The sequence below is a fragment of the Bos indicus x Bos taurus genome, chromosome 13 (genome assembly GCF_003369695.1).
Source record: "Bos indicus x Bos taurus breed Angus x Brahman F1 hybrid chromosome 13, Bos_hybrid_MaternalHap_v2.0, whole genome shotgun sequence".
Classification (NCBI taxonomy): Eukaryota; Metazoa; Chordata; class Mammalia; order Artiodactyla; family Bovidae; genus Bos; species Bos indicus x Bos taurus.
The window spans coordinates 30,896,837-30,967,916 of NC_040088.1; the positions used below are offsets into that span (position 1 = coordinate 30,896,837).

At 47.7% G+C, this 71,080-nt stretch overlaps 1 protein-coding gene across 5 annotated transcripts; it reads left to right on the plus strand.

Annotated features, from left to right (window-relative positions):
• The first annotated feature begins 2,344 nt into the window (after positions 1-2,344).
• On the plus strand, positions 2,345-59,983 carry EBF4 (EBF family member 4). 5 transcript variants are annotated; one of them, XR_003514077.1, is made up of 18 exons: positions 2,345-2,588; positions 3,091-3,212; positions 14,758-14,932; positions 15,168-15,231; positions 15,383-15,438; positions 16,941-17,014; positions 17,954-18,022; positions 50,093-50,174; positions 50,969-51,086; positions 51,169-51,302; positions 51,395-51,521; positions 53,524-53,612; positions 53,770-53,835; positions 53,933-54,110; positions 54,179-54,367; positions 57,564-57,645; positions 58,890-58,965; positions 59,208-59,983. XR_003514077.1 is itself a non-coding variant. In XM_027559287.1 (18 exons), the coding sequence occupies exons 1-17, from the start codon at positions 2,586-2,588 to the stop codon at positions 58,958-58,960; spliced, it is 1,815 nt and encodes a 604-aa protein (XP_027415088.1). In that variant the 5' UTR covers positions 2,345-2,585; the 3' UTR covers positions 58,961-58,965; positions 59,208-59,983. The 5 variants fall into 5 exon arrangements, 4 of the variants coding, with proteins under 4 accessions (XP_027415088.1, XP_027415089.1, XP_027415090.1 ...); XM_027559287.1 differs by having other exon boundaries at positions 57,448-57,645; XM_027559288.1 differs by having other exon boundaries at positions 14,761-14,932; positions 57,448-57,645.
• Positions 59,984-71,080: the final 11,097 nt, after the last annotated feature.

A 71,080-nucleotide genomic window follows, 5' to 3' on the forward strand; every position in this document is an offset into this window, starting at 1 on the left:
AAACAGCAGCAGAGCTGGAAGGGAGCCAGACTATGCGGGTTTCAAGAGTGGCTTGCTGGGTGCTGACAAGGCAGCCTTGGTGGAGTGTGCCTGTGGACTTTCTTAGAAACAGGAGGGGCACAAGTTGGAGGAGGAGGAGGCGGGGACAAAAGGAGGGTTCTTTCAAGAATGAGGAGGTCTGAGCAGAGGAAAGAAGGAGGATCAACAATCAGACAGATCAGATGGAACAACATCAGGAGGTGCAGAAGAAGGGACTGAGCAAAGAGGTCTCTAAGCCCACATGCTTCTCTGGGACACAGTGGGGGAAAAGGATGGGTGAGAAGACTGAGAAAGGAGGAAAAACATGGACAGCTGAGAAAGACAGCAGGATTCTGCCAAGATTCCCTGTAATCTCTCCAGTAAATAACAGGTAGGCTGTCTGCTGGAAATTTAGAGCCAGAGGCAGGTTTGAAGGTTGGGGAGAGGGTTGGAGCAAGTATGGAACAGCCTTGGGGGTTTCTCTAGAGCACTGCTTCTCAAGTGTAATGTGCATGCCAGTCACCTGGGATCATGGTAAAAAGTAGGTTCTGATTTAGCAGGTCTGGGCAAGGATTCTGCATTTCTAACAAGCTCTCACTAATGCTGAAGCTGCTGGTCGAAGGACCACATTGGGAGGAGCAAGGATTTAGAGTCAGATAAGGTGAACTCCGGGAGTTGGTGATGGACAGGGAGGCCTGCTGGTGCTGCTGCTGCTGCTGCTAAGTCGCGTCAGTCGTGTCCGACTCTGTGCGACCCTACAGACGGCAGCCCAACAGGCTCCTCTGTCCCTGGGATTCTCCAGGCAAGAATACTGGAGTGGGTTGCCATTCCCTTCTGCAGTGCATGAAAGTGAAAAGTCAAAGTGAAGTCGCTCAGTGGCGTGCTGCAATTCATGGGGTCGCAAAGAGTCAGACACAATTGAGAGACTGAACTGAACTGAACTGAAGGAGGTGGAGAAAAAGACGGGCAAAAGAATTCATCTTCAGGGGAGACTACCTTTGATAATCTCACCTGGCGTAAAAACTGAGACCTTGAGAAGTCTGAGTGGGAGTGACAGCCCTGGCAGGTGAGGGAGCCTGGAGAGAGAGAGAGATGGTAGAGGACAGAGGTCAGGAAGGGAGGTGCAGGGGGAGGGGTGTGCCCCTAGAGTGGTAGGAAGCTCAGCAGTGGCTCTGGACCTCATTTGGATCCTTATGGGGTGGACCACTAACTGCACATCTGGAAGCCCCCCAAAAGAGGATGGGAGTCAGCTGGGACAGAAAAGAGATATTCCAGGGGTGTCTGAATGAAGCAGCAGGCTGGACAGGCCACCCCCATGCTCTTTTGCAGGAAAGTGCTGGACTCTTTCTGAGCTTGTTTAAAGCTTGGCCAGGACACACCAGGCCAAAATGTGGGGAGAACGGTAGAAATGGCTCAGCCCTGGGATCAAGGGTGAGATGATTTCTGGGCCGGGAACTAAGAGGCATGAAATCTAAGAGGGAAACTTCTCTGGCTGGGGAGCAAGAAGAAATGAATCTTAACTCAGTATCCAACTCTCATCAAAACCTAAGAGGTGTTTGAAAGGCAGAGGTTGGAAACAAGAATGCTTTCGTTTTAGGCAAGTCACGGACTGAACTAAGTGTGGCGGGTGCAGCGACTGCGTTCTGCCCGTCCGGGGCCCAGCCTAAGGGAAAAAGGTTTGAGACCCAGGCTGAGGTGAAACCGAGGTCAGGGGAAAGGCGGGAAGGACGGCCCGGGAGAGCAAAGAACATCAAGAGTAAAAGCTGGAAGGCGTCGAACTGAGCGGCAAGTGCAGGAACTGGGCATCAGCGCCCAGTGAGGCGGGCACTTGGGAGACGAAGATAGCGGAGACCAAGCCGGGGCTTAGTCCAGTGGCGACCTAGAGGCGGCGGCGGATTCTGAGCGCGGGGCCGCTGGCTCCTCTGGCTTCGGCCGGGCTCCCCCACCGCGCAGGCCCGTGTGCTCCTTGCCTGGGCCTCCCGGGTCCACGCTGGTCCCTCCAGTCCCTTCCCGCGGCCTCGACCAGGCCGCAGACCCTAGCGTAGGCGACCGACTCGCCAGGGTCCGCCCCGCCGCGGCGGCCCGGGCCCGGCCGCTCCTCCCCCGATGATGTCACGTCCCTGGCCGCCCCTCGGCCGGCCGCGCCGCCCCGCCCCCGCCTCCCCCGGCCCCCAGTCCCCTGGGCCCGCCCGCTCCCGCCATCCCTCCTCCCGCCCGCGCTCCCTCCCTTCTGCTCCCGCTCCCCAGGGAGCGGCGGCGGCGGCGGCAGCGGCGGGATGGCCCGGGCCCGCGGCCAGGCCCCGGGGAGCGGCGGGCGGCGGCGGCCGCGGCGGGGCAGCGCGGGAACCGGCCCCCGGGGGGAGTCGGCGGGGCTGCTACTGCTGCTGCTCCAGGTGCTGCCGCCCGGGGCTGCGGCAGGGCCGGGGCGCCGGGGCACGCGGGGCGCCGGCGGTGTCTGCTGGCCCAGCGCTGCCCCTGCCTTTCCTCGGGACGCGCGGCTGCTCCTGTTCCTGCCGCCGCCGCCGCCGCCGCCGCCGAGCTCCGCGCCCGCAGCATCCTCCTCCCGGATGGTAATCAGCGCCCCGCGCCGGCGCCGCGGGCGGGCGGGCGAGCGGGGGGTGGGGGCGGCGAGGGGAAAGGGCGGGCAGCCCCGCGCCCCCGCCTCGCCTGAGACAGTTCCCGGGGCCTCGGGCCCCCCACCCCCTCCGACGACCGCGGCCCTGGGCAGCCGCCAGAGCGCGCCTCTGCGCGGACCGGCTGCCGGCTCTGCTCCTCGCCCTCCCCACCCCGCGCGCAGTCCGCCCGCTGGAGCTCAGGCCGCGGGGAAATCCCTCCATCTCCCCGCCCCGCGCCCGGGGAGGGGAGGGGACAGCGCTTGCGGACCCGCTTTCTCCGAGGGAGCGCCCAGGAGGCTGGCGCGCACTGAGTGGCCGGGACGGCCGCTGCTTGCACTCCTGCAGTCGCCGGGTGCCGTTAGGCGCGCGGAGCTAGGACGCCCGGCAGCCTCGGCGGGATCGGATCCCCGGCGGTGAGGGCGCCCACTGACTGCGCGCCCTTATGTTCCCTGCTCAGGACGCTCTGCCCCGCGGCGGGCTGAACCTGAAGGAGGAGCCGCTGCTGCCCGCGGGCCTGGGCTCGGTGCGCTCCTGGATGCAGGGCGCGGGCATCCTGGACGCCAGTACCGCGGCGCAGAGGTAAGCGTTCGGACGCGACTCGGCGCGCTCCGGTTGGACGGCTCCGTGCCGCCTTCGCTCAGCTTGCTGAACTGCTGGGGCGAGGGGTTGGACGGAGCCCTAACTCTGCACTGTCCCAGCAAGCTCTTGCGCCCACCCTGCCCTGAGCGCCTGTGCTTCTTCCAGAGCATGGGGGAGGGGGCAGCCGGGGCGGGGCTTCTGCCTCCACTCCTGGATGTCCCGACTCTGATTTCTAACTATCGCTCGCGTGCCCAGTGGTCCATGGCTCAAGAGGAGGAATTCTTCCGGCTCCCCGCAGTCCCCCAGCAACCAGTCGTCAAGGAATTGCTGACCCTTCCTTCTCAGGCAGCTTAAGTGCCCCTCCTTGTCCAGTTCCACGGATCTCTGCCAGGAAAGGCACAAAACCCAGCCACCTTACTGCTTTCTATAATCCCTCAGAGTTGGAGGATGGGGGTGTGCGGGAGCCGGCGAAGCGGCTGCAGGCTGAAGAGTGGGGAAGACATGAGGTGGGCAATCGGCTTGGTGGAATGATCGGGACTGAGGATGGGGCAGGTTCGCCAGGTGTTTTTCTAGTGGGTCCTACCCAAGGCAAGGGGTCCCTAGGAACCCAGCGCCCACGCCCATCTCCTCTGACTCCTCTGCAGGAGTCTGCGCAGGAGCCTGGGTGGGGGATGGACTCCTGGATTTAGAAAGGAAGTATAAAGGTTTATGGACCCGCCCGCCCCCCCCCCCAACACCTGGGCTCCGGGCTTTTTGTATCCCCAGTTGTGAACAAGGGGAGGGGACGTTGGACATCCTACTTGGAGATCTCAGTGGCTGGGACTAAGGAGGTGGTGCCTCTGCAGACACCTGCGGCACATGGGAGCTGAACTTTCCAGAGGTCTGAGCAACTGCTTGTCCAGCCGCTGGAAAGGATTCTGCTGGGAGGTTTCAGGGCAGACCAGATCTGAACGCCAGCCACACATTCACATCCCCAGTCCTGTTCAGGGGATACCACCTCACCACCAACCCCTACCTAACCTCTTAACAGACACACACTTTGTTTCATGTTCAAACTGAATGGTGTTCCTGCGCTCCTGTTCTTTCATGACTGTCCAGAGGGAGCACTGGGGCTTCTCTCCCGAGCTCACCTCTTCGGGAAGAGAAGGGATCTTGTCTTTGAATCAATTTCCATACTTTCGCTCATGATATAACTATATTCCAGGGAAAAAAAATGAAAATAGAAAACAAAAACCCCACCTCTCTAATACAACAAACTGTCAATATTTTAATGTATTTCCTTCCCATTGACATATTTTTTTTTCTTGTGTTATACATACAGTTCTGTATCCTGCTTGTTTTTCTGTTGGTTCTGGTTTTTCATTTAACTTGTGGTGGTTTAATCACTAAGTCATGTCCGACTCTTGTGACCCCATGGACTGTTAGCCTGCCAGGTTCTTCTGTCCATGGGATTCTCCTGGCAAGAATACTGGAGTGGGTTGCTGTTTCCTTCTCCAGGGGATCTTCCTGACCCAGGAATTGAACCCAGGTCTCCTGCATTGCAGTCAGAGTCTTTACCGACTAAGCTATGAGGAAAGCCCTCATTTAATTTGAGGGGGTCAATTTCTTTGTCTTTTTCTCCATCACTGGCTGTGTGGTGAGAGCTCCTTGTAGGAGTGGATGGAGGATTCCATTAGGGCCTCAGGGTTTATGGTTCCTATTTGTCTCTGACCTTCCCCTCTGACCCTGCCAGCAGGTTTGATTAGGAGGAAGCCCTTGTATCCTGTGCAGGTTCAGGAAGTGTGGAGATGACGCTCCTCCCACAAGATGGAGCATTAGCAGTGTTGTCTGCACATAGGAAAGAGATCTTGAGTAAGGGGGACGTGTCCAGTCTGAGTCCTCAGGGCTACATCACCAGGACTAAGAATGCCCACCCTCCCACCCCCAATTTGGAGAGAGGCATTTCTTCAGGCCTGACTGCTTATCTCTAAGTCCTGAGACTTCTCTGTCTCAGAACACGGATTGGGAGTCCCCACACCTTTGGTTGCCTCTGGGCTCCAAGGAGAGCAGGTTGGGGGGATACTCCTTTCTTACTCTTCCTGCGGTGCCATCATCTCACCGGTTGGCTCTTGATCCTTCTTCAGTCCTCTGTTTGGGTCTTTTCATCCTAAAACCACAATGACAGAAATTCCTTTCCCTGCCCTGACCTTCTTCCACCTCCACAGGCTCCGCTCCCTCTGTCTCAGAAGAACTTGCCCTGGAACATTCCCTGCAAGGCTGCCTGAGGTCTGACAGCTGTCTTTGCTGTGTTCTATGCCTTCACCCCATAGCCACCTGTTTGTCAGGGCTTCTGGATGGTCCCTCCATATCCTATTCTGAATCCCAGCGCCCACGGCCAGCTCTTAACCATGACACATACTCAACACAAAGATGTGCCCTCCAAGACTTTCCTCCCTGGCCTGAAGTTAACCTACCCAGTGTATCACTTCAGCCTGCCAGTCCACTGCCCTAGCCTCTCTCCACACGCCCCCGCCCCCCAAAGCATCTGCCACACAGGGGGCCAAAGAAGATTTCCAAAGAACTTTTCTCTGATCGTGTCCCTCCCCAATTAAAAACTTCAGTGACCGCCCCCTGCCTCCCCAATTCCTCCCAGACACTGAGCATTCAAGGCCCATCACAGTCCGATTCGATCCCAAGCTTCCTCTCAGCCTCTGTGTGACACTCGGCATTCAACAATGTCTCCTGAAACAGTTCCTTTCCTCCCAGGACCCATTCACACACTGGATAACATTTTACAACCTCTGGGACCCTCCCCCTAGCACCTGCTCTCTCTCTGCTCTCTCACTCAGCCAAGGGGAGTAGTTCTGAGTACTGTCTAAGGATGCTTGTCACAGGCCAAAGTCAGCTGTGCCCTGCTGCCCTGGACTTCCTTGCCCAGCCAGCCTAAGCCTTCCTTTAGGGCCTGGATGGTGGTCCTCGGCACCAGGCTTGAGCAGTCAGAGGGGTAACGAGTATCTGCTAAAGGAAGCAGGAGTGTGTGTTAGAAGGTTACCAAGTCTGTTTTGGTTAGACTCCCCTGTTCACATTGATGGTCCACCTGATCGCAGGAACCAGGCACTGGAACAGCTACTGCTGCCCAGCTTTGCAGCACCAAGGTTTTTCAGAAGGAGGAGAAGGCCCATAGCCTGCTAAGATCAGTAAGGGAAGATCTGCCAACAGGAAGGAAAGTTCTGGGTGAAAGAGAGGTAGGAGAAAAGAGAGGCTGCGTACCATACCCTGGAGGTGATAGGGAAGGCTGGAGCATTGGGCTGGCAGGGTCTTCCCAGTGGGGAACTCTGCCCAAGAATCCCTGGCTGTTGCCATGACCATCCATCCCCTGGTCCAACAGGACTTTATCTCAGAGACCCATACCCCAGCCCTAGCCCACCTTCTCTGGACTCCACAAGCTCTTGCTGGGGTGCCCAGCACAGAAGCAATTCAGTTCTCCTCTCCTGATATGACTCCCAGCCTGGGTAGACTCCTGGAGGACCAAGGCCAGCCCTCCCCCATGAGCTGGTCCCAGAACACTAGCAGCGCCCTGAAAGGGAAGCCAACTGGGGCTGCCTTTCCTGTAAGTAGCTGCAGGCTAGCCTCCCTGCTAGGAAATGCTTTTGTTTGCTTTAATAATTAATAGCCATTCCTCAGCCTGGGACCTGGCAGGCAGGCCTGTGGGTGGGTGGCGAGGGGGTGGGCAGAGAGAAGCAGGGTGGACTGTCTTTAGGTAGAAGCAAGAGCAAGAGGAAGCATGGGAGAGCTAGCTAGTGAGTTTTGTTCCCAACTCTCCTCCCCCGGTCCAGGGGCCTTGGGGCTGAGAGAATTTCCTGGGGCAGATAAGCAGAGGCCCTCTGGGATAGTGGGAGTAGGGGATATGAAGCAGCCCCAAAGCATCATCTCTACCTGGCCCTTCTAGACACAGGTCCTGGGCAGCTGCCTCTAGGCACCGGGTCCTCCTTCTGCCTGTACTGTCCTAGGCTCAGGGCAGGGCTAGGCCAATAGATCTTGGCTGAGGCCAGGAATGCCAGGCCCAGCCTGATGATTATCAGCAGTCACAGGGACCCAAGGGACGCCTGCAGGGAGAGCTGGGGCCTGTGAAATGCTTGGAGGAAGAGAGGCTCCAGAGGAGAGGAAAGGGAGACTTATGTAGTCATGCTAAGATGGGGGAAAGAAGAGCTGGATTTAGCAGAGACCTTAGGGAAGCTGAGACAAAGGATGAGATGCAGAAGATATACAGTTTTACTCCTTCCGCCTCTTGGGTGGAGGGGGATTAAAAAGGAGCCTCCCTTCCCTGCTAATGACCTCAGGACTTCTCTCCATCACCCAGCATCCCAGATTCCAAGATGGATCAGGCCCAAGCCAAGGCACTGCTCAGAACTTTGGGCTGCCAAGGCAGGCAAGAGTTAGGATTTGGTAGAGGATGGGTAGGTGGGGAGACGGAAGGCCTGAGGGTGCCTCTGGGGAAGGGCCAGAGCTTCATTCTCAGCCACTGTCTGTGGGGTTTGGATGTTTGTTTTAAAATGCTCCTGCTAATAAAAAGCTGGCTTAAAACTCAACATTCAAAAAATGAAGATCATGGCATCTGGTCCCATCACTTCATGGTAAATAGATGGGGAAACAATGGAAACAGTGACAGACTTTATTTTCTTGGGCTCCAAAATACTGCAGATGGTGACTACAACCATGAAATTAAAAGACCCTTGCTCCTTGGAAGAAAACCTATGACCAACCTAGACAGCATATTAAAAAGCAGAGACATTACTTTGCCAACAAAGGTCCATCTACTCAAAGCTATGGTTTTTCCAATAGTCATGTACAAATGTGAGAGTTGTACTACAAAGAAGGCTGAGTGTGGAAGAATTGATGCTTTTGAACTGTGGTGTTGGAGAAGACTCTTGAGAGTCCCTTGGACTGCAAGAAGATCAAATCAGTCAATCCTAAACAAAATCAACCCTGAATATTCATTGGAAGGACTGGTGCTGAAGCTGAAACTCCAATAATTTGGCCACCTGATGTGAAGAATCAACTCATTGGAAAAGACCCTGATTCTGGGAAAGATTGAAGGCAGGAGGAGACGACAGAGGATGAAATGGTTGGATGGCCTCACTGACTCAATGGACATGAGTTTGAGCAAGTTCCAGGAGTTGGTGATGGACAGGGAGGCCTGGCGTGTTGCAGTTCATGGGGTCATAAAGAGTTGGACAGGACTGAGCAACTGAACTGAATAATTAGCATGTAATCAAGGCTATAAAGGCATATGAACTGCCTTCTGAGTTGAGAGCAGAGACTGACTGTGAAGGAAGTATCATCTGTCCTAGACAGCTTTGGCAAGGTCCAGCTGCTATGAGAAGGGCCCTGGGGCATCCTGTTTCACCTCGAAAAGGAGCATCTCCAGGGACCCCTGGGTGCCCAAGCAATAGCAACCAGACAACTCTGCAGCCCCCAGGTTTGCATCCCCCTGTACTCCGAAGCACGGGTTACCTGAGTGACTCAGGCTGGAAAGATCAGGTTGCTCTCCGTGTCACCTTTAACCTGGATTCCCAGGGAAGTACTAAGGAAGCCCACACACGCCCGTGCTTGGATGTCCTCCAGCCAAAAAACAGCTGTGTTCCCCCAACTTTTCTGTCACAGTCTCCTTTAATTTGGGGGCTATTTCAGAACAGGAAATAGGAAGGGGATGACTTGGCCCTGGTGGATATATGAAAATGAGCACTTTCTCCTCCCATATCCCAGCTCTCTAGTACAGGAGCAAAGAACTCACCACCTCAGCACACTCTGGGATTGATAGGAAAGTGTTTTGAATATTTGGTTGAAAACAATCTTTTTAAGAAAGCAAATGAAAGTGACTCAGTTGTGTTTGACTCTTTGCGACCCCATGGACTATACAGTCCATGGAATTCTCTAGGCCAGAATATAGGAGTGGGTAGCCTTTCCTTTCTCCAGGGCATATTTCCAACCCAGGGATTGAACCCAGGTCTCCTGCACTGCAGGTGGCTTCTTTACCAGCTGAGCCACAAGGGGAGCTCTTAAGAAAGCAAGGAGATGCGTAAATCATTTTGGAATCCTACAAAAGTGGTTAATGTGGCTGTTTTCATCACTCAGCTGCATTTATCCAGAAAAGGCGCACATATAGCATGCTCTGTACACTAATCATGCTAAGTGAATGAGACGTTTCTGAATTATAGGCTCCAGCAGCTCACAAACCAGGTGAGGCATCTGCCAGGCTGCACTCAGGTGGAGCTCTGCTGGCTTCCGTCACACCGCAGGCCCTTGGGTGGCTGGGAATTGCTACCCCACCCATGTCCCCTAGGGACCCTTAGGAAAGGGTCTGCTTCCTCTGCCAGCATTTGCCTCCTAAGACTTTCTTAGACCACCAGAGTCTGCTCTGCACACCTGCACACCAGGCCAATCCCACTGAGAAATGACACCCCAGAGGCCCTCAGCCGGTGACTGATGGCATTGGTGGATAAAAACCTCAACTTCCATGCCCAGCCCTCTGACGGGGTAGCTGAAGCACAAGTTCTAGGCTTGTTTCCAGGGCTCACTGGGGACTGAGCTGCAGCTGCCCACAGTGGTACCTCCCGGCTGATGCACCCAATAGGACTGCCTTTCCTTCTCTGGTCACTCCCCACCCCCACCAGGGTTTCCGCATAAAGTATTTGCACTGGAATCTTTGTCTCAGGTTCTGCTTCTGGGGAAACCCAGATAAAACACTTGCCTCTCCAGACCTCCCAGGCTCTCCTGCCTCACTTCTTTCTTCTAGAGAACAGACTCCTATCAGTAGACACCCTTTCAGTTTCTCCCCACACTCCAGTGAGGGTCTTGGGCAATCCCACTTTGGAGACCACAGAATCAGGGACCTTGGCCTTCATTCACATCCCTGCCTCTAAGCTAGTGTAGGAGCACACGTCTGCTTCCAAGGGGCCCCAGCAGGCCTCTCAGACCTCTCCATGCCCTGGGTCTATCATCTGAGTTATTTGAGCGTATGTCTATATTTCTTTCTTTCCATTCTTTAATCTTGGTTTGTTTGCTTGTAACAAGAGCATCAGCTCCTCCCAAGGGGAGAAGAACAACAGTCTCCCCCTCCCTCCGTCTTCCTTTGGGGCTTGCAGCTCTGCTCAGGGATGCTGATTGGTCATCTACTGCATGGGCAGGGAGGCAGTGCAGCTGCCTGGGGGAACCAGGAGAAGGAAGGCACAGTCTAGACTGACCTGCATCCTGTACTTAGCCGCTGTGCTAATCCTCAGGTCATTCTCTGTGTTCATAGGAAATGTGAGGATATTTCTGTTGTTTGTTTTTTAAGGGATGACACATAGGCTTCCTTACTTTTTTTTTTTTTATTGCATTTATTTGTTTGTTTTTTACCTGCTCTATATCTTTGTTGCTGCTCATGGGCTTTCTCTATTTGCGACAAGCGGGGACTCCTCTCTAGTTGCAGTGCTCAGGCTTCTCTTTGCGATGGCTTCTCTCGTTGCGGAGCACAGACTCTAGAGTGCACGGACTTCCATAGTTGCAGCACATGGGCTTAGTAGTTGTGACGCACAGGCTGAGTTGCTCCATGGCATGTGGGATCTTCCTGGACCAAGGACTGAACCCATGTTCCCTGCATTTACAGGCAGATGCTTTACCACTGGAACACCGGGAAAGTCCCACAAGGATTTCTTTAAACCAAAGCCCTTTCTATTTCACCTTGGTCTCACTTGTCCTGCAGGGGTATGAACAGAGTAAACTGGAGACATTTGCAGACCAGGAGCAGTCCTGGGCGTGCAAGCAGGGGTCTTGCCCATTCTGCCGTCCTCTCTTGGTCTGCTGGGGTCACTCATATTTTTCTGCTGCCATTCGTGATAGTAATCCCTGTCCCAGAACTGTAAGCTATCCACCTTGTCCCATTGCTTTGCCTGGATGTGTGTGACTGTGTGTGTGCCTTAGTGCCTCTACTAAGTGAGGTGGAGCATGGAGGGTGATGCTAGGCTACCTCAAGGGAAGTGGGATTGAGCCTGATCCCACAGTAGGGTAGGTCAGTGCAGCCCCTCAATGGATACAGACCCCAGGCAGGGGTACCTGCTCCCTTCCCTCTTGAGTCCCCCCAACCTCTCTCCCTGGGAATCCCCTCCTGCTGAGAGGGCAGGCCCTGTGAAGCAAGCTTGGCTTGGGGCTTAGGGCAGACTTCCCAGCTCTGGTCCTTAGGAGCTTGGCAGGAGCCAGCAGGCAGCCGGGACCCAGGACTGACTGGTATTTGCCAAGAGGGATGGATGGGAGAGGAGGCTTAGCATCAATGATTGACTCTTGGCCTGGGAACTGCAGGAGTAGCTGTGTAGATAGGGTATGTTGTGTAGACATGGGATTGTGTTCTTGCTCAGCCTCCACCCCTGTTATTGTAAGACCTCTTTCTTTCTCTGCCCCTTCTTTTTACTGTCTGAGAACCTTCCAGCACCTTTTCTGGGCCAGATGATGGAATAAAGGGTAGAGTGATCTGGGATGGCTTCACAGTCCACCCCCTTCTGGCCTTATGTCCCCCTAGGTGGTCCTGGAACCTCTCTTGAAGCTGGTCCTGGGTGGGAGAGGGGGCAGAGGAAGGAGTCAGGGTTACTGCCACCTTTAGTATATTCATTAACAGTAATCAGGGACCTGCTGCGATCGAAGTTCTTCAGGCTTCTCTGCCTCCTGGCAAGTGGAAAACAGGACAGTCAAGGCCTGGACATGAAGCCTGAGGCAGAGGAGAAGGGAGGGACCCTGGAGGAGGGAGGAGGATGATCCTGGAGGAAAGAACATGTAGAAATAACTTTTGGTGGGGAAGAGAAGGTATTGGTGGCCCCCCTCATCTTGACCAGCCTCTCACGTCCGTATGCTGGGCCTTCCCTGCCTGCAGCATCTTCTAAGTCCTGCCTGACTTCAGAGCCTCCTGGTGGCCTTTAGTCATGTTTCCCAAACCACATCCCCCAAGCAAGACCTGTCACTTTTGCCTCCAAAATCAGCATTTCATATGGACCACTGAGGCTCCCAAGCAGGCTTTCAGGAGGAGGAACAATTTTCATTCTATTGGTTATATATTTACTGTAATCTATATATGTAAAACGGAGAAGGCAATGGCACCCCACTCCAGTACTCTTGCCTGGAAAATCCCATGGATGGAGGAGCCTGGTAGGCTGTAGTCCATGGGGTTGCTAAGAGTTGGGCACTACTGAGCGACTTCACTTTCACTTTTCACTTTCATGCATTGGAGAAGGAAATGGCAACCCACTCCAGTGTTCTTGCCTGGAGAATCCCAGGGATGGGGGAGTCTGGTGGGCTGCCGTCTATGGGGTCACACAGAGTCGGACACGACTGAAGTGACTTAGCAGCATATAAGTAAAAATACAACAAGCTTCTCAAGGCCATGACATTTCAGATATTATAGCTTTGCATGAAGCCAAGTAAGGATAAGTTGATTTACAATTATATGAAGAAAAATAGTAAGCACTGTTGAGTATGGCAGAGGCCGTCACATGGCATGTCCAGGACGGACTCTGGTCTAAATGGCTCTCAAAGCAGTTCCACCATCCTCACCTCTGCATCCCTGCAGTGGCCTCTTGCTATCAGCACCCTCGGCACTCCCTGCCTGCAGCATCTTCTAAGCCCTGCCTAACTTCAGAACCTCTTGGAGGCCTTTAGTCATGTCTCCCAAACCACATGCCTCCACCAAAATGCTCCGTAGTCAAGTAAGCATGGTATGTTGGTAATCTATTGCCACGTTAAAAAAAAAAAAAAGTTATTCCCAAACTTGGTGGCATAAAACAACATTCATTATCTCACACAGTTTCTTAAAGTTAGAAAGCAGGGAGCAGTGTAGCTGGGTAGTTCTGGCTCAGGGTTTCTTATGAGGCTTCAGTCATCTGAAGGCTGGCCGAGGGCTGGTGGATCTCGCCCAGCTGATCAGTTAGTGCCGGCTGTTGGCAGGAGGGTTCGGTTCTTCTCCATGTGGACCTTCCGGAGGTCTGCTTGAGTATCCTCACAACATGACAGCCAGCTTTGCCAAAGTCACTGATTGTTTAGGGCAGGAGCCATGTATCTTGTATGACCTAACCTTGGAAATCATATGTTCTCAGTTGTGCCAGATTCTGTTGGCCATAGAGACCAATCCTGACAGTGTGTAGCAGGGACTGTGCAAGGACCTGAGCTCCAGGAGGCAGGGGTCATGGGAACCAGCTTGGAGGCTGGTTGCCACACGTGGGGACCACTGGCCTGAGCGAGTCAAAGACAGTCCCTTCCTGGAGGGTGCCCCAAGGACGCCCCCACACACACACTCGTGAGTACTCCATGAAGCCGCATCTCCCAGCAGTTATGGCTATAGCACTCCTTCATAGAACGAAGATCTGGAGCCATGAGAGAGCTAAAGAAAACATTTTGGAAGATCTTGACCCAGAGAAGAAAGTCTACACTCCATGGCCTGGTTTTTGTATGCCTACATAGTCTGGCACTTTGAATACAAACCTTTTCTCTCCTCACTTCGCACTTTGAAACCTGTGATCCAGTGACACTCACACCTACAGCCATTTCTTATGCTATTAGTTCTGCCCTTGTGCCTCCGGCCCTTGTCGAGCTCCTATTCATTCCTCAAAGACCAGAGGGAATGCAACCATCTCTGTGAAGTCTTCCCTTCATCTCACACAGAATTAATTTTTTCTTCCTTTAGTTTTATTGTTTTTTATGTAGGCACATCTCTTAGGGGGGACTCACCACTCTGTCTCGTGTTAAGTAAGCTCTCTGAATCTGTCTTCTCTCCCCTTCCAGGTGTTTCAGTCTGGCCCCACATGGTGCCATGTGGCCAGTGCTTAATACATCACCAGGGCTCAGGAAATATTTGGTAAATAGGGCCTTGGTTCTCCTACTTGCTCTAACCCTGGCTTTGTTTCTGGGGCTGGTTTCTGATGAGCCAGGAGAAAGCAAGACCAGATCACAAGATGCTTCTGCCCAAAGGAGCCAGCGGTATCCTTCTTAAAGTGTGGAGGCAGGTTCCCCTACACCTGAGGAGGACTCTTCCACCTTTAGCCATAGCCCAGAGTCCAGGCTGGGCAGTCTAGTGCCCTGAGCCAGTTCAGCGTCTCTGAGTATCTGACGGACTTCATCATCTCCCAGGCAATGCCATAGGCTCGTGCGCACAGCTATGAACTGGGTACAGTGAGATATTCATTCCCAAACCACCCAGCTGCCCCTTGAGGCCCTAAAGGGCAGTCACAGGAGCCTCAGGTCAGTAAGATGTGTTTCTCAGGTCAGTAACATGTGTTCATTTGGTTTTAGGGACCAGCTTCCAAAATGTAGGGTCCAGAGAAAAGTCTAGGAAGGAGTCTGCCAGGGATACCCTCCCATGTGCCACTTATCCCCACGGGAGCAGGTTCAGTGATCTCAGCACTGGGAGACCTCTGTCTGAAACTGAGATGGCCCTGTCAAGGGTGGCATGGGCCCGTCCAGTGTAACTCTTGACATGTCAGAGCCGAGTCCTGGTCAGAGGTGATAGGTGTCTTTCTGAAGGGCACTCACTTCCGGTGGTTTCCAGCAGCTTTCCTCCCCACAGTGGTGTGGGCCTGGCACGAGCACACTTTGAGAAGCAGCCCCCTTCCAACCTCAGGAAATCCAACTTCTTCCACTTCGTGCTGGCCATGTATGACCGGCAGGGGCAGCCGGTGGAGGTGGAGCGCACAGCCTTCATCGACTTTGTGGAGAAGGACCGAGTGAGAGGCTTGTGGGCTCACCGGGAAGGAAGAGGGTGGGGAGGTGGGGGGGGGTGGTTTCAGGGAACCCCTTCCCACTGGAACAGATGACGGATAGGCCGTGGAGGAGTGGAGAAGGGGGTGGTGAACGGATGGGAGAGGAGAGGGAGGAAGGTTGGGTGGGGAGTGGAGGGGGAGGGGAGTGACTGCAGGATCCCTGGGAGCACCGAGCATCCTCCCTATCTTGTCCCTGCAGGAGCCTGGGGCTGAAAAGACAAACAACGGAATCCATTACCGCCTCCGGCTGGTATATAACAACGGTGAGCGAAGCCCACCACCCATGGGGTACCACAGCACCATGTGACACAGTACCCCACCGTACTCCAGCTGGGAAGGGTGTGGAGTATGTTTAGTCGTCAGAAGCCACAGGAGCTCCCTAAATAACAAACCTCTCCGCCTTCCCACCCTCAGGTCTTCGGACAGAACAGGATCTCTACGTGCGTCTCATTGACTCCATGTCCAAGCAGGTGAGCCAGCCACCATCTCCCCTGAGATCGGAACAAGCATCCTTGTCCCTGCTTCCGTATCCCCCGTGCGCTTCATCCTCACCAATCTAGCTCCCCACAGTCCACAGGAGGAGGATGTGTGGCTTTTGTCCTCTAGACAAGAAAAAGACATTTTCACAAAGACTTTGCTCTTGGGTCCTGTTATCTAGAAATTCAGCCTAGATGGAGATTCAGGTGGGTTTATTGAGGAAGAGGAGAGAAGATCTCAGGAGGGGACCAGGGAGAAGCAAGACAGAGCAGGGGACGCTCAGCAAGGATGTGGTGTCAGCTGGAGTCTAGCTTCAGCCTGATCCTCAGGCTAGAGTAGGAATGTCACCGAGTTGTTGCCCCTTGAGGCAAGGAGGCCAAGATTCTGTCCCCTGTATTGGTTAGTTACTGGCTGGGGACCACTCCCAAGGGAAGTGTGTAACCTTCCAGGCATTTTCAGGGGAAGCAGCTCCCATCTGCTGAGAGCAGTTCTCAAGAGAAAGACCTTAGCAGCTAACACAGGGGTGGGTGCCTTGGTCCAGCACTGGGTGGGGCCCCAGAGCTTCCAACACTGGCCCTCAGCACTTGCTGCTTTGAAAAGATGAAAGGAGGAGGCTTGGGGCCAGCCAGAGGAGCGCTGGGCAACTGAAATCTGAGTCAGCCCTCATGCACTGTGCAGCCTTAGGCTTTTCAGAACTCTGTGTCCTGGTAAGGAGCAGGGCTGAGTCTCAGATGTGAAAATCAGTGGCCTGAACTGGAGGTGGAGGCTTGGGCATTCCCACACAGACAGGCTTCCAGCAGCCTCCACCCAGTCCCAGGGTAGAGGAAAAAGTCGTGCGTTTCTAGGATGCCTGTGGTCACTATGGTCTGGGAGGCAGACTGGGAAGTGGCAAAGTGGGATTGTATGGCCAACAAGCGTGGAAGAGGTTGGAGACTGTCCACAGAGAAAGAGACCCACAAATGAGGGATGGCTGAGAGGCCCAGACGTTTTAAGTTGGAAGCCAAATGTGTGTTTGGGAAGCTTACTCCTTGCTTCAAGGCCAAGGAGAGGCTGGGGACTGGTTGAGGGGTCGGGGAATGATCCAGCGGTCCCAGAGGAAGCCGCTGACCTGGCCTGCGGAGATGACGGATGGGGAGCGTGGCCGAGGAGCTGGCGGGAGACCCTGGGGGGACGATGCTTGTGAGAACCGTGGAGGCTGGGGCATGTGCCTGGTCTTGGTCAGGGTGATCGGTGGACCTCCCTGCCCCAGGGCAGAACTGGCTCCAGAAAGTACTGCCTGTGGACAGACAGAATCCATAGACCTCACCCCATTCTTGCCCATTCTGATGGCCGTCCCGATTTGGGAAGCTAGGTTCCCAGCTCCTGCTTTGCACTCCTGGGCCCCCAGAGAGAGTTGGAGGGCATACTCTTCTCTGGGAGGAGGGCCCACCTGCCCCTCACCTGGCCTCGAGAGGAGCCTCCTTCCCCCCAAGCTCGTGCACTTCTTCTTCCCCAGGCCATCATCTATGAAGGGCAGGACAAGAACCCCGAAATGTGCCGTGTGTTGCTCACTCATGAGATCATGTGCAGGTGAGAAGGGCTGGAGCGCTGGCACTGGCCTCTTGGCCCAACCCCCTCCCCACTGATCCCCAGGGAAGCCTGGTAGGGGGAGGTGATGAAGAGTGAGGTCCCTGGGCACAGTGCTGGCTGAGGAGAGGGTCCTTGAGGCCCCATTAGCCTGGCCTGTTTATGTGGCTTCTCCGACTGTTTGTGCAAGAAAGGCCTCCTGCTGCTACTGGGAAGCTTAACTAATAAAGCTCTGGAGAGGGCTCGCTGGGAGGTGGGGGCAGGGCCTGGGCCTCCTGGATTAGCTCCAGAGCTGAAGGAGGAAACTTTTCTGCCTCTTATGTGACCTTCAGGGAACCCCCTAGGCAGGCAGGATGGGGAAGGAGGAGCACAGCTCTTGGTTCCCCTCCCCATTACCCCAGGGCTTGGCATTTCTAGGCAAGGGCTCCCCAGGAGGTGTCAGTTGGACAAGGTCGTCCTAGGCAACTCCTCACACATGGAAAAGAAACTAGAGTTCAAAAATCTGGTTGGAACAGTGGCTACTCTTGGGAAGGGCAGTGACCAGGATGGGGCTTCTGGGATGCTGGTCATATGGTATTTCTTGGTCTGGTTACATGGGTGAGCTCATTTTGTGAAAATTCATGTGTTAAATGCTTACAATTGGAGCTCTTTGTATAAAAAGGGTACAGAGAGAGTAGATGGTCAGCATTCTATCCTTTCCTGGATCTTAAAGAGCAGCACGCCTTTGGGACAAGGGTTTCCTGGCCAACCTTATCCCCAGGGCTGGGTTCTGGGAGTGAGCCCTTCTGGGCCAGGGATTCCACACTCAGAGACAGGACATCAGCATCCTCACCCTAGAGCCACACATACACACACACGTGCGCACGCGCACACAAACACACCCCACACTGTAATCTCCCTCTCCTTCTTTCTTCCTTCCCTCCCTCCTCACCTTTCCTTCAGCCGATGCTGTGACCGGAAGAGCTGTGGCAACCGGAATGAGACGCCCTCAGACCCCGTCATCATTGACAGGTACAGGCCAGGGGAGGAGGGCCTGGCAGCTTGCAAGGTCAGGGCAGGCTGGAACCAGCCACAGAGCACAGTGGCTCCCACCACCCTTTGGTGGCTCTGAGCAAGAGAAACGGTCCCCTGAGTGAAGCCCCTGGTGGCAGACTCTCTGAGGTTGGACTTAAGAGTTGTGCTTCCTGAGGGAAGAAGCCAGAGAAGACAGGGATGGGAGGTGGTAGAGGATGCCACGGCTGGAGGAGCTAACAGGGAGTGGCAGGGAAAGTGGGCTCTGGTCCTGGTGCCTCCTCTAACTTCTCTGTTCATTTCCTTTGTTAGAAAAATAGGGAAATACTTGGTGAGTTTCAGTCATAGGATTGTAGAGGTGATGCATGTGAAAATGCATTTTTCTTTCTGAATAGGAAATATGTATATATATAAGGTACAAAATTCAAAAGATAACACAGAAGAGTAATTAAGGAAAAATAAGTCTGCCCTACACCTATGTATAACATATTGTACACAATCTTTTGTATTTAATACTTACCTTTTTTATTAATATCTTAGAACGCATTCCATATTGGAACTAAACCCTGCCTTGTTCTCCTTTAAATAGATAAATCATTCACAGTGTACTAAAATTCAAATTTAAAAGGGTTGACAGCAAAGTCTTCCACCTCTGCTTCTGACTCATCCATTGCCCTCCAAATAAGCAAGCATTGTCCCCAGTTTCATGAGTATCCTTCCTGAGCTAGCCTGTGCAAGAAAATGCAGACACAGACAGTCTCCTCATTCTTTTTTTTGCTACTGCAAAATATTCCATTGTATGGATGGACCGTAATTTCTTTAGTATCTATTGCTGGACATTTTGGCTGTTTTCATTCTTCTTCAGGGATAAAATATGCTGTAGTGAATTACTTTGTCCATGTGTCACTTAGCACGTGTGTGCATTTATATGAAGGATATTACTAGAAGCAGAATTTCTGGGTCAAAGGAGATGTACATTTGTACTTTTGATAGTTATTGCCAATTTGTCCTCAGTAGCAATTATACCAATTGATATTCATACCAGCTATTTTGAGAATGCCTGTTGCTGTAGTCTAGAGATGTAGAACCAGCAAAGGAGCCTGAGAAGCAGCTGCAGTAAAGTAGGAGGCAAATCAGGGGGGTAGAGTCCCAGAAGTCCAGCTAGAAAAATTTTCCCCAAAGAAGGCTATAGTCAACTGCATCAAGTGCTGCTCATGGAGATGATAAAAAGAATAAGAATTAACCATTAGATTTAGCAGTGTGGGGGACATTGGTCACCTCAACAGGAGCTATTTCGGTGGCAAAAGGGGCAGAATTCTGATAGGAGTATGTCTAAGAGAGAATGAGAGGAGACACTAGGGACAGTGACCAGAGGAACTCTGGACTTGCACCCTAAAGGGATCAAAGAAATAGGGTGGTGGCAGGAGCACAGTGTAAGGCTAAGAAAAAATGTAGCTTGTTCAGATGCTACTGACAAAAATCCAGTAGGAAATGGAAAATTATGATGCAAGAGTTAGAAGGGAGAATCGCTGCAGCAGTGTCCTCTGGACAGCAAAGGGCACGGTGTCTCCTGCATAGGTGGAGGACTGGTTTTACCTGGGAGCACAGACAGTTATCCATGGAGACAGCGGGAAGACAGAGAATCTGGGCATGGAAGTGGGTAAATGGATATATCCAACACAGGAGCTTGCGGACGTCCTTTTCTGATTGCTTTGTTTTCGCAGTGAAATAAGAAACAAGGTCAACAGTTGAGGGTGAGGATGGAGAGGGAGACACTAGGGCATGAAATAGTTGTCCAGGAGAGTGAGGGGACTATGGACATGTTCTGTGATTGCCAAGTGGCACTAAGGGCCCACCTGAGGTATGTTCATAAATTTACTTATCTATTTATTTATTTAAAAAATTTATTCACTTTGGGCGTCACCACATAGCTTGTGGGATCTTAGTTCCCCAAGCAGCGCACTGAGTCCTAACCACTGGATTACCAGGGAATTCCCTATGGTCATGAATTTTTTAGTTTGTTCATTTATATTTATTTTTGGTTGCACTGGGTCTTCGTTGCTGCATGCAGGCTTTCTCTAGTTGTGGAGAGCAGGGTCTCCTCTCTCGTGGTGCACAGGCTTCTCATTGCAGTGGCTTCTGTTGTAGACCACGGGCTTTGGTAGTTGCTGCATGCAGCTCAGTAGCTGTGACTTGCTGGCTCTAGAGCATGCGGGCTTCAGCAGTTGTGGCACACGGGCTCAGTAGTTGCGGCGCCCAGGTTTAGTTGCTCCCTTGCATGTGGAATCGCCCCAGACCAGGGATCGAACCCGTGTCCCCTGCACTGGCAGCTGGATTCCTATCCACTGCACCACTAAGGAAGTCCTGTGGCCATAAATTAAGTGAGCAATTTTCCCCAGCTCTGCTGAGCCACAGGAGTGCATGTGCAGAACAGGTGAGTGGTTGCATATAGCCAGAGTTAGACGTTTGCTGTGTGAATACAATGAAAGGAGAGGGCAAGAGAGTAAAAAGTATAAGCAAAGGGTATTTACAAAAACAGAACAAGGAATTTAAGCTCACAAGGGAGAGGAGTATGGCAGAGTGAAGAGAAAGGATGATGAATGGAGCACAGGTTCTGATGGGACCAAAGAATGATTGGAGTTGAGGTACTAGAAGGGGGTGGAGCTGGTGGTAAGGAGTGGTTGCCTGTAGGTAGGATTATTTGGAAGTTGTGTTTATTGGTAATGTGTGGCCAGGGGAGTGTAGAGGCAAGGTCAGTGGAGGAGAGATACAAAAGGAATAGAGAGAAGAATGTATTGGAAGAGTTATGTATTTAGCTTAACACTGAAATCGCCAGGAATTATGATTGATTTTAACAATTCTTTACAGATCCTATAGATCCTAGATACTGATCATTTGCCATAAGTAGTTGCCTAACTATGTTTTCCAAAGTAGTGGTACCATGTTATGTTTCCCACCAGCAGCATATGAGAGTTGTAATTCCGCTCGTTCTCATCAGCACAAGAATAATCTCTCTTTTTAATGTTACCCATTCTAATAGATGTATAGTCATATCTCATTATGGTTTTAATTTGCATATCCCTAATGACTAATGAAGGAGAAGGCAATGGCACCCCACTCCAGTACTCTTGCCTGGAAAATCCCATGGATGGAGGAGCCTGGTGGGCTGCACTCCATGGGGTCGCTAGGAGTCAGACACGACTGAGCGACTTCACTTTCACTTTTCACTTTCAAGCATTGGAGAAGGAAATGGCAACCCACTCCAGTATTCTTGCCTGGAGAATCCCAGGGATGGGGGAGCCTGTTGGGCTGCCGTCTTTGGGGTTGCACAGAGTCGGACACGACTGAAGCAACTTAGCAGCAGCAATGACTAATGATGTTGAACATCTTTCCATGTGCTTATTTGCCATTCGTATTTTTTTTTTTTTGGTCAAGTATTTGGGTTATTTTTTTAATTACTGAGTGGGAGTTCTTTATATACTGTGGAAAAAATTAGATAAATATTTTACAAAAAAATTTTTCCCAGACTTCCCCGGTGGTCCAGTGGTTAAGAATCCTCCTGCCAATGCAGGGAACATGAGTTCGATCCCTAGTCTGGGAAGATTCCACATGCTGCAGGGCATCTAAACCCATGCACCACAGCTGCTAAGCCTGTGTGCTGCAAGTAATGAAGCCGGTGCATCCTAGAGCCCGTGTTCGGCAACAGGAAGCCACCGCGGCAAGAAGCCCACACACTGCAACTAGAGAGTAGCCCCTGCTGGCCGCGACTAGAGAAAGCCCATACGCAGCAATGAAAACTCAGAGCAGCCAAAGAGAAGTTAATTTAAAAAAATTTCCCAATCCATAACTAGTCTTTTCATTCTTATCAGTTTTTTAAAAAATTAATTAGTGAATTAATTTTTGGCTGTGCTGGGCCTTCGTTACTGCCCAGGTTTTTCTCTAGTTGCAGCAAGCAGGGGTTCCTCTCTAGCTGGGGTGTGCGGGCTTCTCATTGCGGGGGCTTCTCTTGCTACAGAGCACGGGCTCTAGGGGGCGTGGCCTTCAGTAGTTGGGGCACGTGGACTCAGTAGTTGAGGTTCTGGGCTCTAGAGCACAGGCTCAGTAGTTGTGGCGCACTAGCTTCGTTGCTCCATGGCATGTGGGATCTTCCTGGATCAGGGATTGAGCCCATGTCTCTTGCATTGGCAGATGGATTCTTTACCACTGAGCCACCAGGGAAGCCCTCTTAACAGTGTTTTTGAAGAACACAAGTTTTTAATTTTGTTAAGGTCCAATTTATACATTTTTCCCTCTGTGTATTGTGTTTTTGTTGTCATAGCTAAAAATCTTCAGCTAGGTCACAGAAAAGTTCCCCCTTCTTCTGTAAGTTTTGTAGCTTCGGTATTTTTGTTTAGGTGTAGGATCCACTTTGAGTTAATTTTTGTAGATATGAGAGGTATAGAATCAAGACATTCTGTTGTTTTACTATATATATTCACTCATTCCAGTACTATTTCTTTTAAACTTTGTAAAAAAATCAATTATTTATATGTGGAGTTATTTCTGGACTCTATTCTGTTCCATCGATTCCTTACTCTAGCTTTTATGCTAATTCTACACTGTTTTGATTACTGTTACTTTATAATAATTCTTGAAATAAGGTAATATAAGTCCTCCAACTTTGTTTCTTCATTGCAACTTTTTCCTTTGCATTTCCATATGAATTTGGGCATCAACTTGTTAATTTCTACAAAAAATCCCATTGAGCTATTGATTGGTACTACTTTGAATCTAAAAACCAATTTGGAGAAAATGACATCTTAACAATATTGAGTCTTCCAACCCCTGAACATTTTCCTCAATGTCTCTCATCAATATTTTATAGTCTTTAGAGTACAGATCTTTCACATTGCTTGTTCAGGTTTATCCCTTATTATTTGTTTATTTTGATGCTATTGTAAATGCTGTCTTAAATTTCAATTTCCAATGGTTTATTTATGGTACACATAAATATGAATTTTTATGTAACTGATTCTGTAGTCTGCAGCCTTGCTAAGCCCACTTATTAGTTCTAGTAGCTTTTTAAAGAGTCCAACAGATTATCTTTATAGACAACATGTCATCTGCAAATAAAGACACTTTTATTTATTTATTTCCAATCCGGATGTCTTTTATTTCTCTTTCTTGCCTGATTGTACTGGTTAGAACTTCCAGTACAGTGTTGATAGTAGCAGGGGAAAAGATGGATATTTATCTTGCTCCTGATCTTAGGTGAAAAGTACTCAGTCTTTTGCCCTTATGTATGTTTTGTCTGTTTGTGTGTGTGTATAGCTGTAGGATTTTCATAGATGCCTTTGTCAGATTGAGGAAGTTCTCTACTATCTTTCATTATTGACAGGTTTGTTTTTTTTTTATCAGAAATCAATATTAGACGTTTGTCAGAGGCTTTCTCCACATCTATTAAGATGATCTTGTGTGTTTTTTTAGTTTGATGTGATGAATTACATCAATTTGTTTTCTGATGTTAAACCAACCCTGCATTTCCAAGATGAGCCTCACTTAGTCATGGTGTATTGACGTGAAGTGAAGTCGCTCGGTCGTGTCCAAGTCTTTGTGACCCCATGGACTGTAGCCTACCAGCCTCCTCCATCCCTGGGATTCTCCAGGCAGGAATACTGGAGTGGGTTGCCATTATATTGTTGATTTAATAAAATTTTGTTTAGAGTCTTTGCATGTTCCTGATGAATAGTTGTCTCTGATTTTCTTTTTTGTTTTTTTTCTCTTTTTAAAACCTTTTAAAATTTTATATTGGGGTATAGCCAATTAGCAAACAATGTTGTGATAGTTTCTGGTGAACAGCAAAGGGACTCAGCCATTCATATACAAGTATCCATCCTTCCCCAAACGCCCTCCCATCCAGGCTGCCGTGTAACATTGTCTTATGTGCTATACAGCAGTTCCTTGTTGGTTATCCGTTTTGAATATACCAGTATGCACATGTCCATCCCAAACTCCCTAAGTATCCCTTCCCCTGATCCTTGACCCCTCCTCCCAGCAACCATAAGTTTGTTCTTTAAGTCTGTGAGTCTGCTTCTGTTTTGTAAATAAACTCATTTGTATCATTTCTTTTTAGGGTCCACATATAAATGATAACATATGATATTTCTCCTTCTCTGTCTTACTTCACTCATATGACACTGTCTATGTTGCTGCAAATGGCATTATTTCTTTTCTTTTTATTAGCCGAGTAATATTCCATTGTATATACATACCACATCTTCTTTATCCATTCCTCTGTCAATAGACATTCAGGCTGCATCCATGTCTTGGCTATTGTAAACAGTGCTTCAGTGAACACTGGGGTGCATGTATACTTTTAGGTCTTGTTTTTCTCTGGATATATACCCAGGAGTGGGATTGCAGGGTCATGTGGTAGCTCTATTTTTAGTTTTTTAATGAACCGCCATACTGTTCTCCATAGTGGCTATACCAATTTACATTCCCACCAGCAGTATAGGAGGTTCCCTTCTTTCCACACCCTCCCCAGCATTTATGTTCATGGATTTTTTTATGATAACCATTCTAGTTATATGAGGTGACATCTCATTGTATTAATAGTTTTGACTTGCATTTCCCTAATAATTAGTGATATTAAACATCTTTTCATGTGCCTTTTGACCATCTGTATGTCTTCTTTGGAGAAATGTATATTTATGTTTTCTGTCTGTTTTTCACAGAGAAGGCAATGGCACCCCACTCCAGTACTCTTGCCTGGAAAATCCCATGGATGGAGGAGCCTGGTGGGCTACAGTCCATGAGATTGCTAAGAGTCGGACACGACTGAATGACTTCACTTTCACTTTTCACTTTCATGCATTGGAGAAGGAAATGGCCACCCACTCCAGTGTTCTTGCCTGGAGAATCCCAGGGACGGGGGAGTCTGGTGGGCTGCCGTCCATGGGGTCGGACACAACTGAAGCGACTTAGCAGCAGCAGCAGCAGCCGATTTTTTGAGTGGGTTGTTTGTTTTGATCTTGTTAAGTATCTTGAGATATTTTTAAATTTTAGAGACTAATCCCTTATCTGTCACATCATTTACAAATATTTTTTCCCAAATTGTGGGTTGTCTTTTCATTTTGTTTATTGTTTCCTTTGCTATGCAAAAGCTTTTGAGTTTAAGTAGGTCCCATTTGCTTATTTTTGTTCTTATTTTCATTATGCTGGGAGACAGTTTGAAAAACATATTGCAGCAATTTATGTCAGAGACTGTTCTGCCTTTGTTTTCCTCTAGGAGTTTTATAGTATCCAGTCTCACAATTTAGGTCTTTAATCCATTTTGAGCTTATTTTTGTGTATGGAGTTAAAGAATGATCTAATTTCATTTTTTAGCATATAGCTGCCCAATTTTCCCAGCATCATTTGTTGAAGAGACTGTCTCCAACATTGTGTAGTCTCGCCTTCTTCATCATAGATTAATTGACCATAGGTGTATGGGTTTATTTTTGGGTTTTCTATCCTGTTTCATTGATCTATTTTTCTATTTTTGTTCCAATACCATACTGATTTGATGACTGTAACTTTTTATTAGTCTGAAGTCAGGGAGCCTGATTCCTCCAAGTCTGTTTTTCTTTCTCAAAATTGCTTTGGCAATTCAGGATCTTTTGTGTCTCCATACAAATTTTGAGATTTTTTGCTCTAGTTCTATGAAAAAAGCCACTGGCAATTTTCTAATTTTCTTATAACTTTTTGTCTGGTTTTGATATATCAGATATCAGATATACTGAAATATCAAAACCAGACAGGTATGCTGATATATGGGGCTTCTCTAGTGGCTCAGATGGTGAAGAATCTGCCCTCAGTGTGAGAGACTTGAGTTCAATCCTTGGGTTGGGAAGATCCTTGGAGAAGAAAATGGCTACCCACTCCAGTATTCTTTCCTGGAGAATTCCATGGACAGAGGAGCCTTGCAGGCTACAGTCTATGGAGTTACAAAGAGTCGGACGTGACTGAGTGACTAACACTTTCACTTTTTATGCTGATATACTGGCCTATAGATTTAGTTGGGAGGTATTTCTGACTCTTCAACTTTTTGGAAGAGTTTGTATATAATTGGTATTACTTCTTCCTTAAGTGTTTGGCAGTCATCTGAGCCTGGACTTTTCTTTGTGGCAAGTATTTTGACTATAATTTTAATGTCTCTAATAGAATAGGCTGTCTATTTTTTCTAGAATGAACTTTAGTAATTTGTATCTTTCAAGGAATTTGTCCATTTTTTAAAGTTGTTGAATTTGTCGACATAAAATTATTTGTAGTATTCCCTATCCCATATCTTTAGAATCTGCAGTGATGTCACCATTCCCATGTCTGATATTGGCAAATTATGTCTTCTCTCTTTTTTCCTAATCATTCAGGCTACAGGTTTATCTATTTTACTGACCTTCTAAAAGAACCCTTTTGGTTTCATTGATTTTCTACATTTTTTATCTATTTCCTATTTACATATTTATTAGTTCTTCTGCTTATTTTGGGCTTAATTTCCTCTCCTTTTTCTGGTCTCCTGGAGTGGAAGCTGAGGTCATTTATTTGAATGACTTTTCTGTCTAAAACATACTTTTTTTCTGATTAAAATAAGCCTTTAGTGCTACACATTTCTCCCTAAGTACTGCTTTAGTATCATGCCACAAATTATGTTTTCATTTCCATTTAATTAAAAATATTTTCTAATTTCTCTTTTGAATTTTTTTAACCCATGTATTATTTAGTTTCAAAAGTTTGGGGATTCTCTTAGGATAATTCCATTGCTGGTTTCTAATTTAATTCAATTGTCAGAGAATATACACTTTGTATAATTTTAATCCTTTTGAATCTTTTGAAACTAATTTTATGGCCCAGAATGTAGCCTACTTTGGTAAATGTTTTGTGTGCACTTGGGAAGAATGTGTATTTTATTGTTTTAGATAGAGTGACCTATAACTATCAAACAGGTTAAGTTAGTTGATGTGTTGTTTGAGTCTATATCCTGACTGATTTTCTGCCTTTTTTTCCTGTTATTGAGAAAAGGGTACTGGAATGACCAACTGATATTCTGGATTTGTCTGGTTTTCCTTGAGGTTCTATCAGTCTTGCTTCATATAATTTGAAAACTGTTATTAGGTATATAGATATATAGGATTGTTTTATGCCCTTTTGTTTAATTGACCCTTTTATTATGAATCCATAAAATCTACTTTGATAGTAATATCATCATTCAAGTTTTCTTTTGACTACTATTAGCATGATAAATCTTTTCCATCCTTTTAATCTATATGTGTCTTTATATTTAATATACACTTCTTATAGCCAGCATATAGTTCTGCTTTTTGTCTAATCTGATAATCTTTGCCTTTTAATCGGTACATTTAGATCATTTACATTTAGTGTGATTATTGATATGATTAGATTTGAGTCTTATCACCTTGATATTTTCTTTCTGTGTTTTCTCTTTTTTGTTCTTTTCCCTTTTTTCTACTCTTTTAGATTATTCAGGTTTTTAAAATTATTCAACATTGTCTCCTTTGTTGGTTTATTAGCAAAATTATTTATTTTGTTATTTTAATATTAATTTAGGACATGTCTTTAACTTATTGCCCTCTATCTTCAATTATACCACTTCATACTATTGTCTTGAATTTTATTTTATATATGTTCTATAACCCACAGTACTTTGATACTAGTCAAAGTACATTGATACTAGTTTCAAAGTCAATTAGTTTTAAAGAGATTTGAGTTATATGGAAAATATACATTTACCCAGGGCTTCCAAAGTGGCGATAGTGGTAAACAACCCACCTGCCAATGCAGGAGACATGAGACTTGCATTCAGTCCCTGGGTTGGGAAGATCCCCTGGAGGAGGGCATGGCAACCCATTCCAGTACTCTTGCCTAGAAAATCCCATAAACAGAGGAGCCTGGCAGGCTACAGTCCATAGAATTGCAAAGAGTTAGACATGACTGAAGTGACTTCACAAACACACACACACACACACACACACACACACACACACGTTCAGCCATGTAGTAACTATTTCCAGTGCTCTTCATTCTTTTCCATAGATTTGAGGTTTCCATGTGGTATTATTTTTATTATGCCTGAATGGCATCCTTTAATATTTCATGTATTTTTTGAAAGATATTTTCACTGGGTATAGATTTATAGGTTGGCAGTAGTAGTAGTAGTAATTATCATTATTTTTAAAATGTTGCTCCCCTGTCTTTTCTCTTGCATTCCCAATAAGAAATATGATACCATCATTATCTTTCTTACTGTGTACATAACATTTCTTTTATCTTTGCCTTAAATTTTTTTCTTTATTATTCATTTTTAGCAATTTGACTATGATGTGCTATGGTGTAGTTTTCTTCATGTTTCTTGTACTTGGAGTTCATTAATCTTTTTGGATCTAGGAGTTTACAGTTTCACTACATTTGGAAAGTTTTTTTAACTATTGTTTCTTCAAATCTTTTTTGCCCCTCCTCCTTTGGGGACTCCAGGTATCCAAGTATTAAATTTCTTGGGTTGTCCTGTAGCTCACCAATAATTCTTTCATTTGGGGGGATGTTTTTCTTGTTTTTCATTTTGGATATTTTTTACTGCTCTGCCTTGAAGCCCACTAATCTATAATGTTCTTCCATAGTGTTTCATCTATGGTTTATTGCTTCCAATATTTTTTTATCTCAAATATTTTAATTTTCATCTCTACAAGTTTGATCTATATCTTTTTATATCTTCCATATCTCTGCTTATATTTTTCAACATACCAAATACAATTAAAATACCTCTTTTAATGTCTTTCCCTGTTAATTCTAAAATCTGTATATATTCTATGTCAGTATCAATTGATTGATTATTCTCATTTTGAGCTGTATTGTTTTTGCATCTAGACTTAGCTCATAATCTGTGATTGGATGCCAGACACTGTGAATTTTTCCTTGCCGGTGGTGGATAATTTTGTATTCCTGTAAATCTTCTTTATTCTCGGATGCAGTTAAGTTACTTGGAAACAGTTTGATCTTTCTCAGTCTTATTTTAATGATTTATTAGATGGGTCCACAGCAGTACTCAATCTGGGACTAATTTTCCCCTCTACTAAACTAATACCTTCCTGAGAACTCTATCCAATATCCCATGAATTGTGAATTTTTTCAGTCTCGTTATTAGAAATAGGGGCTGTTTTCATCACCATGTGAACACCATGTGAACACCTTTATTCCTTTTGGCATTGGTTAGTTTCCTCACATGCCCAAGGGGACCCATGCCCACGTTTCTAGTTTCTCCTTCTATGCACTTCTCTCTTTTGTGAGACTCCATCCTATGGAGTCCAGCTCCCTTGGTTTCCCTGGACACTTCGTTCTGCCTCCTCAACACTAGGAGTGTGCTGTGCTCTGCCTCAGTGTCCCATCCCAGTGCTGAAGCCTGGAGACTCTCAAAGCAGTACGCTAGGAATTTGTCAGGCTCACCTTGTTTATTTCCCATCTTTCAGGAGTCATTGTTCTCTATTGTCTGATGTCTCTAAAAATGGTGCTTTGTGTATTTTGTCTGTTGTTTTGTTTTCAGGCCGCAGGTAATGTGGTGATTTATTACCAGGCAGTAATACCATGATTAGCCATTACTATGGCTCGATCTTAAAAAGAAGCAAAAGCAGAAATGTGTTTCTTGATTTCCAAACGTTTGATATTTTCCTAGTTATTTTTGTTACTAATTTCACAACCTCATTGTGTGTCTAACTGGGTCTACCATTTTATATGTGCCTGTTTTTTCAAAGTTGTTCATTGTGATGTTCAGGTCTGTCTTTATTTATTAAATAGGTCTGCTTGACCTATTAAAAATGGAGTGATGAGATTATGATCTTCTACACGAACTTTCAGCTTATCATTGTGGGTTTCATTAATTTTATCCTACAAAGATAAGCTAAAAGTTCATGTGGAAGATTAATATATAATTAGTAATATATATGTGTGTATGTATATATATTGACTATTTTATTAAGTGTGAACAAGTTTTAAAATTTTACAGCTTCCTTCTGAATTGAACCTTTTATTAGCATTGATCCTTCATTCTTAACAACAGTTTTGTTTAAAGTCTGTTTTATCTGATGCTATTTATATGTTTGTGGCCACACTTCGTGGCTTATGGGACCTTTGTTCCCTAACCAGGGGTTGAACCTGGGCCCCCCAGCAGTGAAAACAGTGAGTCCTAGCCACTAGACTGCCAAAGAATTCCCTATCTGATATTATTTAAAGAATCTCTCAACTTTTGGTTATATTTGTCTCATATACCCTTTTTTCATCTATCCTTTTTTTCCCCAACCGTTATATGTCCCTATGTTTCAGATATTTCTCTTTTAATGATATATTGATGGGCTTATTTTTTAAATCTAGTCTATTTAACTAAGTTTATCTATGTACTTATTGAAATTATTGATTTACTTCTACTCTTTTCTACCCTTTTGCTTTGCACTTTGTGTTTGTTCCACTCTTTTGTTTCTGTTTTCCTTTCTTGCTATTTAAAAAAAAATGAATATTTTGTTTGATGTAGTGAATATATTTCTTATTCAGTTTTTCCATTCACTGGTTTAGAAGTTTATTTACTTCATTTCTATGCTTTTATTTATTACCCTTGAAGTTTACTAAATACTCTTAACAAAGTTGCAATTCCTTTCCTGACTAATACTAGGATCTTTGACAGTGGTATGCTGCAGCTGGCTCATACTGTTCCACAGGAGCAAATTGTTAGCTTCTCTTCTTAACACCTTATTTAGTAGCATCACATTGGTAGCTTGAAATCAGCCATGGGGGAAGCATATATATATAAAACCATGGAAATCAACAAACATAAATAAGGGGTTTTCCCCCCTCTAGAAGTGTTTGTTAAACATTTACCAGCACACCACTGATCTTGTTGTCATTCAGTTGCTAAGTCATAGCCAACTCTTTTCGACCCCACGGACTGCAGCTTGCCAGGCTCCACTGTTCTCCACTATCTCCCAGAGTTTCCTCAGATTCTTGTCCATTAAGTTGGTGATGCTATCTAACCATCTCATCCTCTGCTGCCCTCTTCTCCTTTTGCCTTCAGTCTTTCCCAGTATCAAGGCCTTTTCCAGTGAGTCAGCGCTTCGCATCAGATGGCCAAAGTATGGGAGCTTCAGTTTCAGCATCAGTCCTTCCAATGAATATTCAGGGTTGATATCCTTTAGGATTTACTGGTTTGATCTCCTTGCAGTCCAAGGGATTTATAAGCCATGTAGCAGAGATTTTAGCTCTTTTTAAATTCTGCCATTGTTATTATAGGCTTCCCTGGTGGCTCAGAGGTTAAAGCGTCTGCCTGCAATGCTGGAGACCTGGGTTCGATCCCTGGGTCGGGAAGATTCCCTGGAGAAGGAAATGGCAACCCACTCCAGTATTCTTGCCTGGAGAATCCCATGGACGGAGGAGCCTGGTGGGCTACAGTCCATGGACTCGCAAAGAGTCGGACACGACTGAGCGACTTCACTTCACTTCAATTCATTGTTATTATTCTTCTTCTTATATATGAACAATTTGTCTTTAGACTTACCAAATTTTTTTGCTCTTTTCCTTCTTGCTTCTCACAACTTCCTCTGTGGTCATTTTCTGTCTTTCTGAAGTATATCTTTTAGAAATTTGTACTTTAGTGAAGGTCTGTGGTGGTAAAGAGCATGTTCACTTATGTTTTGCTCTTAATATCTTTATATCACTGTCCTCTAAAAATAGTTTTCCTGGGAATTTAATTCTATTAATTTAGTTATTTTTTTAACTTAGCATTTTAAAAATATTCCCATCATTGCTGTTGAAAAGTACAGCACAAACTAACACAACATTGTGAAACAACTATGATGCTGCTGCTGCTAAGTCACTTCAGTTGTGTCCGACTCTGTGCGACCCCATAGATGGCAGCCCACCAGGCTTCCCCGTCCCTGGGATTCTCCAGGCAAGAACACTGGAGTGGGTTGCCATTTCCTTCTCCAATGCGTGAAAGAGAAAAGTGAAAGTGAAGTTGCTCAGTCGTGTCCGACTCTTAGCGACCCCATGGACTGCAGCCTACCAGGCTCCTCCATCCATGGGATTTTCCATGCAAGAGTACTGGAGTGGGGTGCCATTGCCTTCTCCGACAGTTGTCATATTTTATAGGTAAATTTCCTCTTCTCTCTGGCTGTATATAAGAATATCTGTCTTTGGAGTTCTTCAGTATCACTCTGATATGTGTAGTTGTTGATTTTTCTTAATCCTGCTTTGAATTTGATTAATTACTTTTATCTATGGATTTATATCGTTCATCACTTCTGAAAATTTCTTAGCTTTTGTCTAATGTTACATCTCATTCATTTTCTCTCTTTTCTTCTCTGGCACTCTAAATGAGACTCTCAATTTAGACTTTTATTCTCTCCTCCATATACCCTAAATAATTCTCTATTTCTGGCTTGTTTTTCTTGCTGTATTATATTCTAGGTAAATATTTTTATTCATCTTCCAACTCACTGGTTCTCTTTTTGGCTATATCTAAACTATTGTTTAATTCACCCAATAATTTTTTAATTTTAGTTATAGTAAGCTTATAATTTTGGTGATTTTATTTTTCAGTTAGAAAACTTCTACTTAGTTCTTTTTCAGACTACTTGGGTAGTCTCTTATTGCTTACTCATTTTTAAAATTAGTTTTATATCCCTTTAAAGTTTTTGTGCTTATCTTACATTCTGTTTTTGATAGTTCCAACACTGAAGTCCTTAGGGTTCTAAATCTATTTTTCATTACTTCTGGTACCGTCCATGAAGCTTGTTTCTTGGTTTGGTGTTTCTGTCATTATTGTTATGGCAGTGATAATTTCAGCTCATATTTTGTTTAACCAAATTGGGTCCAAAACAGGGTATGCTTTCTTCTGGAAGAATTTGTATTTGATTCTAACAGGAACAGGGAGTGCTATCAACCTGGGACCTTTCTAAGTTCCTCAGAGGATCCAGGTCCTTCCTCTGAGTTGTCTCTATTCTCCATTCCAGTGTTTATATTGGCATTTGCCACCACGGCTCAGCAGGTGAAGAATCCACCTGCAATGCAGGAGACAAAGGAGACACAGGTTTGTTCCTTGGGTCAGGAAGAGCCCCTGGAGGAGGAGATGGCAACCCACTCCAGTATTCTTGCCTGAAAAATCCCGTGGACAGAGGAGCCCAGCAGGCTATATAGTCTAAAGGGTTGCAAAGAGTTGGACACAGCTAAGTGACTAAGCACACAAACACACACAGCCCTAATATTTGTGTTACCTTATAGTTCATGGTTTCCACTCAGATTTTGACTCACTTTTTTTTTTTTTTAATATCCTTGGAGATTATTCTTACTTTTTAGATTAAAGGACAGGATCTATTAATAGTTATAATGGGAAGGCACTTCAAGACATGTAGTCTGCCATAATGCTGGAAGAGGAAAACATACATTTGGAATTTATCCTGATATAAGGTAGGAAATATGGGTCCATCCATACTTTTTTCTGATAGCTACTAGTTGTCCCAATAGCAATTATTGAATAATCCATTTTCCCCCATGGATAGACTATAAATGTCACCCATGCTATAGTCTAAATGTAATTGCATGTATTTCTGAACTTTCCATCCTATTTTATTACATCTACTATCTATTTATTTATGTGTAAATATGATGATGTTTTACTTTTCAAAGATTTATAAAATGTTTTAGTAACTGGTAGATCTAGTACTTCATCCTCATTATTCTAATGTTTTCCCAACTACTCTTAATCATATATTTCATATTAACTTTACAGTTAGATTGTCTAGGTTACCAAAAAATGATTTCCTGATGTCATTTTTTAAATTATGATAAAATAACACACAATATAAAATTTGCCATCTTTTCTATTTTTGAATATACAATTCAGTAGTGTTAAGTATATTCATATTGTTGTGCAACAGATCTCTTTGCAAAAATTTTCTTCTTGCAAAACAAAGCACTCTATACCCATTAAACGTCTCCCCATTTTTCCCTTCTCTAGTCCTCATAGCCACCATTTTACTTTTGTTTCTATGAATTTGGCTACTTTAGATACCACATATAAGTGGAATCATGCAGTATTAGTCTTTTTGTAACTAGAATAATGTCCTCAAGTTTCATCCATGTGGTAGCAAGTAACAGGATGCTATATATTACGTGTATTTCCTTCCCTATTAAAGCTGAATAATATTCCATTTTATGTATATACCACATTTATCTATCGATAGACATTCAGGTGCTTTCATCTCTTGGCTACTATGAATAATCCTATGAATATGAGTATGAAAATACCTCTTTGAGACCCTGCTTTCAGTTCATTTGGATATATATACCCAGAAGTGAGATTGCCGAGTCATGATTGTTTTTTAAATTCTTTGAGGAACACTCTACAGTTTTCCATGGCAGTTGCATCATTTTATAATCCCACCATCAGGGCACAGGGTTCTAATTTCTCACATCCTTACCAACACTTGTTATTTTCTGTATTTTAAAAAAATGTTACGGTAGCCACCCTAATGGGTGTGAGATGATATATCATTATGGTTTTGATTTGTATTTCTCTAGGGATAGGTGACACTGAGCATCCTTTTAGATTCTTGTTGGCCATTTACACATCATCTTTGGAGAAATGCCTGTTGGATTCCTTTGCCCATTTTTAATTGAGTTACTTGTTCTGTTGTTGTTGTTGAGTTGTGGGAATTCTTTATATATTCTGAATATTAATCCCTTATCAGATGTATGATTTGCAAATGTTATCTCCCATTTTGAAGATTGTCTTCCCAGTCTTGATTGTGTAACGTTTTAATGGAGATCATGTTTAATTCAGATCAATCTAGGTGGAAATGAAATCTTTATGATTGATCATAATAAATTAAATCTTTATGAAAGATGAAGATCCTTCTTGATCTTCTATCTAGTCACTCTATCCATTATTGAAAGTAGGGCATTGAAATCTACAACTATTGTTGAATTATCTATTTCTTCCATCAGTTCTGTCATTTTTTGCTTCATGTATTTTGGAGCTCTACTATCAGGTGTGCATATTTATAATTGTTATTTCTTTCTAATAGATTGACACATTTATAATTATAAAATGTCATTCTTTTCCTATGTAACAATTTTGTCCTAAAGTCTATTCTCTGTGTTATTAATAAAGCTGCTCCAGCAATTTTGGGTTAGAGTTTTCTTAATATATCTTTTCTAGCCCTTTTATCATCAACTTATTTCTCTGTCTTTGGATCTAAACTATCCCTCACATAGATAGCATATGAAGGATTTTTTTAATCCATTTTTCCAATTTCTGCCTTTTAATTGAAGGGTTTAATCCATTTATATTTAAGGTAATTACTGATAAAGTAGGATTATGTCTGCCATTTTGCTATGTTTTCTCTCTGTTATATATTTAGTTTCTCCCTTCCTCCCTTAATACTTTTTTCCTTAGTGATTGCCCTGGGAATTACATGTGGTATCTTAATTTAAGATTATATATATTAGATGATTAATTTCAAAGTATGCAAGTATATAAAACAATATATAATGGATTCATATATAGCTCCAATATAGCTCCATTCCCCCTCTTCTTCTTTATCACATCTTTATCGATTATATCTTTACACATTATAAACTCTTCAACACAGTTTTATAATACTGCTTTCTGATGTTTTCTTTAATAGATTTTATTTTTAGAGTGTTTCAGATTTATAAAAAATATGAGCAAAAAGTACAGTGTTCAATATATCTCCTGCCCTCACACATGTGCAATTGTATTTTAAATTAGGTAGAAAAACAAGATATTTACAAACAAAATACCTTTATAATGTCTTTTATATTTACCTGTATAGGTTCATATTACTGTCTTGTACCCTTCATTTCATACTAAAGGACTCCCTAGTATTTCTTATAGGGAAGATCTATTGGTGATGAATTTTTTTAGTCTTTATCTAGAAATGCCTTTAAAAAAATTTTTTTGTTTACTTTTTGGCAGCATCTGGCATAAGTGATTTTTGTTGCAGCAAATAGGCTTCTGTCTAGTTGTGGTACATAGGCTCAGTAGTTACAGCACATGGGCTCCAAAGTTCATGGACTCTGTAGTTTGTGGCACGTGGACTTTCTAGTTGAGGTATATGGGTTTAATTGCCCCACAGCATGTGGGATCTTAGTTTCCCTACAGGCATCAAACCCATGTCCCCTGCTTTACAACCTGGATTCTTAATCACTGGACCACCAGAGAAGTCACTAGAAATGTCTTAATTCATCTTTATTATTCGTGTAAACTTGCTTAATTTATCCTTCATGTTTAAAGGATAGTCTTGCTAGATATAGAATTGTTGGTTGACATCATTTTCTTCCAGCAATTTAACTACATCATCCCACTGTCTTCTGACCTCCCTGGTTTCTGCTAATGAGTCAGTTGTTAATCTTATTCTGGATCCCTTGTACATGATGAGTTGCTTCTCTTCCTTGTTGCTTCCCAGATTCCTTCTTTGTCTTTGTCTTTCAGTAGTTTGACTATGATGTATGTACATGTGAATTTTTTTGAGTTCATACTGCTTAGAGTTCTTTAAGCTTCTTATATATCAGATAAGTTTTTTCATCAGACTTAGGAAGTTTATGGATATTATTTCTTCATTCTTTTTGCCCCCTTTTCTTCTCTCCTGTTGGGAGGTATCTCACAATATCATGGACTCTGTTCAGTCTTCATTCTTTTTCCTTTCTGTTCCAGAACTGGATAATTTCAGTGGACTTATCTTAAGTTTACTGATGTTTTTCTCCTGTCAACTCATTCTCTCCTGCTGTTGAGTTCTTCTGGGAAATTTTTATTTTAGAATAAAGAATGTTAATTTTCTTTTAAATTTTGTTTTTATAATAATTTGTATCTTTTATTGATGTTCCTTATTTGGTGAGATATTATTCTCATACTTTTCTTCAGTTCTTTAGACGTGGTTTCCTTTGGTTCTTTAAACATTTATAATAGCTGATAGAAGATCTTTGTCCAGTAAGTCTAAGATATGGACTTCCTCACGGACAGTTCCTGTTGACTATGTCTCACATATGGACCACACTTTCCTGTTACTCTGCATGTTTCATGATTATTTGCTGAGAACTTGATATTTTAATAATATAGTGTGGTAACTCTGGATATCATATTCCCCTTGCCAGTGTTTGTTGCTGTTTGTTTGTTTAGTGACTTTCCTGGATTAATTATAGAAAGTCTACATTTTCTGTCATGTGTGACCACTAAAGTTTCTATTGAGTTAGATTAGCGGTCAGCTCATGATTGGACGGGCATTTCCTTAAATCCTTGAACCAATAAGTCTTCAACTCTTGCCAAAATGTTCTATGTGTGTATTGGGGCACACATAGGTACATTCAATGCTCCAGCAATTTTCAACTTTGCTTTAACCTTGACTTTCTGCTTGTGCAGGGTTTCGCGGTCAGCCAAAGAGGAGAGACTCAGGCCTCTGGGGATCTTTCCTGGGCATGTGCTCTTCCCTACACATACTCATGGCCATTTATATACTGAGGAATGTATAAGAACTTTTCAGAGCCCCCCGTAAACATCTCATTCCCACTTTTTCCTGTAAGGCTTTTTGGCCAGACTTATTGTCTTGCCTCAACCACTATCATTGTCTCAAGCAACAGCAGTGTTCAATAGTTGCCACTGGTTGTTTTCAACAAATACCCTAAGAATAGGGATTTTCCCACTAAGCAAGTTCTGAGTCAGGCCAGATAACAAGTCCTGAAAATAGGGCTGTCAGGGAACTGCCAGGCAGATCAAATTGTGACAGTTGTATGAAAATACAACTTGTTGAGAAGATCCAAACCCAATCTGTCCCTTTTAGTGGCTACTAGGCTGCTAGTTTTTACAACTACTATGGTTGCGAGACTACTACAGATCTGGGAATAGGGCAAATTAAAACACTGCAGGGAATTCCCTGGCAGTCCAGTGGTTAGGACTCTGTGCTGTCACTGCTGAGGCCCTTGGTTCAATCCCTGGTTAGGGAACTAAGATCCCACAAGCTGTGTAGCATGGCCAAAAACAACAACAACTGCAAAGTTCTTCGTTCTTACTAAGATTCAGCCATTTTTCTTAAATAAATACCCCCTGGACTGTTGCAAACCTTTTGTTAATTTTCAGAATTCTGAAAAAGTTGATTTTGACAGTTTTTGCCTATGTTCCTGTTGTTTTGTGGAGGAACAGATTTTCAAAGATCCTTGCTCTTCAATTCTCAGAGTTCTATTTGGGGGCTTGATACAGCATTCATCCTGTCATAGTAATTATGAATCCGTGAGCACCTGCTGTGGGGTAGGCACTATGATAGAGGCTTGGGAAAAGATAGAGAGGTTCAAACAATGATTCCTGCCTTCTGAAAGCTTACAGAGCTGTTGAGGACACAAAATGTAATTACATGAGCCTTTACATAATGATAAGAGGAACTAGAGAACAATATAAGACTTTAAGACACACTCTGCAAAAGAATTTCCTGTAATGATGGAAATGTTCTGCATTGACCAATATGGTACTCACTAGCCACACGTACTTACTGGGCATTTGGTCTACTGTGGCTGCTGCTGCTGCTGCTGCTAAGTTGCTTCAGTTGTGTCTGACTCTGTGCAACTCCAGAGACAGCAGCCCACCAGAGGAACTGAACTTTAAATTTTATTTAATTTTAATTAATTCAAACTTAAATAACCACGTATGGCTACCTAATTGGATGCCACAGCTCTAAAACTAAATAATTACCTAATTGACCAGGATGACTGTGGTATAGGAGGGAATGGGGAAGATCTTCTCCCATGAGAGGCCCACAGCTCTCTTCCTCTGGCTCCTGTGGGTGGAAAGGCATTGTGGGCTGTGGATACTCTCTGGTATGTAATTGTGTCTGGTGAACAGTAGATGTTGTACAGTGACACTGTTGAAACAAATCGTGTCTGAGCCACCTGGTAGAGGCAAGCTCTAGTCCACCCCACTGTGGACAAACTTAGACCCCAGTGCCTAGATCAGGCTGCTGCTAAGTCGCTTCAGTCATGTCCGACTCTGTGCAACCCCACAGATGGCAGCCCACCAGGCTCCGCCGTCCCTGGGATTCTCTAGGCAAGAACATTGGAGTGGGTTGCCATTTCCTTCTCCAATGCATGAAAGTGACAACCTGACAAATACAATCTGATGAGAAGGGGTTGTGGCGGCTGTGAAAGAATAAGCCCCTCCTCCTAACCCAATGGTCAATGTCACTGTTTTTCTCTGCAGCCACAAAACAAGCTCACAGTAGCATCTGTCTCCTTCCATGATTTCCAGTAAGATGTCTTTATTCCCACACCAATGTTGCAAACACAGCTCTTTGTCTAGGACCCATTCTGGTAGTTCCCCTTGAGGAAATAGAAGTCCTATAACCTCCTTGCTAGGTCAGTGCCGAAGTGGGACAAAGGTTTTCCCTCTTGCTTGCAGAATGACCTTCACTTCCTTCCTCACTCTATTCAGAGCTGGGTGCATTTAAGGGAAGAAGAATCAAAAGGGTTTAATAAGAAATTCCCCATGTGCCCTGGGAGTCACGTGGACAAGATGCTAATCACAAGGACAAGGGTCCCCAAGCTACCCTTAATCCAGAGCGAGGACTTATGGGAAGACATCTAGGCAACTGAAGCCAACCTCGGGGTCAGAGTGGCTCCCATGCTGAGGCACGAGTAGAGCTGTGGTCAATGCCTCTAAAGGATATTGAAGGAGAGAGACAGTACAGGCAGGAGGAGGCCTGGGGAGCGTAATAGGTGGAGTGGGAGGTGGCTAGTGAGTAAACTGTCTACAATTTCAGTGATAAATTCCCTCCATAAAGGGCTAGTCAATGTTGGGGGACTCGTGCCAACCGGGACTGTCTCATCATATGACTCTGAGCAAGGTCTCACTTCCCTCAGCTTCAGTTTCCTCATTGTCAAACGAAGCTGACCTGTCGGTAAGGATGTTGTAAGTTAGGTAAGATGTATTTATGAGATACCAGCACAGAACCTGCCACAGTATTATTTACTGCCCCCATCCCAGTCTCACCCCAACTGATCCTCTTTGAGGGTAAGTAAACTGAGCCTAGATAGTAGCAGGGAAGTCCATTCAGAGTCAAAGAAGTACTTCCTGACTCTGGCCACACAGCTGAGCAAGAGAAGAATGTGAGCCTCTGCCAGGGGCCCTGGGAGGTCTGAGCTGCTAATGAGTCCTTCTCTAATAGGATGGGGGCAACATTCAACCTTCTGTCTGTTCTCTCTACCCTGTTTTGCTTGGCACATTGTGGAAGCTGCCAAGCCATGCCAACCTCCCTCCTCTTCCTCACATGATTCACAGATAGGAAGTGCAGGGTCTCTGGCTTTGGAGCCTGACTCACCCACCCAAGGCCAGAGGGACACACAACTTCTTCCCTTTAGTCTTGGGACCCCCACCTTCCTCTTTACATCCCTAAATCACTCATAAGCACACTATCCTTCTCTGTAGCTTCCATCTGCCCATCCATCCCCCCTCCCCCAGCCCTCCTACTTTTTCTCAGTCGCTCCTCCTGTTCTGTTCTTCCCCTGAAATCCAATATTCCACATTCACAGAAGATTCCCCAGGCTGGGGAGACATGCATGGGGACTGTGTGTATGTCTGTGTCCACACAAAAATAAACGGGCTTCATGCTCAGGTGACCCACTGCTCCAGTCTGTCCCAGACTCTCCACATGGGGTGCCCAGAGGCCTCCCCTTAGCAGCCCCTTCATCCCTCCTCCTCTCCCCTCAGGCCCCATGAAGGGAAAATGGAGTTACCACCACTCTTCATGGGCAGCTGGGGGCCCCTTAGCAGTCTCTCTACCTCCTCTCCCCCTCTCCTCAGGCCTCATGCCCAGCCCTGAGGTTTGGAGAGCCTAGTAAGTGCCCTATCAACATGTTAATCAAATTACTTAGGAGCTAAAATTGACGCTGTTCATTAATTATACAAGATTATGCTAATTGTGCATGCAAATGCATGCAAGGGAACAGAAGGTGTTCAGGCGCATGGTGGGCCATTAGCATAGAGGATGGGGTGCGGGTGAATTGGCATGCTAATGTATGCGCCCCAGCTATTTATAGTCCCCCAGCCCATCTGCACTGCAGCCACCTCTGCCCCAAGTGGGAATCATGGTGGAAAGGCAAGGTCCAGGCCTGGCAGGTGGCTATGGCCCTGGGGACACTCAGCCTTGGCTGCTGCCCCAGGCCAAGACCAGGAAGTAGCATGGGCCACCGCCACTGTGGCCACCCGCACTTGGGCTTAGACTGTCACACCAACCTCCTCATTCACCATCCTTTCTCTGGCCTAGGCCCTTTGGTGCCTGACTCTCCCTGGAAGCAAAATAACTCTTCCAAATAAGGCACCCCCTGCTAAGCCAGGATATTTTATTTCATTTTAATTAATTTAAACTTAGTCACAGGTGGCTCATAGCCACCCTATCAGACAGTATAGACCTAGAAAGAGGAAGTGTTGCAAAAGATATTAATACATGGGTTGAAGCAGGTGTTCAAAACAAGTATCCTAGGAAGATTTTGGGAGAGAAAGCAGGTTGAGGGCAAAGGGCAGAATCACACTAGATATTTATTGCCAAGTGCAACCTGGGATGGAGAAGTGGGAGGAGGGGTCCTCCATGAATTTTCACCCCCAAGGCCAAATTCAATTTTATTGAATTTCCTGGTGGTCTAGTGGTCAGGACTCCATGCTTCCACTGCCAAGGGCCCAGGTTTGATCCCTGGTCAGAGAAATAAGATACCACAAGTTCTGCAGCATAGCAGAAAAGTTTTTTTTGAAATTTTAGTTTCTCAGTTACACTAGCATCATTTGAAATGCTCAAAAGCCACATGTGCACAGGGACTCTACTGAATGCTCTGTGGTGACCTACATGAGAAGGGAGTCTGAAAAGAGTAGATACATGTATATGTGCCACTGATTCACTTTGCTGTACACCAGAAACTAACACATTGTAAAGCAACTGTACTCCAATAAAAATTAATAAACTACTTTTAAAATAAAATGGAAAAGAAAGCCACAGGTGGCTGCTGGATATCACTTTTGGAAAAGTTCTATCAGACAGCATTTATGATCAGATTTCTGTTTCCTTGCTGCTGACAGTCCTGTAGCTACAAGTGCCCCTGGGCTCAGCCCATCTCTTTCAGTTCCTGACAGCTTTCTCTTTGGAAGTGTGAACATAATCTCAGCTCTAAGTATTTATCTCACCAGGATGTAGGGAGGGAAAAGCTGGTGAGAGGTCTCTGCCTTAATTTCTTTAGGATGAGATTCCTAGAAGCAGAGCTGGAGATAGAGTTTCTTGGGAAAATGATTTATTGGAAGAGAGCTCTGGGGTGAAATGAGTGAGGGAAGCAGGACCGGACATGAGAGGCAGCTTAGCCAGGAGATAGTCTCAGCCGAAGTCTAGCATCAGCCTGATCCTTTGAGGAGCTCTCTCTCTTTTTTTTAGTATTTATTTATGTGGTTGTGCCAGGTCTTGGTTCCAGCGCACGGGATCTTCAATCTTTAGTTGCAATATGCAAACTTCTTAGTTGCAGCTTGTGGTATCTAGTTTCCTGCTGCTGCTGCTAAGTCGCTTCAGTCATGTCTGACTCTGTGCGACCCCATAGACGACAGCCCACGAGGCTACCCAGTCCCTGGGATTCTCCAGGCAAGAACACTGGAGTGGGTTGCCATTTCCTTCTCCAATGCATGAAAGTGAAAAGTGAAAGTGAAGTCGCTCAGTCCTGTCCGACTCTTAGCAACTCCATGGACTACAGCCCACCAGGCCCTCCGTCCATGGGATTTTCCAGGCAAGAGTACTGGACTGGGGTACCATTGCCTTCTCCGACCAGGGATCAAACCCAGGCCCCCTGCATTGGGAGCACGGAGTCTTAGCCACTGGACCACCAGGGAAATCCCCTTTGGGGAATTCTGAATATGAACAGTACTAAGAGTTGGTCCTCCTTGTGATGTTAGTCCTTCTTTGGCCACGGCCTGCTGGTGAGGAGCATATGCTTCTGGCTGAGGATAATCTTCCAGTAGTGGGGAAAGCTATAGGCCATTTATTTAGTTATTTATTTTTAATTTATTTGTTTGGCCATATCACACAGCTTGCAGAATCTTAGTTCCCCAGCCAGAGACTGAACCCAGGCTCCCTCAGTGAAAGCACTGAGTCCTAACCACTGCACCCCCAGGGAATTCCCTGGCTGTGAGCCTTTTAATAACACTCTCAGGAGCTGTGAGTGGGGGAATCCAGGCAGGCACCAGCCCACCTGATACCTGGACACAGCCTTCCAAAGAGCAGTTCCATCCCACTCTGCTCTCCACCCCTTGAGAAGCCAGAGGACTCACATCAGTCACCTCCACATTTCCCTTATGTATTGAGTGTCTCTTGAGTAAAGCATTGTGTGAGGGGAGCTTTCCTTATGCAGTGGTGTCACACTTGAGAAGTTATATATAAGTCAAATGTTTGCACTTGAGTCACATTCAATTCAGTATTTGCTTCTTTGGTATGGAATATTCCATTGACAAGGAAGGTTCATTTTAATTTCATCTTGAGTTGTGTTTACAGAGAGAAATAAAAAGCATTTATAGAGATGATTAGGAAGCCTAGACTGAGTTCAGGATGTGGCAAGGTAGGCGTGCAGGTGAATTACTCTTACCTTTCACTTAAATCATAGGCATCAGAGTCATGATGCAGAACTTCCACCTTTTAAATGCTTTGTTAGTTGGATGACCACGGTTCACAACTCATCTGGTCATTTATTAAGCTTTTTATTATAAAGAATGTTGAACATATAGGCAGAATAAAATAATGAACCACATCTATCCTTTACTGAACTTCAATAGTGATCAACTGTATGCTCATCTTAAAGTCCTGATCTTTAATCCTGAAAATCTTCTCAGACTGAGAGCAGCTGTCAGCATAGCCAAAGGCCCCACACTAGGAGCAAGGGAATCTTAGTGTCTCCTTTGCACCCCTGATGAATCTGTCACCTTGAGGAAATCCCCATGAAATGGCTAACCTGGTCCCTGCACAGCTTGCCTCTCAGGACTGCTTTTGAAGGAAGGTTTGCTGCATTGTCCTGCAGTGGCAGCCCTGTGGCTAGGGCAGGCCTGGATTGAGGGAACCCCAATTAAAAGTACTTTTCCATGACTCTAGTCATAGCTCAGTTGGTAAAGAATCCACCTGCAACGCAGGAGACCTGGGTTCAATCCCTGGGTTGGCAAGATCCCCTGGAGAAGGGAAAGGCTACCCACTCCAGTATTCTGGCCTGGAGAATTCCATGGACTGTATAGTCCGTGGGGTCACAAAGAGTCAGACAGGACTGAGCAACTTTCATTTTCACTTTTTCAGTCAGTATCAGTGGTTCATCAAAGTCCCAAGTTTGTATCCTGACTTTGCATCTACTGTGACTTTGTCGTTTATCCTTGCTGATCCTTGGTTTTCTCATCCATAGAGTGAGGATGATTGCAGACCTACAGCAAGATTATAAGAGGATTAAATAACATAATGCAAGTTGTAGGTTCAGCAGAATTCCAGCCACTAGTTAAGTGCTCAGTTAATAAGACTTGGATCACTGTTTAAATTTTTTTTTGCATAGTTTTGCATTATATTTGTAACTGATGTTTGTATTTATGGTGGTTTCTTCTAGTAATTCTAGTGGCAGCTTCTAGTACTTGACTTTTCTGTGAGGCACAGATCCTTGCCCCAACCCAGGCGGCATCCTAAAATGCTCACCCACAAGTCAGCCAGCTCTGTGGGTTTGGCCTCATCTTGCTTCCCCAAGCCTGTGGCCCATCCCAGCCAGAGAAGGGGAGCCTCCCCCAGCTCTCTTCCAGTTCCATGGGGTGGAGGAGGGGAGATGCTCAGAAACACCAGCACCAGGACTCATCCAGGCTGGGGGGGTGGGGGATGCTTCCCTGATGACAAGCAGGGTCTCACAGGCCCTCAACGAAGGGCACATGCCTTCCTGCCTTAGGTCCCTATAGGGTGACCTCCTACAGCTCCCCTTCCCACCAAGTTACCTGGCCCTCTCCAGTTCCCAGCCTGCACATCTGACCTCTGTACAGACATGGCTCAAAGGATCTGCTGCTCCTCCTTCCTGTTGCCAATGCCATTCTCCTTCTCATCCTTATCAGACTGCTCTGGGTTCTCCTCCTCTCCTCAGAGTGGAACAAAGTGTCACCTATGGTGCCAGCCTATGGAGAGGTTTCCTGGACTGTCCTCATGTTAATCCCCCCACCCCAGCCTTCCAGCCTCCGGGGACGTGGATGGTGCGTCACTGTCCCGGGGTGGGGAAAGAGGGGCCCAGAGACACCTTTCCAAGGCTGAAGGTAGCCAGGTACTGTTGAGAGGGGAGACACATCTGGGCACTACTTCTGGTTCTCTAGACTAGAACAGTCCCCCTGACTCAAGGCCCTGTGCTACAGAATTCCTGAGACTAACCTTGGAGGACAGGACCCTTTGGGTGCTAGTCACCCTTGTTAAAGCATAATATTCAATATGTTAGAAATATGATTCTCATATAAATTATTACTCAAGATGCATTGAAGTTTTCTGTAACTTACTGATGGAAGAACCAGCAGGATGACAAGGCTGGTTCAAAGGCTAAGAGGACTGATATAGACCATTGAGGAAAGAGTTGAGGAGAGAGGGAGGGAGAAAAAACAGATTATGTGAAAAATACTTAAATAAGATTGCCAAGTTAGACACAAAACTAGTTAATGTCCATAGAACAATAAAAGTGTAATCTTTAGGGCTCATTTCTCTACCAAGCAGAAGTTATTTGTTTCTCCCAACAAAAATGATTTTGCACCTCATCAGTTTTCTGCAAATTAGCACCTAAATTAATAGTCTGGCCCCAATTAATAGCAAATATGAGTCAAAGTTTTTTTCCCCTAGAGAGTCAGCTAATTCTTAGGTGGCTTTGTTAACATAATAGTCTGGAAAAACACTGTGTAATATAAATATGACATAAGCCATTATACATTTGTCATTTAAAATTTTCTAGTAGCCACATTTTAAAAAACAAAAACTGGTAAAATTAATTGTGATCATATATTTTATTGAACTCAAGATATCCAAAATATTATCTCAACATGTAATCAATACCAAAACGTTACTAATGAGATGTTGTTACATTCCTTTTTTTCTGAATGTTTGGAATCCAGCGTGTATTCTATACTTAGAGCCCACCGCAATTGAGACTAACCGTATCTCAAGTGCTCAGTGCCCCTGAGGGCTGGTGGCGGCCGTACTGGATAGTGCCACTCTAAAGCAGTCATTCCCAAACCCTAGGGTGCATCAGAATTACCTGAGGATTTATGAAAACACAAATGGCTAAGTCCCACCTCAAGAGTGTCTGGTTCAGTGAGTCTCAGGTGGAGCCTGAGATTCTGCATTTCTAGCGTGTTGCCGGGTGATGCTGATGCTGCTGGTCTGGGCACCACACTTTGAAAACCACTGTTCCAGGATGACCTGGAAAGAACTCACTGTCATCTTTTTGCCTTATTTCCAAGTCGTAGATGATTTTGCTTAACATCCCTGGTGGACCCGCAGGCTATCTGCAATGTTAGCATCAGCTTGGCCTCTGACTGGATGGGTGCTGTCTGGACACAGCCTCAGCAACTACCAGATGGCGGTGGGTGAGACGTCAGCCTCTCCACCACTGATGGCATCGACTGTGTGCAGCTCTGAGCTAGAGGTTCAGGAAGAAAGAAAAGGGGGACTGGCCTCAGTACCCCCAACAGAGAGCCCAGGCCTTGTGTGGTTGCTTCTTATTCAGTACTACCCTACAGATGATGCCAACCAGGGGTTCAGAAACTGAGATGTCCCAGGAAAGGCCTGCAAAGATGGAGGTACCAGCAGAGTCTTGGGGTTCTCAGGGAGGGGTGGTCTCTGTAGCCTAAAAGGGCCAGAAGAGGTTGGCCAGACAGAGACTGGGAATTGGCGAGGATCCAAAGGACAGACGCAACCTGTACAGGGAAGGGAGAGGGTGAGAGACCTGCCAGGCAAGGGTTATGGGAGAGGTTGATGAGGGAGCCTCCCAGGGGGAGCCAGGATCCTTCAGGAAGCAGCAGCCTGAGGCTTTGGGAGGCTGAAATGAAGGCGGGATCAGAAGGGACCTCAGCAAGCATCAATTGCTTCTCTCCTGGTTCATGGATGAGGAAGGATCCCAGAAATGTGAGAAGATTTACCCCAGGCCACACAGTGAGGCAGTACCTGGGAAGTCTTCATCTCCAGCTGCATCCCAGAGTTCTGCAGGTTTGGGAGTGGGGTGGGGTGTCCAGGGCACATGTGTGGATATAAGGGAAGTGTGTCCCATGCTTGTTGAATCTTCAGTGATGTCCAAGGGCTAGCATTAATCCACTTTAGGACAGAGACTGAGTCCTATCCAGTGTCTTGTCCTCCTCCTTCTAGCTCTGTGTAAAGGCCTAAGCACATGGATATGGAGTTTAAATGAAATGGTCTGCACCACGTGTGACTAGGGTGTCTACACTCTATGTCATGTAAATGTGGGACATGTATGAGGTAACTACTGTGGGTATAGGGCTATACACCACAGGGCCCTCATAGGGGTCTAGGGAGTTATTACTATGGCATATAGGGGATCCACACTGTAGTGACTACAATTGGGGGGCCATATAAGCTGTCTGTGCTACACGGTATCCTGTGGGGTATGCACTGTTCAGGGTCACAGGAGGTGACTGCACCTCAGAATGCTCTGCGGGGGTGTTCAGAAGGTCTACACTACATGAAAGTGTTTGGGTGGTGTCCACTGTGGGTGCAGATGTGTGCTGGTGGAACGGCTCTATGGAAAGAGAACTAAAAGGGGTTCCCAGAAGGGGACCCATTGTGTGGGGGAACATGACAGGGCTAAGGGCTCAGAGGTGGGAGGGGAGACACATCTCCAGGAAAGCGACTGCTGCCACCTTCCACTGAGGGGTGGCCCCTGGGGACACCTCTATCCAGGGGTGGTGCCCACCCCTCCCAGGACTTGGGGACTTCCGCTTTGGGGACTAGGCTTTTAGAGCCTGCTACAAATCTGATTTTATGCTCATAGAGTTTGGAGGCAACTCTGATGAGCTAAATGGATGTACACATCTGGAGTTCAAAACCAGGGGGCTGATCAACTGAGGCAGCTGACTGGAGTAGCTCAGCTCATAGAGCAGCCCAGGAGGCTATGCTTTGTACTGGGACCCCCAGAGACTGTATCCCAGAATGCTACAGTTTGTAAAGAGCAACTCCCCAGATGCTCACAGAGTCCTGCAGGGGTGAAGGCAGATGACTGATAGTATCCTGAGTTTACTAACAGTACAAAACCAGAGTATTATCCATGGTTACCTCATGGAGAGTGGGCGGGGGAAGAGAAGGTCTCACCATCCCCATCAACTGCCTGAAAGAAGGATCAAGTTCTCATGTGTTTATCTAAAAAACAGTCAGTCACATCACTGCATATACTGTGCTTTTTTCTAATTACTGTATGTGCAAAAGAAGGTATCCACTGTGTATCTGTACAGTGTGTCTGGCAGGTACACCACGTGTATATGCTGACGATATGCTCTGTGTAGTGTTTGCTATGTGTATAAGGAATATAGGGCTTCCCTGGTGGCTAAGATGGTAAAGAATCTGCCTGCAATGCAGGAGACCTGGGTTTGATCCCTGAGTGGGGAAGATCCCCTGGAGAAGGGCATGGCAACCCACTCCAGTATTCTTGCCTGGAGAATCCCCATGGACAGAGGAGCCTGGGAGGCTATCCATGGGGTTGCAAAGAGTCAGACACGACTGAGAGACTAAGCATACTCATAAGGGATATAGAATGTGTGTGAAGGAGATCTGTTTGCTGGGGATGTAGTGGGACAGAGGGTCTGTTGTGTGTGAGGGGAATTTGTTGGGGGATGTGCTAGTCAAGAAGGAAGGGGGAATCTGCTACATGTGATGACAGCACAACGTCTGCAGCGACTATTCTGGGAAATCACATACAACATAAAAATGGTGTACTCATGCATATACTCATATTCCTTCAGTGCATATACATTGTAGGATGGACATACGCTGTGCATGATGATATAGACGTATGTGATCAGCATACCTCATGTGCATCATGGGTCCAGGCTGATGTAGAGTTCATATTATATATGCTTCTGTGAAGTGCGATAGGTCTACTTTATGTGTGATGGCTGTATCTTGTGAGTAGTAGTATATAAGGCATATCCAGTGTGCGTGCATGCTACGTCACTTCAGTCATGTCCGACTCTTTGCGACCATATGGACTGTAGCCCACAAGTCTCCTCTGTCCGTGGGATTCTCCAGACAAGGATAATGGAGTGGGGTACCATTTCCTTCTCCAATATACAGAGTACATATGGTATATTTACTGTTCCTGATGAGTAACATCTCCAGACTGATAGGTACACTCTAGGGGAAGGACACGCTATGTGATACAAACACACTATGTATGTGATAAGCATGTGCTGTGCTCAGTCATTCAGTCGTGTCCCACCCTTTGTGACCCCATGGACTGTAGCCCAACAGGCTCCTCTGACCACAGAATTCTCCAGGCAAGAATACTGGAGTGGGTTGCCATTTCCTTCTCCAGTGATGAGCATATACTATGACAAATATACATGATATGGGATAAGTTTACAGGTAAGTGGGAGTACCTGCTACATGTGGAGTATATAATAATTCATGAGTACTAAGTATATTTGGTATATATATAATGGATGTGTTCTCTAGGATGAACATACTGTGTATAGATGTGATGACTATATACTTTGTGAGATAATTAAGCACTATGTAATCTACAGACTGTGGAGGTGGGAGATTTTCTGGACAGTGAAGTTGTTGTTGGGACAGGTCTCCTGGATGTGTGACATGTACCCTGTGCATATAGAGCTTAGGATGGGAATGTGGGGGGTGTACCTTGTGTGAGCAGGCAGAGGGGAAGTTGCCCTGCTGGGAGGCGGCGTGGCAGAAAGCAGTTGGATCTCCATCTGTTTCTAGAACCCCCAGACCCTTGAGCCCACCCACCACACTGTTTCAGGTTCTTCCTCAAGTTCTTCCTCAAATGCAACCAGAATTGCCTAAAGAACGCGGGGAATCCCCGAGACATGCGCCGCTTCCAGGTGGGTCTGAGGAGAGGGTTCTCCCCTGCAAACCTGCCCTTTCCTGCTGGGAGGGGGGGTGGCGGGCATGATGTGACCCTGCCACCCTAAGGCCCCAGGGGCTGATCTCTGCGCAGACCCATGTTTTGGAGCCTGGCGCCTGCTGGGGGTGGGGCAGCTCTGTCTCCACTTACTCTGGCTGCCAAGGAAGGCTTCATTAGAGTCCCACTTAAGGAGATGCTAATTGTGACATTTTTACATGATTAACGACCCAGCTAATTTGCATAGCGTGAAGCAGAGAGCAGCTGCCCTTAGCACATCCCCAACCTGCACACCCCTCCCAGTGAAGGGTAGAGGGAAGAAGGAAGTAGCCCCAATTTCCTCCCAAGGGTGGGGCTTCTGCCAACGGGTTCTCAAGCTGATGCCCCCCTCCCCCATCAAAAGGCTCACTCGCACTTGCCTAAGACCCATTCCTGACTTGGCGCCCCAGGGATACAGCCTGTGGTGCATGTGAGCGCAGAAACAGTAGCCACTCTGCCCAAGGAGTCAGAGGATTTTTTTTTCAGGGCTTTTGATTTTTCTAGCTCCTGGGGGTCCGTTCCCCTGGGCAGCCAGAGATTGTGTATGTGAGAGGGTCACCTGATCTAGTTGGTCCCCCTTCCACCAGCTCAGCCCCAGAGGGGCTGAAGCTCTTCCTCATGCCAGTGACTCTGAACTACAGTTACAGTATCCAGCCACCAGCCTCAAGTTGGCAGTGCCCTCCAGCAGTCCCTTACCGGGAGCCCCAGCCAGGCTGGCCTTGGCTCTCCCCACAGGTGGTGGTGTCCACAACAGTGAGCGTGGACGGACACGTGCTGGCTGTGTCAGACAACATGTTTGTGCACAACAACTCCAAGCATGGCCGCAGGGCACGCCGCCTGGACCCCTCCGAAGGTCAGGACCCCCCAGCCCACACCCTAGCCCCAGTCCCCACCTTGGCGTGGGCCCCTGACCTGGCTCCTCTCCTGCCTCCCAGCTGCCACCCCCTGCATCAAGGCCATCAGTCCTGGGGAGGGCTGGACCACAGGCGGCGCCACCGTCATTGTCATCGGCGACAACTTCTTCGATGGGTTACAGGTCGTGTTTGGGAACGTGCTCGTGTGGAGTGAGGTGGGCCACTCCCGCCAGTCTCCCTCCCAGCCTGGGGCTGGACCCTGCCCTCACCGGGTCAGAACCCGCAGGCCTCCCTTCTCCCCTCGCAGCTCATCACGCCCCACGCCATACGGGTTCAGACGCCCCCACGGCACATCCCTGGGGTGGTGGAGGTGACCCTGTCCTACAAATCCAAGCAGTTTTGCAAGGGAGCCCCGGGACGCTTTGTCTACACAGGTAAGGAGTCGGGTGGGTGAGGGGAGGCCCAGGGTTTCGGGAAGGAGCCCCACGTCACACACACTAGCCCTGGTATGGGAGTCGGCAAATCGCTGTGGTGTGACCAGGCGGCCAGACCCCCTAAGCCCCTGCTGGTGCTCACCCCACACCCCAGGACACCTCCTCTCTGGACTTTCTTTCCCTCACTTCTGTTTCCCTCCCTGGCCTCCACCAGAGCAACTCCCTGCACCCGCTTTACCTTCTGCACTCCCCAGTGTCTAGAACATCTCCATGGGGAGATTTATTTCAAAGATGCCCCCCAATAGGGAGAATGTATACATGTAAATGTATGGCTGAGTCCCTTTGCTATCCACCTGAAACTACCACAACATTGTTAATTGGCTATTCAGTTCAGTTCAGTCACTCAGTCATGTCCGACTCTTTGCAACCCCATGAACCACAGCACGCCAGGCCTCCCTGTCCATCACCAACTCTTGGAGTCCACCCAAACCCATGTCCATTGAGTCGGTGATGCCGTCCAACTGTCTCATCCTCTGTCATCCCCTTCCATACTGCAAAGCAAAATAAAAAGTTAAAAAAAAAAAAGGTGCCCCCAGATAACTTGCTGCTTCCCAAATCTTCCTGGTTCTCCTGGTTCCCCCAAGCCACCCCAGGCTTCATTCTGCATGCACACAAACACACATACATACCTTGCATGAAGCCAGGGCAAAAAGTTAACAGAAGACAGGCGTGTAGGCCACTCCTGAAGATGTGGCTTCATCCCCCTTCCTGGCTCTATTTGACCCCTGGCCAAATAGAGTATGCTCTCCACTGCCACCTTCCAGCACTTCTCCCCAATGCCCCACCCCACCCAAGAGATATTCACTGAGCCCTTCAAGAGGCACCCTACTTACTGCTTACTGGGGAGCTCCAATATAAGAGTGAGAGGGGACAAGCAGGGAACACCACATGGGCTGGTAGAGTTACACAGTGGAAGAGCTGGTAGATGGTCAGAGAAAACCTCCAGGTGCGAGTGTGGGCTAAACTGCTAAGCTGGGACCAGAGAGGTGAATAAGGAGGTAGAGGTGAGGAGGAAAAGGTGTCCCAGGAGAAGGGATGGCAAGTACGAAGACACTTGAAGGAGTGCCTTAAGATGGGCTTCCCTGGTGGCTCAGCAGTAAAGAATCTATCTGCCAATACAGGAGACGTGGGTTCTATCCCTGGGTCGGGAAGATCCCCTGGAGAAGGAAATGGCAACCCACTCAGGTATTCTTGCCTGGGAAATCCCACCGACAGAGAAGCCTGGTGGGCTATACAGCCCATGGGCTCGCAAAAGAGTCCGACACAACTTTAGCAACTAAACAACATCAAAAAAGGAAATTCACTAAATGTAGAGTTTGAAGTGGAGAAGGAGGTAGGGCTTTAAGGCTGGTGAGATAGGTCTCCACCAGACCAGAGGAGGGGGGAGGGGAAGGGAAGAGGGAAGAGGTCTTGGAAGCCTGGTCAGGAGGCTGCAGCATCCACCCCAGAGCTCTGGGTGTGGGCCAGCCCATTCCTGGGGCACAGGCGTACCCCTAACGGTCAGGCGCCGCTGAGAGTCCACCAGAGCGGTGATAAATGGAGATTGTTGCGCGTTTTTTTTTTTATCTTTTTATGATAAATAGTTTACTCCTTATAAGCTCAGACAAAAGCTGCAGACAAAACTCTCCAGTCTTGTCCCTAGGAGTACTTAAGTTAATATTTATACAGTTGTCTTTTTTCAAATCACAAATGAGATCCTATAGTGCATGTGTATTAATGCCAAGCAGCTGGCACAGGGCCTGGCTCAGTAAACATTTGTTTAATCAATGAGCACGAAAGGAACTGAAGAAATTTCCCGAACCTTGCTGACCCACGTGCCTAGAGTTTTCCCAGAGGCCTGGGCTGGGCTCGGAGGAGGGGTTCTGCATCCAGGCTCGGGGACTGCTTGCTGGTAGGCGCTATGCGGGGAGGGGCGTCCTGCAAACACCACCCCTTTCCCCAGCCCTGAATGAGCCCACCATTGACTACGGATTCCAGAGGCTGCAGAAAGTTATTCCCAGACACCCCGGAGACCCCGAGAGGCTGCCCAAGGTACTCAAAAGGGCGAGGCAGGGAGGACGGTGGCCGGTGGCCGGAGGGGGGATAGGGAGGGAAGAGGTAGCTCCGGGACCCCCCCCCCCCCCCCCGCACCACCGCCACCCCCGCCCGGGGCCGCCCCTCCGTCCGCCGTCTCCTCCCCTGCCCCCAGGAAGTGTTGCTGAAGCGGGCGGCCGACTTGGCAGAGGCCCTGTACGGAGTGCCCAGCGGCAACCAGGTATGGCGCCTCCGCCCGCCTCCCCGCGCTGGGCCGGGTGCTGCCCGCCTCCCGGCGCCCGCTGCTGCCCCGGCCGTGCCCGCTCTTGTCTTCGCAGGAGCTCCTCCTGAAGCGCGCGGCGGACGTGGCCGAGGCTCTGTACAGCGCCCCCCGCGCGCCGGCGCCGCTAGGACCCCTGGCGCCTAGCCACCCGCACCCTGCCGTCGTGGGCATCAACGCCTTCAGCAGCCCGCTGGCCATCGCCGTCGGGGACGCCACGCCGGGGCCGGAGCCAGGTGCGTCCGCCGCCGCCCGGAGGCCCCTTCCCTGCGGGCGCGCGCCACTGACGGCCGCTCTCCCGCAGGGTATGCGCGCAGCTGTGGCAGCGCGTCCCCGCGCGGGTTCGCGCCCAGCCCCGGCTCACAGCAGAGCGGCTACGGCGGCATCCTCGGAGCTGGCCTCGGCGGCTACGGGGCCCCGGGCGTGACCGGCCTCGGTGTGCCCGGGTCCCCCAGCTTCCTCAATGGCTCCACGGCCACCTCACCCTTCGCCAGTGAGTGTCCCCTGCCCGGGGGGTGGGGGGAAGGACCAGGCCCCGGGGAGCAGAATGAGGCTCAGCTTGGCCCCCTCCTAGCCTATGGGGTTGGAAGGAGGAACTCCCGGCACCTGTCCCTTGAGCGTCGACCCTGGCGTTGCCCTCCTGTGTGCGACCTCTCTCTGCCTTTGGAGACCCACTCCGCCACCTTGGGGCCAGGGCACTTCTCGCACCTTTATCTCTTTGCTGACCGCAGTTGTGCACATCGGTTCTAGCTTTTCCCTCCTGCTGAAATGAGCTTTAACACCAGGGTATCCTCCCTAAATCTAGTGGACCGCCGGCCTTCCCCCTTTGTATGCCAGGGCTTCAGGAGGAGGGCTGGTGCCCCCTGCCGGAAGCCTGAGGAAACTCAGGGCGCAAGAAAAGTAGGTGTCCACCTGGCCCCACGGCCCCCAGGAGACGCGGGGGCTTGAGGAGGGAAGAGGTAGCTCCCACAATCTGGTTGTGCAGAGCAAGAGAATTCTGTATAGTCAGACACCTGGATTCAGCATTTGTTGAAATGAGGAGCTGACATTCAGCAAGTTACTTCAATTTTCTCTGTAAAACAGGATCAGTATCATCTGTTGCTTAAGGTTGTTCTCAGACCTGAATGTGCAAGTGTACATAAAGGGCTTGGACACAATTCAGAAAGAGTGCAGTGACTGTGCATCCCAGCACTAGCTGTGGGCACTAACCATCTTCTGTATGGTTTCTTAGGGTGTGCAGCTCAGAGCTGGGTAGATGAGCAGAAGGCATTTATGCTTTTACCATGCATGGCCCTCAACTCCCTCCTTCCAACACGAAGTTCCAAAAGAGCCTGTCTACAGGTTCCTATAGCTTAGCTATTCAGCAGACATGTATGAAGCACTTAACTCTGTAAAGCACCTGGCTTGGGGGATAGTTCCACCCTTGCTCACCTTCAAGGAGCTTGCCCAGCAATTGTAAGAGAGCATGCACCTTGATTCCCGGGAGACACTGCTGTGCCAGAAGAATGGGAAAGCCGGCCAAGAAGGAGCTGGTTGTGTGGCTTTTCCTGCCTTTCCTTAGCTTATCCCCTGTCTTTTGTTTGCTATTGCTGAAGACCAACGTATCTGGCACCTGCCTAGACTTCCTTGCCATGGCCTACATCCTCGGTACTTCTCTTTTTGGCTGTGAGTTGGATTCTGGGGCTCTGCCTTTGGCCTGGGCTCAGTATCTGGGACCAGAAGCCCCCTGTGCTGATGTCCACATAAACCATGACCCTCTGGTGTCCCCACCAAGACTCCTGTCTCCTCTTTGCTCTAGCTAGGCTACAGTGCTCCCACTTTGCTTCAGTTCTGCACAGTACTCTTACCACCTGTCTCAGGGTTCCCCCCAGATCAAAGCTGGTGGAATTTGGAACACCAGCCCCTCTTATCCATCACACTCAGTACAATCAGTCAGCAGTGGAGAAACAAAGTGCCCCAGAGGGCCAAAGCCAACTGCCTGGAGTCTTCCCATTCAGCCAAGAGGTCAAGAATTCCCTAGCTGCTTATGCCCTACTCCAGCATCACAGCCCCACTCCAGTGCCATCTAGTAGTGTCCTGTCCAGTCCCCATCCACTCCCCTTGTGCATGCTTTGTGGTGGCACTCCAATGGGTGTATGAGTTTGCCAGGGCGTGCCTGTAATGACATCCGGAACTGTCCCTGCCAGAAGCTGTCTGCTTAGACCTCTTATCTGCCTTCTGCTTCAGCCACCAGCAGCTCTGGACTGACCCACAACTCCCAGTACTACCCAAGCTGCAAAATGCAGCTGTGAGCTCTGGGCCTTGAAAGATACAGTACATTTCTGCCATTCATGTCAAGCCCTCCATAGAGTTCCCTGGGCCTCATTAGCTAGCAGTCAGCATTGTCTTAAAGATGATGCATGGGGCTGAGCACATTTGGAATAGGGACAGCTGTTGAAGGCATCACTGTTCCAAAGTAGGAGGTGGGGGATGGGGATGAGAGTGTTTTCTAAATGCCAAAAGCAGTTTTCTCAGGCTACTGGTTTCTTTCAGGAAACCCACACCCTCACCCCATTGCCCCCTGCTTAAACAACACTCAGATCACAGTCCTATTGGTGTTTGGAAAAGAGAGGTGGGGAATTGGGTTCAGATGAGGATGTAGAAAGAGGGATCCAGAAATGACCTGGGCAGGAGCCCCAAGAGAGGAAGTGAGGCAGAAGAAGGAGGGGCAGACAAAGGCTGTGTGTGGGAGGCTCCCTGGTTATTCCCAGGAGAACAAGCCACAGCTGTGGAGGTCAGGGGGTTAGAGAACAGGACGATCTGAGAATGTGGATTTTTGTACATTTCCTTAAAATTAACGAGCTGGAAGGAGGAGATGGAGGAGGCCTCTAGGACCAGGGCTGAAGATGATGAGGACTGGCATTAAGCTGGAAGAGAACAAAGTGTTAGGAGTCAAAGGGAGTGTAATTGGTAAGGGGAACATATTTGTCAGGGGGAGTTAGGGTTCTTGTGTGAGCTGTGATCCTGGACAGAGGGGCTTTATAACAGGAGCCTACGTGAACCCCCCAAACTTCACCCTGACCACCTGCCCCAGCTCTGCTGTGAACCCTGACCTTTGACTCTAACTTTAATGCCCCTGGGCCCATCAGGATTTCTGAGTGTCTCAGAATCCCAGTGATTTTCAGCAGGAATCCTAACTTGTTCCATCTCATCTTCATTCCTATCTTTATGGACACCTCTCTGTATTTGGTTTCATTGGATGTTCTGATTTTGCTTGCTTGCTTGCTTGCTTTTTTAACCTCTTCTGGTCTTATCATCTCCAACCCTAAGAGAAAGGGGCTCTAGATTCCCCCTGCCCCAAACAGCAAGCGCTAGCCCATAACCCTAGAGGTTCTCAGGCTGCCTCCAGAGGTCCCCCCAAAACCTTGACAGCCTCCCACTGAGGGCTGAGCCTGGCACCCAGTTCAGCAGCCCGCACAGGGCATACTGCTCGTGCCAGGACAGCAGCCAGGCTGCTCACTCTGGTGCTGTCTCCCTGTTGTGTCTCCCACTGCCTTCCCTGCTGCGCCTGCCCCTCCCTGCCCCGCCCCGGAGTCATGCCCTCTAGCCCCCCGCTGGCCTCTGCCTCCTCCATGTCCCTCCCGGCGGCTGCCCCTACCACCAGCGTCTTCTCCTTCTCGCCTGTCCACATGATCTCCGCTGTCAAACAGAGGAGCGCTTTTGCCCCCGTGCTGCGCCCGCCCAGCTCCCCACCCCAGGCCTGCCCCAGAACCCACGGAGAGGGGCTTCCAGGTGAGTGCTCTGTGCTGCTTCGCTGGGACCTACTTGGTAGAGCAGCTGGGCTTGTGGGGCCCACTCCATCCGTATCTCACAAGAGCTTCAAGCCAGTTGCCCAGTTCTCCCTGGGGGGTGCAGAGAAGGAAGCTCTGCAGGGGTCCAAGGAGGCCTATCTGGACCCTCTTCCCTGGGCCTCATAGCTTGGGATGGTCTCACTCTGGACCATCAAGAAGACTCAGATACTAGTTGGAAAAGGTCTGGAAACCACTCCAGGGCCTCACCCCCATCCAGTTGAGCCCAGATTAAAGACCCAACGCACAGCTGGAGGAACCGTAGCGTGGACTGCATGCCTTTGACCTGTACCTCCCTGTGTCCACCGGAGGGTAGCATACACCATCATGAGCGACCTGGTCACTCACTCAATGGAGGGAGGCTGACCTTAGATAAACTTTAGCCTGGCTTTGCCTTCCCCGTTTTATAGATAGGGAATTGAGACCAGGTCACCCCTCCCACAGTCCATTAGTGAAATAATTTATGTACCATTTATCAATCTCTTCCAAGTCAGCATCCAACTTAACAAAGCCTGGGCTCTAACCAGTAATGTATATAGCAAGTCAAAAAGAGTTGCATCCCCTCGGATAAGATGACTCTTGGGGTGGGCTTGTTAGATGATGCTCTAGGATGATTTGAGGTAGAACATGGTCATGTTTGTCCTTATTTCCAATTTTTGGATAATTTTTAAGTGTGTTTGAAGCTTAAAATGCAGGGAATAGAAAGGACAGAGAACCACCAGTTTCTCTTGCAGCAAACCATAGCGAGGGGTTTAGGCAGAGGCAAGAGTGATGGAAGGGGTGAATTTCGTGGGATGTGGGAGGAAGACTTGCTGCCATCACTGCATTAGGTATCAGTACTTCTGGAGGCTGCCCTCTGTCCTTTCCCATCCTGATACGTGGCTGTCCGCTTCCTCACCGTGAGAGAGGCCCTCTGAAGGAGACATGCTGGAAAGAAGAAGACGACCCCGAGTCGTCTCTCTTGACTGAAGAAACTAGGGGAGCAAGGGCTTGAGGCTGCACCTCCCAAGAGGTCTGGGGGACATACCTCACCCAACTGTCTGCAGTGCTGGGCCCAGGCTAGGAGTGGGGGTGGCTGACTACCTTCAAGGCTCTTGATAGCTCTGCCCTGAAAAAGTGCGTGCTGCTTCCAATCAAGAGGGGTGCAGGCTACACATGGCTTATGGCTCCCCTCCTTGGTTACTGTAGACCAGCCTTTTGAAGATTCTGACAAGTTTCACTCTCCAGCTCGGGGACTTCAAGGCCTGGCATACTCCTAATTACGGTAGGTGTCTGGCTGGGTCTTGCCTCCCCCCCGCCAACCCCCCGGCCCTTGGATGGGCTCTCTCCAAAAGACTAGCAGGGATGGGGAGTTGAGGTCCAGGTCTCCCTCTCCAGGGCCCATCTAGACAGTTGTCAGAACCACAAAACCCAGTGGCCCAGGCTAAACAAGAAGAGAGAAGTGGCTTTCTGTCGCCTTGTGGCCAGCCTTCCTCCAGGATCTTCATCTTTTCCTTTCCCCACCAGGTCTACAGGTGTTGCCCCCACTGAGCTCGGACTAGTGGTCCCTCCAGGATTCACACCCATGCTGTGGATGACGGCACAGACAGATGCAGGGCCAGGGCTGCAGGCAGACCTCAACCCACAGCCCTGAACGGGGAGAGGGCTTCCTCCCTGTGCTCAAGGGTACTTCAGTCCTACAGGCTTCTCTCACCTCCCTTTTCTTGGGGCTTGTTGGAAGCCCCAGCACTGTGCTGATGCTCTTGTTAGGAGAGCATCCTAGGGAGGTGCTGGGATGCCTGACCTTACTTGCTGGGTCAGTTCCTCTGAAAGAGATGGACCTTGTACAGACCAAGGACATCTGGTGATACGAGCAGGATGGGGACTGTGGGAAAGAGCTCAGGGAGAGGTGGCCTGGGAAGGTCCTGTTTGCGTCTGACCATCTCAACCATCCCAGCATCCCAATTCTTTCTGGGGCAAGGGGTGGTGCCCAGCAGCCTGGCTAGGCTCCCATGGAGCTTCTGACAGCTACTTGATCCCATGGCTGCCCCACTCCTTGGGACCTGCTCACTCATTCTTGCCACATCATGAATCCCTGAGGGGGCTTTGGGCATGAAGGACACAGAAGAGGAGGTGCCAGGCCCCTTGGATTGGTTGATCTTGCCCTCAGTGAATGTCTCATGGACTCTGGCCCTCCACACAGATGACTTTAGCTGGCCCGATAGAACCATGGGTCCAGCTGCCCCTGGCCTCATGTTCTTCTGAGGTTGGAAAAAAACAATAAACACAAATGCAGCTAGCCACCTAGCCTCTCTGTCTGCTTCCTTGGCATGGGTCTGCTTCACTCTGCAGCTCTAAAATGCTCCTGAGCAGCCTTCTTATACCTTGGACTTTTTCAATAGCATCAGAGTTCAACTGACAAGTATTCCCTGCCCAATATATGCTCTCGGGTACTGTGTAGGGGGGCCCTGGAGGGGTGGGAAGCCAGCAGCCTGAAGACCCAGGACGTGGGCTCAGCACTGACTGGGAACACATTCTGGGGCCTGAGGAATCAGTCCCTCAGCTGTCTGACTGGGACCAAAGCGGGTTGGAGGGGAGGTTGTCAGAAGGACATTGCTGGGAACTAGAACAGAGCAAACTAAATACTACCCCAATGTACAGAGGCTCAGAAGTGAAATCCTTCCTGACTAGAGGCCTCTGGATGGGGAAACTTCGCTCCTAGGGCTGCCTAACACCCCTAACCTCTTCCCTCCTCCCCAGGTCTAGGCACTTGCCAGCTCTCCTGTCCCAGAGTTTGGGAAGAGAGGTGGTTAGAAAGGCAAGATTTCCCAGGCTCATTCACCCAACTCATAGGATGAATCCCAGTTGCCCCCCCGCCTCCCCCGACCAGTGTTCCCTAGACCCCAAAGGTCTGCCTCTATGACACTGGGAGCCACTTTTTTGAGGCACTGTCCAGAGAGCCCAGGGTCCAGCTCCAGGCTTCAGGCTTCCTTCTCTCTCCTGACAGCACTCCTTGACTCTGGCCTCTGGAAACTCTGTCTTTCCCCAGCCAATGAGCTTGCACCCTGCGGGCCTCTGGACAAATACACTTGCCAAGGCAGATGGGCTGGCCCTGTCCCTCAGAGGCCTCCGCTTCTCTTGTGTTCCTGCCAATCCTGGGGTTCATCTCACCTGGGCCCATGATGGGGTAGCCTTGGGTCATCCTGCCTTCTTAGTGCTTGCCTGGCCTCCCCTCAGTTCCTGCCTTCAGCCTGTGTTGCAGAGCCCCAAAGCCTGGCAGCCACACCCTGTTCCATGCAGGCTTTGAGCAGCTTCTACAGTCCAGGGCCCTCCCAAGCTGATTACCTGCTACATGCTGATCTTACGAGATACAGGTTATTACTGAGTAGAGATAGCTCAGTACCTGGAATGGGTCAGGTGCTGTGGCTGGTGTAAATAAGATGTGGTATTTGTCCTCATAGATCTCACAACTGTGCCCAAGCCACAGTTTGAGTCTATGCTGCCCACACCTGGGAATTCCTTGAGGGTCAAGTGGTTAGGACCCTGCACTTCCTCCACTGCTGGGGGTCCAGTTTCAGGAAATTGAGATCCCACAAGCTGCTCGGTGCAGCCAGTCAGTCGGTAAAGACACTTCCCACTCCCTCATTCATAACAGGCAGAGCCAATCATTTATGATATTTGCTCTAGACTGAACTGTGCACTCTCAAAATTCGTACACGGAACCCAAACCCCTCCACCTTTGTGGCTGTATTTGGAGATAGGACCTTTAAGCAGGTGATTAAGGTTACATGAGGTCATAAGAGTGGGACCCTAATCTGATAAAACTGGTGACCTTTTGTGAAGAGGAAGAGACTCCAGAGCTCTCTCCACTGTGTGAGGACACAGCAAGGAGGCAGCCACCCACAAGTCAGGAGGAGTCCTCACCAGGAATCGAATCAACTTGCACCTTGATCTGGGACTTCTAACTTCCAGATCCATAAGAAAATACATTTCTTTGTTTAAGCTACCTAGTCTATGGTATTTTGTCCTGGCAGCTTAGGCTGACTAACACAATTTTCTTTATCATGTATCTTGGTTTTGGTACCCCTAGAGGCAAAACCTGGGACAGGTTCCCTGCTGCAGGACTCTGGAAGACAGTGTAGAGCACATCTGAGTTTTCTCACCCACAGGGCCGAGGATCTGGGATATTGATCCTCCAGCCCTCATCTGTCACTGTCTAGAGGCTGCTCCCAGGAGATTAACTCTGAAACTTCCGGCTGCCTGTCCCTCCTGCAGGGAAAAAGCCACCAGTAGGCTTTGTTGTAGGATGTTGTAAACAAATTCTGAAACAGTGAGTCTGAGGGGACATGGACATGTATAACCAACAGTTCTACTATTTCACAGAACCACCAGGGTCACAAAATCCTTTTTAACACAGTCTCTAGTCAGGGCTGTCCCTTGAGATGACAACTATTAACCATATTTGGCAAATAATCACACCAAGCCTTTTTGTAGCTGATAAATTAGTGAGTGAGTGAATCTGGACCATGAGTCATGGATCAGTACAAGACAAGCCTGCAAGCAAGTCTGGGCCTGCATCTGGGTCTGCAGCACTTCTAGCAAAGCAACAAAGGCATTTTTTTTCTAGGTCTCACAGTCAGAACATGTCTCTGGACTTCCAGCATTCTCTAGTTGAAAGGTACTCCATTCTCCATAGCTCCAGCCATCCTGTTGTTCAGGTGCTCAGACGTGTCCGACTCTACAATCTCTTGGACTGCAGCATGCCAGGCTTCCCTGTCCTTCACTATCTCCCAGAGTTTGCTCAAACTCATGTCCATCAAGACAGTGATACCATCCAACCATCTCATCCTCTGTCTTCCCCCTTCTCCTCCCGCCTTTGATCTTTCCCAGCATCAAGTTCTTTTCAAATGAGTCAGTTCATCGCATCAAGTGGCCAAAGTATTGGAGATTCAGCTTTAGCATCAGTCCTTCCAATGAACATTCAGGACTGATTTCCTTGAGAATTGACTGGTTTGATCTCCTTGCAGTCGAAGGGACTCTCAAGAGTCTTCTCCAACACCACAGTTCAAAAGCATCAATTCTTCAGTGCTCAGCCTTCTTAATAGTCCAACTCACACATCTGTACATGGCTCCTGGGACAACCGTAGCTTTGACTATAAGGATCATTGTTGACAAAGTGATGTCTCTGCTTTTTAAAATGCTGTCTAGATTTGTCATAGCTTTCCTTCCAAGGAGCAGGTGTCTTTTAAATTCGTGGATGCAAAATAAATAAATAAATAAATAAATTCGTGGATGCAGCCACCACCCACCATGATTTTGGAGCCCAAGAAAATAAAGTTTGTCCAGCCATCCTGAGTCAGGGTGGTGGTAAACTAGTGACAGAAGCTCGGTCTTGATCTTACATAAATCTCTGTGGAGACCCCATTGCCCAACAAATGCTAGCATATAACCAGGTCCTAGTCTAGCGACAGTCCTGAGGCTTTGTTGACAAGACAAGACTGGTTCCCGAGGATTGACGCCTGGAGGTGCTGGACGCAACAGGCCAGTGGTGAAAGTTCTAACCCTGTGCCTATGTTCATATTCGTTAGGGTGGCATCATGCACCTGGAATGGGGGTTGTCTTCACGCAGATTCCCCCAGGAGCAGAGTGTGAGACAAAGATTTGGTCTTGGAGGGTTTATTTGGGGCGTAATCTCAGGGAGCAGTAGTGAGAGACAGAGGAAGGGAGGCAGGGGAGGCAAGGAAGCCCAATACTGTGTGTGTGTAAGCAAGTCACTTCTGTGAGTTATCTGAGGCTTAGTCCCACCAGAGAACTCTGGGAAACCGTGTAAAACACATGCCTCAGATTTCCCACCTGAGGGTCAAGGAGCAAGCGTCAGTCAGTGGTCGGAAGCTTCTGGGGGCAGTGAGAGGAGAGCACCACCTTCCTGGAACTTCTAGGGTGACAGCAGGCCCCAGAAGCTAGAGGAAGCTCTCAGGCAAAGAGATGCAGTGCGGGCAGACAGAGTCAGACAGGTGCACACTGAAGAGGCAAAGATGAGGGGCTCTGGATAAGGAATGACTGTGTGCACTGGACGTGGCCCCAGGCGGTCCAGCAGTGGAAGAGGAAGTTGGTTTTTCATAGTTGAAGTCAGTTTATGAATTTTTCATCATCTGTAGGTCCTCCCTGTCCTGGGACCGGATGACACAAACTCTGCTCAGACTGTTTCTGGTGGAGGTACCAAGATGCCAGATGACAAAGGGATCCTTCTTAGCATCAGCCCACCACCAGGCTTTTTTTTCCCACAGGGCTGATGGGGTGGGAATAAGATGGGGGTCACATTTTTAGTCACTTGACCTTTAGAGAAAGAGCATCTCCCAGGAAATCCTCTGTGTCCTTCCCATTTGTTTCCCAGCAGAACCAGGCTGCTGTGTTCTGTATCCTCCAGCAGTCTCTGGAGCTGTATTTGGCTCAGACGGGACCCACTGTGAACAGGCCTCACTGACTCCAAGGAAGTCCGACTGCAGCTTTGACCAGCCCTGACGCTGACTGTTTTGCTAAACATCCTCCTCTTGCCATCCCTGCCCATATTGGAGGGGCCCTTAGTTTCTTCCAAAAAGAAAAATCTCCCAGGGAACTCTTTGGCAGTCCAGTGGTTAGGACTCAGAGCTTTCACTGCTGTGGTCTGAGTTCAATTCCTGGTCAGGGATCTATCATCTCACAAGCCACATGGTGCAACCAAAAAAAAGAGAAAAATCTCCCAGAAAAATGGAAACTGACGTGCAATGCAGAAAGGCTGGTCTTTTCAATAAATGACTTTGGGTCAATCAGGTATTATATGAAAAGATGGAACTTGACCTCTATTAACACAGCATTCACAAAAATCAATTAAGATGAACTGTGGACATAAATGTGAAAGCTAAAACAGTAAAACCTCATGCCCTTGAATGTAAATTATTAGTTGTTTGCCAGAGTAACCTCTAAGGTCTATTTCCCCCACCACATGGTCTGCTTAGAATGAGACAAGCATTATACATAGTTGAGGTGTTTCAAATGGGCCCCCAAATCTCTTGTCTCTTCCCTAAGATGACTTCTCCAGATGGAAAGAAGTTCACAGATCATACACAGTGTCTTTGTGCCCCGGCTCTAGAAGAGCCAGGCTCTTCAGTGATTCTCAGAGACTCCTTGCTCCTACTCCTGGTCTGACTAGCTTCCCCTCCCTGTCCATAGCTTTGCACAGACACCCATGAGCTTCCTTCCTCTGCTGCCATTCCAGCAGGCAGTAACAACAGACTTCAGGTGACAGAAGGGAATGAGCCACCTTGAAGCCAGCTACTTTGAAGTCTGGTGTTCATAAGAAGACCCCCAAAGTGAGAGTCCTGATTGGTGTGGGCGTTGACCTCTCCGATGCACTCAGGTCCTCCTACCACTTCTTCCACCCTTTCCTGCTCACTCTCACTAAGGGATTTTTTGATAACTGGAATTTCTTAGTTGAATGTAGTCTAAGTTATCAATCTTTTCTTTATGGTTAGTGTTTCTTGTGTCCTTTTTAAGAAATCTTCACCTATCCCCAAATCAAGAAGATACTTTAATTTTTATATATGGTGTGAGCAAGGGGTCAAGTTTAACTCACACATAGTAATACTTTGTCCACAGATTATCTTGGATTTTCTTAAGTTGATATTGTCATCTGTGTTATCATCAGTGTTATTTCTTCATTTCCAATCCTTATTTCTGTTCTTTCCTTTTCTTTCCTAAATACACCATTGGTGCCTTCAATACAAAGTTAAATAGAAGTAGTGTTAGTGGGCAGTTTCATTTCATTCCTCGTCATGAAAGGCAAACTTTTAACATTAAGTGTCATGTTTGGTTTTATGGGCATCCTTCTATTCCTAATATTCTAAGAAAAAAAAGTTTAATTATGAATGGATGCCAAATTTTATGGAATGCGTATGTGCATATAATTGAGAGATTCATATGAATTTCTCCATTATTTTGTTAATGTGCTGAATTGCATTCATTATATGTCTAATGTTGAACCATTACAAATCAAGCGCTCACTAAGTCATTCTACCTCGATGCAAACCTGTCTCCCCTCAGCTGAACCCTTAGCTCTGGGTCCCTTCTTTTGGAGTGCCAGAAAGACACTCATGGACCCTCTGTCCAGGGACCCCTGCTTCTACTCACTTCTCAAAGGAGAAGGTGTCCAAGCCCACCCCTGCCCCTGCCTTGCCTCAGTCCTGAGGAGATGGGGAGTGAGGAGGGGCAGTTGCTGGTATTAGAGCTGAAGGGACTGTCAAGGGAAAGGGCGTGTTCTGAGTACATACACAGCCCCCACTGGAGACAGAGTAGAAGAGACTTGGTGACTTTAAAGATATGGAAGAGACTTCCCAGCAGGGCAGTAACAGAAACAGGACTTTCAAGACAAACAAGATATTTATGCACATTTCTTGTGGCAATTTTATTCCTTGAGAGAGAAAGAGCCAAGTGTTTAAAAAGGGGGAAGAAAAACACTGTCAAGCAGAGACCTGTTGTTCCTTGGAGCCTAGCATCCTGGCATCTTGGTTCTCCAAAGCCTTTCCTTCCTCATTCCCTGCCAGCCTGGGAATGAACACTGCCCTGAGGACCATTGGCTGTGCTGCAGGCCCCTTGGGGTGAGTTGCCAGGGCTCCCAGGGGAGGTGTGGGTGCCTCCCCATGGCCAGGGTGTAAGAGTGTGTCCACCTGGCACCATGGCCAAAGGCCATGCTATAATGCGCAGCCATCCCATGAGTCCAGTTCCTGAAGGCCTGCCTTGTGTGGAGGGTTGGGCAGGAAAGCCCTCTGGCCTGGCTCCCTGCCCCTGCGGCCTCTTTTGGGGTTCCACCCAGTTGGGAGCTTAGCCCTCCTCCACACATCCCCCTCACCCAGGGCCTGAGTCCACCTGAGGGTGGGTGGAGGAGGGTCTGGCCATTGGGACTGGCATTGACTCAAGCCCAGCCAGCTTTGGCTTCTGTGGTGAAAGCGAGTTTGTCTGGGCTGCTCCCCAGGCCCTTCTTGGAGCCAGGCCCAGAGGGCCACCTCGCCAAGACAAACTGCCTGCCGCGTGGAATGTGGTTGAGTGGCTGCTTGCAGGCCCCAGCCTGGCACGCCTGTCAGTGGTGCTCGCATGGTTCTGTAGCATGGAGCCCTAGAGGATCCCCAGGGGCAGGGCAGGCCGGGCTGGGAGCAGGTAACGAGAGGCTACCAGGTAGCGCTCTGCCCCTTTTTGAGTGACATAGGGCCATCCCCTCTCTCGGTCTTACCTGAAAACCAAAAACTCATAATCAAGCCTCTAGGTTGACAGAACTCCTCCAAGCCCACTTCTGCAAGAGGAGCAGCTTAGTTGCAGAAGGTGGGGGAGGAGGGCTGCAAGGAGGCACATGTGCCTGCATGTAGACGTGTGCAGTGGGGCTGCCAGAGCAGGAGAAAGAGCAGCAGCAAGGCCTCCTCTTCCCTTAACACAGCCCAGGAGGAAAGGTGACATTGATGATGCAGCCCTTGCCATAAGCCCATCCCCTTAGGTGGATTCCCTGGAAGCAGAGCCTGAAATGGGGATTGGAATGCATGTGGATGCGCTCTCTGGAAGAAAGGAGCTGAGGGAGGCAGAGCAGGGTGAGCAAAAGAGCTCAGTGAGAACATGGGGGTCGGGGGGCCTAACATGATGCCACATGACAGTCGGCAAGGAGATGGCTGTAGTACCCCTGGGCCAGCTGGTCATTGGCCACAGGTTGCCAGATGGAGTGGAGCCTGGAACCCCTGGGTCCAGAAGATCCCACTGGGCCAGAAGCAGTACTTGAGGGAAGGGTAGTGGCCAACACTCCCACAGGCGGGGGACGGGTACACTGGCAGGTAAGGAGGACCCAGTGGGACACTGAGGGCCTCCCCTCTCCCCACTTATGTAGAGCCTCCAGGAACAAGGCCTTTAGTCCTCTATGGCAGAGTACATCATGAAAAACGCTGGACTGGAAGAAACACAAGCTGGAATCAAGATTGCCGGGAGAAATATCAATAACCTCAGATATGCAGATGATACCACCCTTATGGCAGAAAGTGAAGAGGAACTCAAAAACCTCTTCATGAAAGTGAAAGTGGAGAGTGAAAAAGTTGGCTTAAAGCTCAACATTCAGAAAACAAAGATCATGGCATCTGGTCCCATCACTTCATTGGAAATAGATGGGGAAACAGTGGAAACAGTGTCAGACTTAATTTTTCTGGGCTCCAAAATCACTGCAGATGGTGACTGCAGCCATGAAATTAAAAGACGCTTACTCCTTGGAAGGAAAGTTATGACCAACTTAGATAGCATATTCAAAAGCAGAGACATTACTTTGCCAACAAAGGTTCATCTAGTGAAGGCTATGGTTTTCCTGTGGTCATGTATGGATGTGAGAGTTGGACTGTGAAGAAGGCTGAGCGCCGAAGAATTGATGCTTTTGAACTGTGGTGTTGGAGAAGACTCTTGAGAGTCCCTTGGACTGCAAGGAGATCCAACCAGTCCATTCTGAAGGAGATCAGCCCTGGGATTTCTTTGGAAGGAATGATGCTAAAGCTGAAACTCAAGTACTTTGGCCACCTCATGTGAAGAGTTGACTCATTGGAAAAGACTCTGATGCTGGGAGGGATTGGGGGCAAGAGGAGAAGGGGACAACAGAGGATGAGATGGCTGGATGGCATCACTGACTCGATGGACGTGAGTCTGAGTGAACTCTGGGAGTTGGTGATGGACAGGAAAGCCTGGCGTGCTGCAATTCATGGGGTCATAAAGAGTCGGACATGACTGAGTGACTGATCTGATCTGATCTGATGGCACCACAGCTACTTGGGTGGCAAGGACTCCCCTTCTGTTTCAGGCAGGGCTTCTAAGAAGTGTCTTGACCCATCAACAAAGGGCAGGGATCCACCCAGGGAGATCAGATGAGGCTCTGCACAGCTCTGTACCACAGGGGCACGAAGCCAGTAGAAGCTGACTCAGTTGTGGTTACTCACTCGGATGCTGGTGGGTGGGGTCTACACTGGCTCTGCTGACCTGGGCTCACCATTCTTTGCCACAGATGTCTCCAAAAACTGACCCACCCTCTTATGCTTGTCCCTCTCCCTCTCCCAAGTTAGGCCTCATTCCCTTCTCTTCTACCTCCTAAGTTAGGGGACCCTCAGCTGGTCCCCTAGGAAGGGGCATGGCAGTCTTGCTGTCCTGAGTCTCTTTCCAAGGTGTCAACTTGGCATCAACTCCTGTTTCCCTTAAGCCTTTCCATTTCACACTTGAGAGCCAATTCCTAAAACAAAACAAAGACTACTGAGCCTGCTCTGTTTCACATTGCTCTCGGCCATGTGGACCTTACTGACTGACTAGGGGGAAGATCATGGAAATGAGAAAAGGGAGAAGGAGGCAAGTCCAAGGAGGCAGTGCGGTGTCCAGAGGAAACACAGCAGCAGGCTCCAGCAGCGCGAACCTGAGAAGGGGACACTCACCAGCAAAGTTGACAGGAGCAAGCATCAGGGGAAATAAGAGGCATGTGGAAAGCCCTTTATGCACACACACAAAACCAGATAGACACGTGAAATAAACAAAAAGAGCCACAGAGTCTACCACTTGTGAGAAGATGGAGTAGAAGCATTTTCCCTATTCCTTCTGCTGAGTATAATTTAAAACAAATGCAGAAGGACTCTGAAAGGTTGAAAAAGGGAGGTAGATTATCTGAGGACCTCAATATCTGAGGAAAGACCCATCAGTGAGTTCTGTGGGTTTTCTTTTTGCCCTACATACCCAGATTTAGAAGTGAAGAAGCTGACAACTCAGAAAATGCCAATAGGTGTGAAGAACAGCAAAAGGCCCCAACAAAAACCTGCTCCCTCTCTAGTCAACAGACCAAGACAGGAGCAAGCTGGTAAGATAGAAACTTTCAGACAAAAGAAGTTTATATCCTAGCCAAATTCCCCGGAAGAATCTGTGGCCCCACTTGCACTCACGGCAGCAAAGGCCCAGTGAGGAGCCTAAACTTCCACCTGTGCCCCGGGTGCAGTGAGGTACCCCAGTACCCCGCCATTGTGATGCAGGAGAAAACCAAGTAGAGAGCCAAGACTTTCTTCCTGACCTGCTAGCGATGAGGCCTCCCCCGGGCCCCGACTCATGTATTTCACCACATCAGCTGAAACCATGTGGAAAGCCTGCCTTTCCACCCCACTCAGCAGTACAAATGGGGCTTCTCCTTCTCCCTGCTGGGATGATGCTGCAGGAACCGTAATAGGAGTCAGGACTTTGACCATGGACCAGAGGGAACAAGGCAACCCGCAGCCTGAGGTGTCAGTGGAGATCCCAGTTGGAGGGAGGCTTCCCACCTCTGCCCATCCCTGGGTGTTAGCAGAGGTCAGTGAGAAACTTAGACTTTCTACCTCCACCTGGCAAACTGGTGTCGGAAAAAGCCAGTTAAAATATAAAATTTAAATAAGGTCTAGAGTCTCACAATATAGTGCAAAACTGTCCACATTTCAGTTGTAAAACAGTCCTCATCCCAAGAACCAGGCAGTTTGTAAAATGCAGGAAGAAAAAAACTATCCCTAGATGCAACATCAAAATGACAGAGATATTAGAACTATCTGACAAAGATGAAGCAGTCGTGATCAGAATGCTTCAACAAGAGATCGCAAATATGTTTAAAACAAATAAAAGATAGCCTCAGCAAACAATTAGAAAATATCAGTGGAGAAATTAAACCTGTAAAGAAAAGAACCAAGTGGGAATATTACAACCAAAAAATACAATAACTGACATAAAAACCTCAGAGGATGGGCTCAACAACAGAATTGAGGATATGAAGGAAATAATCAATAGATAGAATACAAAATAATGGAAATGACCAAATCTGAACCAAATGGAAACAGACTGAAAAAAATAAAAAGCAACTCAAAAACCTGTGGGGCTATAACAAAAGAGCTAACATTAGTGTCATCAGAGTCCTAGAGGGAAAGGAGAAAAAGGGTACAACTGAAAGAGTACTTGAAGAAATAATTGAAAAATGTTCACTTCTCACTCAGGTCTTAAGGACCCCAACCTCTGAGGAAGACACTGTTGGAAAAGACTTGTCTTGGTTGAATTAGTAAGCGAATTCCATATATCTGTGTTTCTTATGAAGCTGTAATTAAAAGAACATCTGTAACTTCAGAGTGCCAAGCAGCTTGAGGAGTTGGATTACTGCATTGTTCCTGCAATTCCTCCAACACGCAGTTTAGTAAGTGATACCTTGACATTAAATTTTAAGCCTTTGACTTTTATTTCCTCCACACTTTCCAAGGTTTAACAGACTTGGGGACATTTAGCTTGTGTCTTTTTTTTTTTTTTTTTTTGGCTGTGCTGGATCTCTGTTGCAGCACTCAGGCTTCTCTAGTTGCAGCCCTCAGGCTTAT

What these genes read in the sequence shown, in the direction of transcription:
- EBF4 (XM_027559287.1), top strand. An exon ending in ACTTTGTGGAGAAGGACCGA is followed by an intron (nt 14,933 to 15,167) that starts GTGAGAGGCTTG and finishes TTGTCCCTGCAG; the next exon opens with GAGCCTGGGGCTGAAAAGAC. An exon ending in GGCCACCTCACCCTTCGCCA is followed by an intron (nt 54,368 to 57,447) that starts GTGAGTGTCCCC and finishes CCCGCCCCGGAG; the next exon opens with TCATGCCCTCTAGCCCCCCG.